This window comes from Miniopterus natalensis, chromosome 1, assembly GCF_054644295.1.
Source record: "Miniopterus natalensis isolate mMinNat1 chromosome 1, mMinNat1.hap1, whole genome shotgun sequence".
In the NCBI taxonomy this organism is placed as follows: domain Eukaryota; kingdom Metazoa; phylum Chordata; class Mammalia; order Chiroptera; family Miniopteridae; genus Miniopterus; species Miniopterus natalensis.
The window spans coordinates 67,436,007-67,508,095 of NC_142081.1; the positions used below are offsets into that span (position 1 = coordinate 67,436,007).

The window sequence follows — 72,089 nt, forward strand, 5'->3', positions numbered from 1 at the left end:
GATATTTCTCTAAAGAAGATATACAAATGGCCAACAAGCCCATGAAAAGATTCTCAGCTTTGCTAATTATTAGGGAAATGCAAACCAAAACTACAATGAGATACTACTTCATACCTATTAGAATGGCTACTATCAAAGAAACAGAAAACAAGTGTTGGCCAGAATGTGGAGAAATTAGAACTCTTGTGCACAGTTGGTGGGAATGTAAAAGGTGCTGCTGCTGTGAAAAATAGCATGCTGGTTCCTGAAAAAAATTAAAAATAGAATCACCACATGATCCAGAAATTCTTCTTCTGGGTATATACCCAAAATAACTGAAAGCAAGGTCTCAAAGAGCTATTTGAATACCCATATTCATAGTAGCATTATTCACAATAGCTAAAATGTAGAAGCAAACTCAGTATCCATCAATGGATGTACAGATAAAAAACATGGCATATACATACAATGAAATATAATTTATACTTAAAGAGGAAGGAAATTCCACAATATGCTGCAGCATGAATGAAACTTGAGGGTGTTATGCTAAGTGAAATAAGCCAATCACAAAAAGACAAATACTATATGATTCTACTTATATGAGGTACTTAAGAGTAGCCAAAATCATAGAGACAGAAAATATAATGGTGATTTCCAGGGGCTGGAGGGAGGGGAGAATGAGGAGTTGTTTAATGGGCATAGAGTTTCAGTTTTACAAGGAGAAAGGACTTACGGGGATGGATGATGGTGATGGTTGCACAATGTGAATGTATTTAATACCACTGAACTGCACACTTAAAAATGATTAAGATGGTAATTGTTATGTGTATTTTACCACAATAAAAAAATCTGGAAAAAAAAAGTTGGGCTAGCAAGATCTTACACCGCTAATTGAATGAAAAAAACCTGTCAATAAGTGAGCACATGTACCTGGTTCTTCATTTCCTGGAAGGAGCTATTGACACTAGCTCTTAACATTGCCCTATACTTGAGTTCTCTGTTTCCAACTTCTTTTAAATGTTTTCGTTTTCTTCCAGGTAAGACAAGGACAGGTCACAGGGATAAGTCAAGGCTATTTGCCTCACCCTGTCCTGGTTAGAAGGACATTACATGATGAATTGATTGGCTCGATGAATGATTGACTAGGTGGTGTCCAGATCTTTGGAGTTTGGCTTTAAGATAATTTACCTAAAGCTTTCCTGGATGTTTTGACAATTCAAATGCAGTTCAAAAGACTTTCCTGGTGCTGTTTTTTTTTTAAAAAATTTTAAAATTGATTCTCACTCAAGAATATGTTTTTTTTGATCAGTTGCCTCCCTTATGTGCCCCAACTGGGGACTGAACCCACAACTTAGGTATGTGCCCTGACTGGGAATAAACCTGCAACTTTTTGTTATATGGGGTGATGCTTCAACCAACTGAGCTACCTGGCCAGGGCTTTCCTGGTGTTATTTTAATTTTTAAAAATTGTCAGTTGAGTGAAGTACTAATTAGGATGTGGTGAAGTTGCTCTAACAAAGTAACCCAGTAACAAATCAGTGGGCTAAAGAAGTTAAGTGAGAGGCTTATTTTCCTCTCATAATTCTGAGGTGAGTGTTCCAGCTTGGCAGATGTATTTCTGATATAGAAATATCTTAAGTAAAGGCTCAGAGGCCCCCAAGTAAGGAGAATGTTTAAAGAATGACAGGTAAATTAATGGGGCCAAGAGGGAAGAGAAATGTAGAGATATCTTAGGAGATAAGATGTGTGGGGATCAGATTGTGGGGGACTTTGTATTCCAAGCTAAGGGGTCTGGCTTTTTCTATCTATATGCTGTAGAGAGCCAGTGACTATTCACAAAGAGAGAAATGACACATTGCATTCTATGTTTCAGAAAGGAAACTCTGGTAGAGGTATGGATGAGTATGGGAATGACAAGAGGACCACTTAGGGAGCCAGAGAGACATTCCTGAGACAGAGTGAATAGAATTTGGTGAATTACTGCATGGGGGATAGAGAAAGGCTGGAAGGAAACACAGGCAACTCACATAGATTCACACCAAGAGCTTGGGGTGATAGATTTGCCTTGACATGAGCAAAGCAATCCTGAACATTCAGCAGCTTGGGAAATTAGGAGTGAAGCAAATAGAAGAAGGGTAATGGGACAGCATTATGCTGATTTCCTCCAAATTTGCTGGAAATAACCCCCTCTCCTAGAGAGGGCACTTATTCCTCATATTTAACATTTGTGTAGAATGTGCTTTCTTCTGAGCAATGGGTCAGAAAAGTGTAAAGCAGTTCTGGTGAATTTATTGAGGTTACATATAGCACCAGAAGCTTCTTCCTAGTAGAATTACATTCAATTAAGCTTAAGATGTAGGTAGTTCCTGAGCCTACAGTTACTTATTTTCACTTGCAGCCCGTCGACCTGCTGTCATTCTCCTCAGAGCAGACTTCACCTCCTGGTTCCTCAGCGTGTAGATGAGGGGGTTCAGCAATGGAGTGACAACAGTGTAAAACACAGCCACTGCCCCATCCAGGGGGCCCTTGGAGCCAGCCCGAAGGTAGATGAAAATACAGGGGACATAGTAGACTGTGACCACGGTTAGGTGGGAGCCACAGGTGGAGAAGGCCCGCCGCCGCCCGTCAGCGGTGCTTATCTTCAGGATGGCGTGCAATATGTTGGCATAGGAGAGCAGGATTAACATGAAGCAGCTGGCAGCCACTACCCCGATATCCACAAAGGTCACAAGCTCATTGACAGTTGTGTCGGCACAGGCCAGTCTCAATACTGCGGGGATGTCACAGAAAAAATAATCCACCTGGTTTGGCCCACAGTAGGGCAGGCGGAAAGTCAGGGTGGCTTGGATAGACCCGTGGATGGAGCCAGCCACCCAAGCTCCAGCCACCAGGATAGTGCACAACTTGCCATTCATGAGCGTGGGGTAGCGCAGAGGCCGGCATATGGCCAGGTACCTGTCGTAGGCCATCAAGGTGTAGAGGAAGCACTGGGTGCTGCCCAGGAAGTGAAAGGCATATAGCTGAGCCACACAGCCACCAAATGGGATGGCCTTGCTGGAAGGAGTGAAATTAAGAATAATTCGAGGAACAATGACTGAGGAGAGCCACATGTCCAGGAATGAGAGCACACCCAGAAGGATGTACATGGGGCGAGCGTGGAGCTTTGGGTCAGCCCACACGGTGAGCAGGGTGAGCAGGTTCCCCAGCTGAGTGAGGATGTAAATGATGAAGAAGACCAGGAGGAGAAGGATCCTCAGATTTGGGGGGTGAGGCAAGCCCAGGAGAATGAAATCTGTCACCACGGTGTCCAGGGATGTGTTTTTGTCCTTTCTCATGTCTTTCTGTAGTCTGCTAAGATGAATGGTGAAGTCAGACAAGGGAAATACAACACAGGGAGGTGGTAAGAATGTTTTTTTTTGTCTGATGACCAGAGTCTAGGAAATAAACAAAGGATTTCTATATTTTAAGTAGAAAGCATTTGCTGTCAATCACCTAGGTTTGCTTGGCAAGACAATCCTCAGAGGCTGCTTATATTCTAGGTGCCCTGAAATGCTCCTTCAATGGGGAACACTGCATACAAGTGTTGAAAGCCAAGGCACAGGGTTGTGTCTGAATAATAGTGTTAGGGAGCAGTGCAAAACAATTACTCCACAATTACCATAACTATTGTTGGTCTCTGACTTATCCTCAAAATGTCTCCTTCCATGATCTACAAGAACCTTTGTGATTTGACCCTTGCATATTTCTAGTCTTTTTGCCTCTCGTTTCCTCAGAGCACCACACCCTCCTTCTTTCTGGACCTACTCCTGGAATTTACTGATTCATTACAACAGCTTCATTCCTCAGGATTCACTTTGACTGTCACCTCCTTTGGGAAAAGTTCTCCCTTAGAAAACAGTTTTCTGGGAGATAAGAGTTTATATTATAAAAAGCAATTGCTGCACAAGAGCTATTTGCTTAAATGCTCATTGGTTTCTTTTACTAGGCTATAAATTCCTTTAGAACAAAAACCTAGTCTATTTTGTTCTTTTTATGTTTCTGCAGCACCTGCCCCAGTGCTTTGCAACAGTAATCTAATTAATAAATATTTGTTAGCTGATTGATTGACTGAATGTATATTGCCAGTTCCCATTAATCCTGCATCCTGTTTCTCTGTGTGGTCACATTTCTCATGCTTTATGTCACATACATTTCAGCAATGTGAGTCTGTTTTCAGTATAAACTAAGTCCAAGGCATTATCCATGCTTTTTGTTTGCTCTAGAATGTTATTTAAATTTATTGTTTGACCTAAGTAACTTAATGGTTTTGATGTTTTGGATTATAATAGCATTGATTAGTATTGAACTTGACCTTTAGTATACTGTTATTTTAAGACCTTATTTGCTTTCCAACAAATGAGATTCTTAAAATGCTTTAAAGGTATTAAATAACTGAGTCAGATTTTTTTTTAAATCCTCACACGAGAATATTTTTTTCCATTGCTTTTCAGAGAGAGTGGAAGGGAGAGAGAAACACCGATGTGTGAGAGACACATCAATTGGTTGCCTCCCGAGAGTACCCTGACTGGGGTTGGGGATCAAGCCTGCAACCGAGGTACATACCCTTGACCGGAATCAAACCTGAGACCCTTCAGTCTGTGGGCTGATGCTCTAGCTACTGAGCCAAACCAGCTAGAGCTGAGTCAGATATTATTTGAAAACTCTCTTTGATAAATAGTTTGTTCCAAAATAATTTTTCCTCATAATAGTGTTTTTTGCATCTTTACTTGTTGCTTAAACTAAACCATTTTATAATTCTTAAGAAACAGCAAAAAAATTAAACTATATTTATATTAACCTCTAATTAAACAGATATAAACATTGACAGATCTATCACTAAAAATTCCCTTTTATAAACACTAATCTCAAACATATTTAATCTTCATTATTATTTAACCTTAAATAAGTTGACTAAGTGTGCCCATCACTGAGAAAAGAAGGGTTAAGGATCCTATGCCTCTGTTTGCTCAGTAATGCTGAACCTGATGCATCATTTACTTATATTAAGTCTTTGCTCCTATTGTGAATTGACCCGGCTTTCTTACCTCCCTCAAACTGGGAAAAAAGATAAATGTTTAAAATTCAATTCAAAGAAGAAAGTTCCCAAATCTGGACAAAGGCCAATTTAATTAAAAATTAATATGCCTAACTTATTAACTCTGAGAGCAGAGGGTGAGGTAAGGAAGAAGATGGGGGAAAGAGACAGAATAAATACAATTTTTGACAAAGTTACTGACACTTTTAAAGTCTGGAAATTAATTCTTTGTTCCTACTGTGAATTGACCTGGCTTTTGGAATGCTTTCCTTCTTGGACTCACATAGACACAGCAGCAAAATTTTGGAGAAGACTGGTTTTTCTCAGGTAGAATAGTCCAACAGGCGAAGAAAGTGTCTTTCAGAGCATCTCCTAGGCTTGTGATGATGGGTGACTGGATCTCTGCTTCGGAGTGGAATTAAAATCTTCCAGGGGGATGACACACTGACTATTTTAATAATCTTGCCCTTGGAGACTCTTTATAGATTGTAACTTCTCTACATAAGTGTCTTGAATTTTACATCAGTTATGTTATTGGCTGGATCTCCTTTGATAGAGTTAAAAAAATATATATTGTCAAGAGATTTGTAGACAACTATTTACCTCTTGGGAGTTCTACCCTGAAACATTTCCCCCATGAGACATACATTCCCTCGATCCTCATTATATATATAATGCTGGTAATTATATATAGATACTAGTAAAACATAGTAAAATAACTAGAAAGTGATGAGTTTTGAACATTATTACATTTCCCACATATATATATATATATTTTCTTCTAATTTATCTTTGTTGTTGAAAGTATTACAGCTGTCCCTTTCCCCCCACACCATTGATCCCCTCCATCCTGCATCCACACCACCTCCAGGCCTTCCCCATACCAGTGTCTGTGTCCATGAGTTATGCATATAAGCATATAAGTTCTTTAATTAATCTCTCCCCACCCACTCCCCCACCCTTCCCACAGGGATCCCTCAGTCTGTTCCATGCTTCTGTGTCTCTGGATCTATTTTGTTCATCAGTTTATTTTGTTTATTATCATTATATTTTGTTTTGACAACAAACAAGAATCATTTCTACATATCTAGAAAGTCCCCTGTGAAGAACAACATGATCTGTTTGAATGACTACTTTCTTTGAAATGTGGAATCACACATTTACCCACATTATCTCTAGAAATGCATTGAAAATGTACTTAATTTTCAATAATTGAGCTAATCTTCCCCATGTTTCTACCTCTCTGAATATTGATTTTAAAAAATCTGAAATTTAGGTCAGTTGAGTAAAATTTAGTCACCTCTATTTTAAAGTCTTAATGATTCTATTTTTCTCATGGCAGTAGAGACAGAGGATGGTTTCAAATAGCTGAAGTATTCCTTGGATACATGCTCTCTTTGTTGGGGTGTGGCAGGTTTGGTAGGCCACTTGGACCATGCAGGTGAGAATGGTCCCATCTAAAATTGTGGGAAGACTTGCTCCCCAACAAACTTCTTTGGAATCAGTTGTGTGCTGGGGTTTGTTTGCACTGTCTTACAATAGCTTACTGTTAAATTTTCAGAAATTTTGTAAGCTCTGTGTTAACCTTGCTACTAAATTTAAATTTGCAATTAAACATACATTTTCCATTAAATAAGTTACATAAAAATGTAATAATGTTCAAAACTCATCACTTTCTAGTTATTTTACTATGTTTTACTAGTATCTGTAGACTTATTAATATTTATCATATCTTTATGGTGGAAATACTCTATAATGGTGTACTGTCATATGCAATGATGTCATGTTGGAGTTTGAAGTTGACTATGGTAAAAGTATTTAAACCAGGGAAATTGGAAAGCAAGGGCTTTTTTTTGGTGGTGGTGGTGGTGGTGGTGGTGGGGAAGTTGGGAGACTCAATTTTTAAACAGTACCAGCAGACCACTAGCTGAAATCCACAGTTCCTGTTCTTGGCCTCCAGTCTGAAAGCCACTGCACACAGTGGTGACTCTGTTTTCACTCCAGCTGCTGCACTGTCATTTCCAATACTTTTCTGTCTTCCCTGGCAAACGTACAGGCATGGGTGGGCTTGAGAAGTTCTGGTATTTTCTGAGTGTATGTATCCCTGTTTATACCTCTAATTTTAAACTTTAGAACAATGTAGCAAAGGACTCTGAACGTGAATTATAGTATTTCTGAACCATGGATTGCTAGAAGGATGGTCAAACTGCTCTCTCTCTTTCTTCTTCTTTCCCTCCTGATCCTATTTATCCTGTAGCCCTAACAATGGAAGATAGAATTTGTTTTTAGAGAAAGCTCTTTATTCAAAGGAAGGGCCCCTTGGTGAGTACTTTTGTTTATGCAGTAGCAAATCATATACTTATTTATTTATCCCAGGAAGGCTCTAAAATATGTGAAGTAAAGGGAAATACCTCAGCTTAAGGTATTAAGATTCCACTTAATTCTGCAAAATTTGTTCTTATTTTTGTATTTATTGGAGGACTTATTTTGATATTATTTACATGTTTTTGTGCTCCAAAGTTGGAGCATTTTGGAGAGTCAGCCTCTGTAAACTTAAGGAGTGAAGGGAAGATCATGGAGAACTCCTCCCCATGGAACAGAAGATTGAGGTCACGCAATGAGGTGGAGGGTGGGGTGGGAAAGACATGGCCAGTAGGGAATTCACATAAAAGCACTGGATGATGAACATGAAGAACCGTAAAATCTGGTATCCAGTTTAAAGATTTTCTTTTTCTGAATCATAATTCTTCTATGCAATCCCAAAGTCTTTTGTGTTTGTTAAACATTATAGCCTATTCATCCTGTATATAAAGGGAAATACAGAATTCCTCTTTATCTACATCTTAATACATAGATTTATTTCTATGTATTTTTCCGCCTGTTTAAGTTCTTTTACCAGCTAATTTTTGGTCATCTTTTTGGGATAAATAGAATAAGAGGGACTTGGTGGTAGGAGCTAGGAAATAAAGGTAAAGTGGATGTTTTTCATGCAACAAATATTTTATTAAGCACCTAATATATGCTAGGTTCTCTTTCAAATTTTGGAGTGCATAACTAAATAAAAGATCCCTGCACTCATGTTGCACATATTCTAGTAAAGACGGAGAAAGAATAGGCCTTTCAGAAAAGATGCATTTGAAAGTATAGGGGAAATAAACTTGACTCTCAGAACTGAGATGTATAAAAGCAATGCTGATGTCATGTGCTTGCTATAATTTTATAGTATATGGAAGGAGTTTTGACTTGGGCTGGTGAACACACAATACAATATACAAATGATATATTATAGAGATGTATGCTTAAAACCTCTATAATTTTTATTAACCAATATCACCTCAATAAATTCAATAAAAATTAAAAATATTTATAACATAAACTCATCATGAGCTGAGTAAGGGCTATATGGCATTGGATTATTACAAGACTACAAGTTAAGTTATCCAAAGAATCTTAAGCTTTCAAATTACTCAAAGATATCTGGGTTCATAGTGGGAGACTCCAAGACATGAAATCAGAATGATATTCAACGTTTAAAAAGAAAATTTATTGATTGATTTTTTTTAGTGGAGAGAGGGAGGGAGAGACATTTATTTGTTCTTCCACTTATTTTTGCGCTCATTTGTTGCCTCTTGTATGTACCCTGGCCAGGGGTTGAACCTGCAACCTAGGTATGTGCCCCAATCCAGAATTGAACCTGCCACCTTTTGGTGTACAGGATGATGCGCCAATCAACTAAGCCACCTGGCTAGGGTGGCACTGAACATTTGAATGGAGGATCTAACACTGAAGCAAATGATATGTGTGCTATTAGTAAAAATAAAAAATAAAAATTCAAGCACTTCATTGAAATAATTAGGGAGATAGAGTCTAAAAGACTGCCAGCAAATAGTGAATGGTAAATGGAAATAAACTGTACAATATCAACTATCTTAAATTTGAAGATGTAAGTTATTGATATTTTCTTTACTCAGTATGCTACCCTTGCATTTCATTCAGTGTCTATGAGGAATATCCATAAGGACTTATGTAGGTTCATCCTGATCTTGTTTTCATGCCTGTTTCCCCTAAAGTTTTAAGTTTCTAAAACCACACATTTTTTCAACCAAGGAGATTTTCAAGGAGCATCACCTCTCTTTCCATGTCTGCCAGTAGAATTTCTCTCTTCTAGCTGACCTAGCAACTTCTCCCATTTCCACCTGAAAGAAGGTTGGGTGCTAGAGTTGGAGCAAGTCATTATCAGAGGGTAGGAACCAAGATATTTAGAACTACTGTGGTTCAGACTGGGGACTCAGTTCAGTTGTTACATTGAAAGAGCAGTAGCTGTGTATAGACTTGGGAGTCAGAAACTTCTAAGTTCAAACCTTGGCTCCACAGGGTGTTCAGATAAAATCTCATAGCATAAAAGAAACATAAATTCTCAGGATTGAGAGGAATTTGGAGTGCATCTAATTAAATGATTTACTATGTTTAGAGTGAAGCTTCCTGAGTTGTGATTTTTGAGCATCTCTTGGCCCTTGTTCCCTTGAGTATCTGGGGATGAATCTAGCTTTAATGTCCTTTGATTTGAGACTTTTGGTGCTCTCTGTATCACTCAGTGTGAGAAAGATGGAACATCCTGTTGTCCAGTTATTTTCTAGTCCTCGTGGTTCCTGTGGAGTTTCCAGAGCCAGACTGATACTCAGATGTCTGGAGCATGCTCTCACTGTTGCAGTTAAATTCTCTTTAGTTCTAGTTCCTAGAAAAAATAAACCAAAAAAACAGTGGTAGAAGATGCTCTCATAAACAAGAGTATGCCTCATCTCAGGGGTGAATTGTTCACTGTTACATATGTAGCTCAGGGCAACCTAGACATCTATAGGGCTGTATGTAACTGTGTCATTACTCTGGAGGAGAGGACTTGAGAAAGTTATTGACCCATTTTTTTTTCTAATTTTCCCCTCCTTTGTCTTATCTGGTCTAGAAATGCTAAATAGTTTGAATGTCACTAAGCCCCAGGTTACTCAACTTTTCCTAGTGATTCCCCTACTCCCATATCTCTGTAAATAGTCCCTGTACAAAGAAACCCTCTTCAAATTATCCTGGTTTGAATGGGCCATACATTTTCTTTTGTGAAATCAGTGCCATCCATATGCCTTAAGAGTTATTTGCATGTGTAATCAAGGGTGCAGGGCATTGAAGGAGGCCAGTTGGAAGAACTATAAAGGCCAAGATCCTCATTAAAAAGAGTGTTTAATGAGGGCATAGTTTGACACTCTTCTAAGAAAAGTTCTTAAGAGGTTTGATAATATGAATTTGTATGGGAAGTGTATTCCACATAGGAGAGAGAGCTTGAATAAAACAATGGCAGGCAAGTATTGGGCATGCTCAAGGAATGGCAGTAAATGAGTGAGGATGGGAGAGGGAAAGGAGGGTAGAAATGTCTTGGGAGTTAAGGTTTGTTGGGTCCAGAGACATTTTGGACTTTAAATTCCAGATTAAGGAGCCTAGCTTTAGTTTACATTCATTGGAGAGTTCCTACAAATTCCGTGTTTCAGAAGGATAATTTTGACTGTGATGTGGCTGAGGAGGAAAGGGAGAAAAGATTATTTAGGAATCAAGAGAGATATTCTAAAAGTGAAGGGGACAGAATTTGATGTCTGAGCACATAGGAAGTGTGAGGGACAGGAAGGAAACGTCAATGATCCAGTGTTTTCAAGTTCAAGTGCTTATAGATGTTAATGCCATGCACAAACAAAGAAACAGAATTTATAGAAGTGTAGGGTTTAGGAGCAAAAATAATAGAAAAGAAAATAGGGCAGCATTATGTCATTTTTTCTTCTTTCACATTTTCTGGCATAATATAACTCTGAAGCCGCCGACACATTCTTATTCTATTCAACCTTTGTTAAGGCGCTTTCTTATACCACAAGATAGTCAGGGGTGGTAGAAGTAACGTATTCATATTTCTAAACAAATAATGTAAAACAATTTGAACCAGTTTAACAAGATGAAAAGATTATGAATCCAAAGAGTTCAGAAATTCCTTCTAAATAGAATTAAATTAAGTTTAATTCATGAACAGTTTATTGAACGTTTGCCACACGCAGCTGTAGCTCAAAAGAGTGGTAGTGACAGTGATGTGGGTAGTTCCTGAGCCTACGGTTACTTATTTTCACTTGCAGCCCCTCGACCTGCTGTCATTCTCCTCAGAGCAGACTTCACCTCCTGGTTCCTCAGCGTGTAGATGAGGGGGTTCAGCAATGGAGTGACAACAGTGTAAAACACAGCCACTGCCCCATCCAGGGGGCCCTTGGAGCCAGCCCGAAGGTAGATGAAAATACAGGGGACATAGTAGACTGTGACCACGGTTAGGTGGGAGCCACAGGTGGAGAAGGCCCGCCGCCGCCCGTCAGCGGTGCTTATCTTCAGGATGGCGTGCAATATGTTGGCATAGGAGAGCAGGATTAACATGAAGCAGCTGGCAGCCACTACCCCGATATCCACAAAGGTCACAAGCTCATTGACAGTTGTGTCGGCACAGGCCAGTCTCAATACTGCGGGGATGTCACAGAAAAAATAATCCACCTGGTTTGGCCCACAGTAGGGCAGGCGGAAAGTCAGGGTGGCTTGGATAGACCCGTGGATGGAGCCAGCCACCCAAGCTCCAGCCACCAGGATAGTGCACAACTTGCCATTCATGAGCGTGGGGTAGCGCAGAGGCCGGCATATGGCCAGGTACCTGTCGTAAGCCATCAAGGTGTAGAGGAAGCACTGGGTGCTGCCCAGGAAGTGAAAGAAATACAACTGTGCCACACAGCCACCAAATGGGATGGTCTTGTTGGCAGGAGTAAAATCCAGTATTAGACGAGGAACAATGACTGAGGAGAGCCACATGTCCAGGAATGAGAGCACACCCAGAAGGATGTACATGGGGCGAGCGTGGAGCTTTGGGTCAGCCCACACGGTGAGCAGGATGAGCAGGTTCCCCAGCTGAGTGAGGATGTAAATGATGAAGAAGACCAGGAGGAGAAGGATCCTCAGATTTGGGGGGTGAGGCAAGCCCAGGAGAATGAAATCTGTCACCACGGTGTCCAGGGATGTGTTTTTGTCCTTTCTCATGTCTTTCTGTAGTCTGCTAAGATGAATGGTGAAGTCAGACAAGGGAAATACAACACAGGGAGGTGGTAAGAATGCTTTTGTCTGATGAATAATGCCTAAGAATTATGAGAGAAGTCGAATACTATTAAAAAATATTTTAAAAGAAGAGATGGTGTTGCCATTAGTTATTTTGGTTTACTTGATGAGAGAAGCTGTCCAGAGGCAGGTTAGTTTTCTAGATGGATGAAAACTTATCTATTGGGAGATACTGAGAAGCAGAATTTGGCAGATCAAGGAACAGGGGAACTTGAGACTGATAGGGAAGGACTTATAACTCCAACCAAAAAAAGTTCAACAAAGAGGGGCTAACTTTGAGACTGAGCAGTGTGGAATTAACTACATCTACTTCTCCCTCCACCTACCATCATTGCAATGCCTCCTCTTTGCCTTCAGCTAAAATCCCACCTTCTCACAAAAGCATGCAAAAACATTCATTATGTTGCCCTTACTACTCCATCACATCACTTTTATTTGTTTTCCACACTCCTTACAATTCCTTGTTAGTGTTCAGGTGTATAGGACTCCTAAGGACATTCTTATAGCATGTCCTATGCACAGGCTGCCTTCTCTGTCCTTTCACCTACATAATGCTCCTTTTACCACTTTTCCTTTAAGAAGGCTTTCCTGACTCCCAGGAACTATGCTTACACTTTTCAGAGCATGTATCACATTATATTGCTATTACCCAATTTCTTAACATAACCTCCATTAGTCATCCCATCTAGCACAGCACAGGTGATAATTATTTTCTGAATGGATGGCTGATTGAATGGATGTTGCCACATCCCACTGATCTGACACAATGCTTCTTTCCCTGCTTGATCTTGTTTGCTTGACCCTTGGCTCACTTGGCTGGCAAGGGACCATTTCATTCTTATGCAATATGGATCTAATTTTATTATAGCAAACACCATGGACCATTTATGGTTTTTATTGCTCCAGGATATTGTTTATATTGATTGATAGATTTATGTGGTCCATTGGTTTGGGATTAGATTTTTCTGATGTAGAGTTACAGAGGAATTATTATTGTTTATTATAAAAGCATTGATTAATGCAGGACTTGATCTTTAGTTTGTGTGATATATATAGCTTGAAAAAATTTGAAGTACCTAATTCAGATGATAAGAAAAGATGGAGGGATAAAATGTGTTTGTTCCACTCCTTCTGCTGAATATCCCCACACTAGAATTTGAGGTACATTCATCTGCCATTTAACCATAAAATATCTTTGTAATTTAAATAAGTATTTTCAGTAAACAGTTAAAGTGGTCAGAGAGTAAATACAAATAACGTGTGAGTATTCATAGGTTTACCAATTTAATATCCATCAGGAAATTCCAAGAGATTTTACATTGGTTATTTTCTAAAATAACTTAATTTCTATATTAACATTTAAGAGCTATTAATAGTAATAATAATACTTATTATAACTGGCTCTTTAGGGTCCATAGAAAATGTTAAGCATGCCCCTTGCCCACAAAGAAAGAAGAAATACCAGATTTTTACTGCCTGAGTTTCAGGAGGACATCTTGGTTTATTTGAAAATAGATGGGGCCCTGGCTGGGTAGCTCACTTGGTTATAGTATCCTTCCAATATACCAAGGTTGTGGGTTCGATTCCTCATTAGGGCACATACAAGAAGCAACCAATAAATGCATAAATAAGAGGAATAACAAAATCAATGTTTCTCCCCTTTCTTTCTCCCCTTTTGATCAATAAATGAAAAAGATTTAAAAAAAAAGAAAATCAATGGGAAGACTATTTCTTATTTCTTTAGCTAAGATACAGAAAAGAGAAAGAGTTGGGATTAAGATTATGCATAAAGCCCGGCTGGGCGTGGCTCAGCAGTTGAGCATCGACCTAGGATCCAGGAGGCCGGGTTTCGATTCCCGGGCAGGGCACATGCCCGGGTTGCGGGCTCGATCCCCAGTCAGAGGTGTGCAGGAGGCAGCCGATCCATGACTCTCATCATTGATGTTTCTATCTTTCTCTCTCCCTCTCCTTTCCTTTCTCTGAAATTAATAAAGATATATTTTAAAAAAAAATTATACATAAAATACTATTAATGAGTGAAAGTAATTTTTTTTTGTCAATACAGACATATAATATCAGTGTGTTTCTACTTAGGCAAATGAGATATTCTTGAAATGTTCTATAAAAATTAATTATATATCAAATCAGATAAAATTGTACTACTTGGGGAATTATTTGAAGGATTTCCATAATGCATATTGATATATGGTGAAAAAATTCTCCCTAATTTATCTGCTTTTCCAGTTTTATTTTTTCCCATTTGTTGTGCATAAATCTGATCCCACTTCTCCAGCTGCCCTGTTGGAAGAAAGTTCCTTTTACCCTCTTGGTTCTGGGTGCCCTGCCTAGGTAAGAGCAGGAAACAGAGGCAGGTTACTGCTGGTGGATGTGAGGACAGGTTACTTTTCCAGGCCGACTAGGCAGAAGATAGAGGTTTTGACTTGGGGTGTGATGTTTAGGGGTTGCAGAGGTGAGTAGAGTGGATATCCAGAAGGTGGGTTTTTGGAGAGAATAGTCCTCTCCCTGCAGCCCCTGCTATTCCCCTTTCTCCGTCTGGTAGATTTTTGTGTCACTGTGTAAATAGTTTTAGTATATCCTGGCTAATTAGGTAAATAAAGTATTTAAAATTTTTCCAAATTTTAGTTCATTTGATGTTGCTATAATCATATAAAAATAGTTGGAATTTAAATATGAAAGCACATAAAAATAGCACAGGTTTAAAATTCAGTAAAAAAAACTATCTGAAATAAGGGCCCAGTGACATTACAGGATAAACAATACATGTTTAAAAAGCAGTTATCCTGGAAACTCTAGGGAAAGGCTGTGGGGACAGGGTGAAAGAGTGATGTTGAGAAGATAAGGATGGGTTGGGGGGTTGCCAAGAGCACTTTTTAGAGAGCTCTGTGGAGCCACAGGATCATGGGACAAGGCTTCTTCCTATGCACCCCGTCGCCCCTGCCCTCCAGATCAGGCCAGTTTGGTGTGAGCACATCCATCTATGTACAACTTTTGATTTCTAGAATGAATTTTGGATCTGGGCCATAAGGAACAGTTATGAGATCCCGAAGATGAGGGATAAAGACTGGTTCAGCATTGTGTTAGACATACTAAGGTTAGAGAGCTTCTATTCACCCAGGTTTGGGAGAAAACCTAACTGAAACCTGTTTCTGGAAAGATTCCCCTTCCTCCGCATTCATTCAGTTAGACATCCTGCTAGAGCTGGGGCAGAGGAAAGGAAATGGATAGAGTTTGGGGTGGTCTAGACATATTTTATGTCTTTCCACAGGAGGATATTCTTGCCCTTCTACCAAAGTTAAAAAAAATGAGCTTGCTTAAAGAAAGGCAGTAAGTGTCGTCCTCACTGGAGACAGAAAAGGTTACCAATTTGGCCTGTGTTTGCAGAATTGCCAAAGAATCGTCTCCACAACCTCTATGACTTTATCACTGCCCAACTTTGCCCTTTATCATTGCACTAAAAAAAAAAAAAAAAAAAAAAAAGAGAGAGAGAGAAAATGAAAAGAAAATAGGGTTAAGAGTCATTTTCTCAACACAGAAAAGAAATTCCCTACATTTGGAAAGAAGGAACTTAATTCTAGCAGTCTGGTAAAGAGTTGCGGAGGAAGATAGAGAAAAGAGACTGGTTAAATTAACATTTGAACAAAATAACAGAAAATTTTAAACTTTCAAAATTAGCGGCCTCATTCTGAATGGAGCTGGTGTCAGGATTGCTTTGCCATCCTCTTAGACTCACATGTACAGAGCTGCAAAATCGTGGAGGAGCCTGCTGTGCTTGAATGGATGGTCCAGCAGAGAGAGAGATGTCCTTCAGACATTCAGTTTAGTCTATGTAAAGGGCTCCTATGTCTGTTTCGGAAAAGCTTTAGAATTTTTCCAGGAGTTTACCTGACAAACAAGTATTTAGAATCTCTGAGAGCACCTGCCTCTCAGTGCACTTTGAAGAGAGTGAGTTCTATATCGCTTGAGTCACATTTTACATTTGTTTTCATCAGCTGTTACCTCTGAGGCTCCGCATAAAAGAAAAATACAAAAAAAATTGTCAAGAGATTTGAAAAAATTCTAACCTCAGGGGAAATTCTCCTCTAAAGCATTTCCCTAATGAGATCTTCCCTACCCAAATTCTTATTATTTTGTTTTGAAAGAGAACAGCAGCAAACATTTCTAGTAGATTCTTGGAAAGGGGGCTGGGGGAATAACCTTGTTAGGGTAGTTTTGGATGACTTCCAGTTTCTTAGCGGTGTTATGATGTCTCAATTGATCACTGTCTCCCCCCAAATATTCATCAAGGGTCCTCCATCATCCAAAGACTGGATGATTCCTAAGATTTCTTCTAATTTGAAACTACTAAGGAATATATTTGGGGTGTGTGTGTGTGTGTGTGTGTGTATGTGTGTGTAATATTGCAAAACTTCATCTGGCCACAAGATGACAGTATTATCTGTTAAAACCAAGTACTGTACTGTGTCTGCTATATGGAATAAGTAGAAATAATAAATCTAGAGGGCACATGAAGGATATAAATTCCTTTAGCAAAAAAGACTGTACTTGGGAAAACTAAGTGTCAAAGAGATAATTTTCTTTTGTTATAATTGGGAAATGTTTGAAATATAGCTTCCTTTTTTTCCTTCTTTCCCTCTGTTCTAGTTCTCTTCTTCCTTTCTTCCCTTCCATTTCCTTTTTTCAAGTTCTCATTTTATTACATAAAAAGTGACAAGTCAAATGAAACAGAGATGTGTAAGAAAAGGTTAATATTCTCTCCCTTTCTTTTAAATCTCAGCCTTCTGAAGTAATTAAAGTTAATAGTTTCCTTTCTTGTTTCACATTTCTTCATTTTTAATTTTAATTCTCACCCAAAGATATTTTTTCCATTGCTTTTCAGAGAGAGTGGAAGGGAGAGAGAGGCAGAAACATTGATGTGAGAGACACATTGATTGGTTGCCTCTCACACAAGCCCCAGCTGGGGCTGAGGATGGAGCCTGCAACTGAGCTACATGCCCTTGGTTGGAGTTGAACTCGGAATCCTTTAGTCTGCAGGCTGATGCTTTAAGCACCGAGCCAAGCTGGTTAGGGCTCAAATTTCTTTCTCTGTATTCATACATATGTATAGGCAGATATATTGTATTTCTTTAGATATTAAAAAATATATATCTCATTGACTGTTGGAAGATACATTTAGATGGTAGAAAACCTCTCCCATCTCTTCTGTACTGTTACAAATATCACCACCATCACCACTACCACACACACACACAACCCCCCAAATACATGTGCATAACCCCCACTAACAGCACCCGTTTCCCCTTCCTCCTGTTTTGAGAAAGAGAAGCTCGGTATAGAGAAATTGACCACTTCTGCCTCTGCTTCATGTCATTTTCCCATTTCTCATCTCTGTTCTTTACACACAATTCTGTTGTTCAGTGTTCACCGCATCACTTGGGCTAAAGCCTGTGGATTCATCTGCAGAACATTTTCATATTAAATACACTCCTATGAGGGAGCCCGGAGCAACTTGGGCTGGAACTTCAAGCCACACCTCAGGAACGGAACTGCTCCCCTTGTTTACTTTCTGGGCTTTGCATCCTGATTGAACTTCGGCCTCGCCCACAGACAGGGAGGGGGCCGACCTGCTGCTGCTTCCAGAGGCCCAGGACCGGGATGCAGCGCCTGGCTCACCGTGTCCCGCGGCAGGCGTGGGGAGCTCTCCTTCTTTATGTTTTTCAGACAGTGGGAGGTAAGTGATGAGAGAGTCATTGATCAAACCTGCAACCGGGCATGTGCCCTGACCGGGAATCGAACCCCCATCGTCTGGATCCCAGGTCCACGCTCCCCCGCTGAGCCACACCCGGCCGGGGCTGGAAATGAACCTTTTTAATAACGACGTGGCTTCCAGGAGTGCTGCCCAGTTAACGGCCATGTGTCTTCTCGTAGGCGCTGCGGGACAGAGCGTTCAGCAGGCTGCTGAGGTGACAGCTACGGAAGGAGCCTCTGTCCGGGTCAACTGCACGTACCAGACATCTGGGTTCAACGGGCTGTTCTGGTACCAACAACATGCGGGCGGAACACCCATATTTCTCTCTTACAATGTTCTGGATGGCTTGGAGAGAAGAGGTCATTTTTCCTCCTTCCTTAGTCGTTCTGGTACATACAGTTACCTCCTTGTGAAGGAGCTCCAGATGAAAGACTCTGCCACTTACCTCTGTGCTGTGACAGACACATTGGCTGTGAGGCCCCCGCAGCTGCACCAAAATTCAAAAGGCAGCCACGGCAGTGAGCAGTCACATTTCCTGAGTGTGTGCCCGCCGTGACTTAAGACAGGGGACTTTAGAGCTGGACTGCCTGGATTTGCGGTCCATTTTAAGATTTTCCTTTCCTGCTTTGTAATTCTTTTATAATGTCTTCCTATTTTCAATGAAGTTTGTTAAATGTTATAGCCTACTGTGAGCTAGGTTTAGAGAATAAGTAATTATTGCTGTGGCTTTGTCCCCACACAAGGCAAAGCTGACCAAAGCTTACAAGGTCAAATTGTAGGTTATTTGGATAGCAAAAGTGAGGGCCACCCAAGTTGAAATAAGGTATAATCAGTTATATGTTACATAATTTGTTTGGAGTCAAAGATTAAACTAAATTCTCTTTGGGCAAACTTTTAAGATGGACACAATCATGTTGGAAAGCAATCCAACATTATGAATCAAGGCCGTTAAAATGTTTATATTCTTTTAACTGGATAATTTCTTTATTTTATTTATTCTTACAGGTTTATTTTTGTGTACACATGTGCTTAACAATCACTGAATTTCTAGGCCAGGTTCAGGTAATTGAAGAGCCTTTAGAAGTAGTTTATATTGTCTAGAACCAAGGTATGCTACAAGCCCAGTCTGGAGTAAAATGGGAAATAACATCTTTCTAAAGACAGGCTTAGAAATGCTGACCCAGTAGGTTAAGATGTTTCCTCTCTCTGGTGGCAGGGCTGAGGCATACCTGGCCGCTAGGCCACCATTCACAGGTATAGCCAAGAAAACAGGGTACAGACCACCAAAAACAAGTCCAACCAATCCACCTCATGTTATGGTACAGGCTTCACAATTCAAATCACCTGTATTCAATGGTAAACTTATAAAACCTTTGTAAGATACGTCTGCTGTCAAAAATAGGATCACTGCCATTGGTAAACCAGCAGCTATACTATACGAGCCTGTGTCACATTTAAGACTTGCTGAAAAAGACTGTTTACTATTAGGCCACACACAGAAAGCAGCATTAAGTCCAATATATGTTGATCCATGCTCAAGTACATTACTTTCTGCTTCTGGAAGTTGGTTAATTTTTCTGGTTATGATATAAAAAATGTGGTTTTCCTTGATACTGTCATTTGGTTCATGATTTTCCATCTTGAGCCTTAAAAAATTAAAAATATCACTTTCCAATAAACTATACCTTTTGCTCTCCTCCCAGCTGCGGTACTTCCTCCAGTCTTCCTTGGCCGCTAAGGTTCACTGCAACCTTCGCTCAACTTGCACGGGCACAGCCATCTTTGGCTGGCATGTGACTTGACCCCTATAATTTCATTTTTGAGTTCTCACTTAAAGAGAGGTAGGTTAGAAAAGAGAGTTAGGGTTAGAAGTTTTAGACTTTGGATTGTTTATATAGCAGCATTATTCATTAGGGAAAAATATAGGCAACAATCTTAAGTAAGTTATGATTAATGGAATATTTTTCTTTAATTTTTATTTATTGCTTTTAGAAAGAGAGAGGAAGGGAAAGAGAGAGAAACATCGATTTGTTGTTCTACTTATTCATTCATTGGTTTCTTCTTGTATGTGCCCTGACAGGAGACTGAACCCTCAACCTTGACATATTGGGAAGACACTCTAATCAACTGAGCTATGCAGCCAGGGCTCAATAGAATATTTAAAAGGTGTATTAGTTTCTACTGCTGCATAATAAATTATCACAGCATCCATATATTTACTTATAGTTCTGCAGGTCAGAAGTCCAGGCAGTTCCAACTGGTTTCATGCTTAGGATATCACAAGTCAAGGTGTTGGCTGGCTGAGTTCTTATCTGGAGTTCAGGGTCTTTGTCCAAGTTTATTTCTGTTATTGTCGGAATTCTGTTTCTTGTGCTTACAGGACTGAGGTCCTCATTTTCTTGCTGTTTGTGGGCCAGGGGCATCTTCACCTCCTTAAGGTCAGCTGCATTCCTTCTCACATAACCTCCTCATCTTTAAATCAGCAACAGCACTTCAAGTCCTTCTCATGTTTGGAGTCTTTGGGCTTTATCTTTTGCCTTCTTCCCCTGCCACCAGACAGAGAAAGTTCAGGAGACAGAGAAAGTTCAGGTACTTTTAAAGTCTCATGTGATTAGGTTAGGGCCTACCTAGATATCTCTGTTTTTATTTATTTATTATTATTAATTTTTTGAAAATTTACCTTTTATTGATTTCAGAGAGAGGAAAGGAGAGAGAGAGAGACAGACAGAAATATCAATGATGAGAGAGTCATTGGGGATCGATCCCGCAACCTGGGCATGTACCCTGACTGGGAATTGAACCCCTATCGCCTGGATCCTAGGTCGATGCTCAACTGCTGAGCCACGCCTGGCTGGGCAGATATCTCCGTTTTTAAAGGTAAGCTCTGTCATGTTATACAACACAGTCAATAGAATGATATTTCATCACATTCAAGGTTCTGGGTATTAAGGCATGGAATCTTGGGGCCATTCCTTGAATTTTTACCTACCACACAGCCAATAAAAAACATTTATAAAGACTATTAAAACTCTGAGTTGCCAGAAAAACGGACAAAGTCCAAATACATATTTATTATAAGTCACAACGTCATGGTTGACTTAAAAAAAGTTATTAAACTTTTATTACAAGTTGAAAATGAGGTTGTTAAAAATCTCAACTCAACCAGATATGAAACAATTTAAAACCTTTAAAGATATATTGAGAAACACAAGGCTTAAAGAAATAAAAAACACACACATTTGTCTTTACCCACAATAGATGTGGGTAATGTAAAGCCCCCCAAACTGCATTGATAATGCAGTTAGTTTTGTTACCTGGTCAATGGACAAAAAGCAAGAACTTAAGGTCTTCAGCTCCAGTCTTTTGTTCATTTCTTTTTGCTGGAAATTTATACTCATTCCTTCGTTTTTGATGACTGAACTGGATGACTGAACTGAGTAAGCTGACCTTTACTCAGGCCTCAGAGCCAGACAAATTCTTAGCTGGTGAATCAGCTGCTTTTGTCCCTATGCCATGTTGTGGTTTAGGGTTTTTCTGGGCATCCGTGGAGGTAACTGAAGTTGCGGGGTACTAACACTGAGGTGGATGCTGACCTGGGGTCTCATCTCCTTGATTTTCCTTCTCCTCTTTATTGCTGTCCTCTCTGTGCTGTCTTTGGTGAGGAGGGCTCTTGAGGAATTGTGATCTATTTTGTCTCACTGGTCTACCTTGTTCTATTGCACCCTGGTTGTCAGCACCCTCCACCCTTTCTTCCTGTACAGGAGGGCTGGAGTAGTGTGGTCAATGCTCAGAGGGTTTCTACAGGTAGTAAGTAAGGTGAGAAATGTGGTCTGAGGTAGGGCTGGTGCTGTTGGGCCTGGCCTTCAGGATCACTTTTCCATCCTTCATTTTTTTTTTTTCTTCCTACTTCAAGGTTTTTTTACTGTCCTTAAGGAACAAGCACTTTTTTCCCCCAACACATTTTTTTTTTGTTTGTTTGTTTAAAATATTACAGATGTCCCTTTTTCTCCCCAATGACCCATTCCACCCTTTCCCCTCCTCCCCACCATTGTTCGTGTCCTTGAGTTGTGTATATATGCATATACATTCTTTGGTCCATCCTTCATTTTTTTTTGCCTGCTCTCACTGTTCTGGTAATTCTGGTAATTGCATGGAAGACCCCCAGCCATCTGGGTAGCATATATAGTGGTTATGGTCTACTGCATATTTACTGCCTTGCACTGGTGGAACTCCACCAGGGCTGGTAACATTTGCTGCCCCAATATCCTTTTCTTTTTTCCTTTTTTTTTTTTTATATATATATCTTCATTGATTTTAGAGAGAGGAAAGGAGAGGGAGAGAGAGAGATAGAAACATCAATGATGAGAGAGTCATTGATCGAGCCCACAACCCGGGCATGTGCCTTGACCAAGAATCGAACCCCAATCGCCTGGATCCTAGGTCGACGCTCAACCACTGAGTCACAGCCAGCCGGGCTCTTTTTTCCTTTTTAAAAAATATTTTTATTGATTTTTAGAGAAAGAATGAGAAAGAGAATGAGAAACATCAATTGGCTGCCTCCTGCATGCCCCCCACCAGGGATCCAACCCATAGCCCAGGCATGTGCCCTCCTGACCGGGAATAGAACCAGCAAACTTTCTGGTGCCTGCGACAATCCCCATTCAACTGAGGCACACCGGCGAGGGGCTCATATTCTTTTATCCTCAACAACATCAAACTCTACATATGGTTTCTCCATCTCTCATACTGTGAAGGTAGATACATGTTGTATCGTATATTAGTAAAGTGGCACCTTGGTTTTCAAACATAATCCCTTCCAGAAGACCATTTGAGTTCTGAAAGGTTCAAAAACCGAGGTGCGGTTTCCCATAGAAAGTAATGCAGAATGGATTAATCCGTCCCAGACCTTTAAAATCAACCCTAAAACAGCACTTTAACATGAATTTTACTACCTAATCATACCACAGATCCATAAAATGATACACAATGAAAGCAATAAACATGATATACTGTACTGTAAAAGCAATAATAAATAAACACAATGTAAAAACTACTGTAGATGATAAAAATGAAAATGTAATTTTTTCTTACCTGCAATGATGATAGTCATGGTTTGGATGGGGGGGGGGGTCCCCTTCAATAATCACAATAGGTGATTGTTCTTCAGGTCTTCTGTGGTCCTCTTCCAGAATCACAATAGGTGACTGTTGTTCAGGTGTTCTGTAGCCCTCTTCCAGAATCACTGTAGGTGGCTCCTCTCCTGCCATTCCTTCCCCTGATTTTTTTACACCACTGACACCTGGTTCAGACTCACTGGATCTTTTCCTCACTAAATATTTTTCAATTGACATTTGCTTTCTCCAATGTTTTAGAATTTGTCTAAAGTGAGATATAGCATTATCATTGAAGGTATTAGTGGCATGACTTACAGCAGCTTTATCAGGGTGATATTTTTCAACAAAAATTTGCACTTCAACCCATTTTGCACACATTTCTTTGCTCAGTGCAATCGAAACACTTTCTCTTCCCTCCTCTTCCTCTGAAGACAATTCCTCAGTTCCCACCCATTGCTGCTCCGTCAGAAGGTTTTGAAGTTCTTCTGTGGTGAGTCCAGGCTTGTGCTCCTCCACTAACTCCTTCTCATCATCACTACTCACTTCCAAGCCCATGGGCTTGCCCAGAGACACAATATCCTCAATAACAGGAGCATCCTCTTCAACGTCCTCAAATACACATTCAGGGGCAGCTTCTGGCCACAATTTCTCCCATGCTGACTTCATTGTTCTGTGAGATGTAAGCAATGTAGGATATTGAAATGATTCTTCCAGAACTCTCTGAAGGTTACCTCTGTGTCCGAGGTCACCTCAAAGCACCTTTGGAACAGTGCTTTGGTGTAAAGCTTCTTAAAATTAGATATGACCTTTTGGTCCATGGGTTGGATGAGTGGAATAGTGTTGGGGGGCAAAAACTTTACATTGATAAAACTGAACTCTTCTATCAACTTGTCCTCCAAGCCTGATGACCTGGAGCATTATCCATAACAAGTAGGCACTTCATTGGAAGATTTTTGTCTTGGAGGTACAGCATTTTTTTACACTTGGCCCGAGCACTTCATAAACCCACTCAATGAAAAATTGCCTGGTTACTCAAGCTTTGCTGTTTGCCCTCCACATCATATGGAATTCGCTTTTTATGACATTGTTTTTCTTAAATACCCTGGGGTTCTCAGAATGGTAGACTAGCAAAGGCTTCAACTTAAAATCCCCACTTGCATTCCCACAAAATAAAAGGGTTAGCCTGTCTTTCATGGGCTTGTTTCCTGGCAATGATTTCTCCTCCTTTGTTATGTAGGTCCTCTTTGGCATTTTCTTCCAAAAGAGGCCTGCCTTATCACAGTTGAAAACTTGTTGGGGAAGGAAACCTTTTGCCTCTACATAATCTTTAAATTCCAAAACAAATTGGTTGGCATCTTCCTTGTTGGCACTGACAACTTTACTGTGTCTCACAATACTGCGTATGCCACTTCTCCTCTTAAACTTTTCAAACCACCCTCTACTTACCTTGAAAATATCGCTCTCAGCACTTGTTCCACGGGTAGTTTTTTTTTCTTTCAATTTTTTTCTTAATTTTATTTTTGTTTAAAATATTACAGATGTTCCTTTTTCTCCCCAATGACCCATTCCACCCCGTCCCACCCCCCTCCCCAGTCCCTCTCCCACCATTGTCCGTGTCCTTGGGTTGTGCATATATGCACATAAATTCTTTGGTTACTCTCTCCCCCTCCACCCACCCACCGTCCTCCATCCCTCTGACATTCATCAGTCTCAACTATGCTTCCATGTCATTGAATCTAATCTGTTTATCAGTTTATTAAGTTCTTTAGATTCCACATATAAGCAAGATCATGTGATGTTTGTCTTTCTCTGCCTGGCTTATTTCACTTAGCATAATTTTCTCCAGGCCCATCCATACTGTCCCACAGGGTACGAAATCCTTCTTCTTTATAGCTGCGTAGTATTCCATGGTGTAAATGTCCCACAGCTTTTTTATCCACTCATCTACTGATGGGCACTTGGGCTGTTTCCAGATCTTAGCTATTGTAAACTGTGCTGCTATGAACATCGGGGTGCATATATTCTTTCTGATTAGTGTTTCAGGATTCTTAGGATATATTCCTAGGAGTGGAATCACTGGGTCAAACGGCAGCTCCATTTTTAATTTTTTGAGGAACCTGCATACTGTTTTCCATAGTGACTGCACCAGTCTGCATTCCCACCAGCAGTGTACTAGGGTTCCTTTTTCTCCACATCCTGGCCAGCACATGTGGTTTGTTGATTTGTTGATGGCAGCCATTCTGACAGGTGTGAAGTGATACCTCATTGTGGTTTTAATTTGCATCTCTCTGATGAGGAGCAACATTGAACATTTTCTCCTATGTCTCCTATGTCCTCTTTGGAGAAGTGTCTATTCAGATCCTTTGCCCATTTCTTAATTGGGTTGTTTGCCTTCCTCTTGCTGAGCAGTATAAGTTCTTGTACACTTTGGAGATTAACCCCTTATCAGATACATCTTTGGCAAATATGTTTTCCCAGGCCGTGGGGTTCCTTTGTATTTTGAGGCTGTTTTCTTTTGCTGTGCAAAAGCTTTTTAGTTTGATGTCATCCCATATGTTTATTTTTTCTTTTGTTTCTCTTGCCCTAGGAGATGTACCAGTGAAAATTCCAGTACGTGGGATGTCTGTGACTTTACTGCCTATGTTTTCACCCAGGGTTTTTATGGTTTTGTGACTTACATTTAAGTCTTTTATCCATTTTGAATTTATTTTTATGTATGGTGAAAGTTGAACATGCCACACGGCTTCCACTGAGTGCAAGATCCTGAGGCCCAGCTGTTGGCTGTTGATCCCTCAGTTTTCAAACATTTCAGAACTTGAATGGTCTTCTGGAACGGATTACATTTGAAAACCGAGGTACCACTGTACTAAATAATATTTCCTTTTATGGATATACTACATTTTGTTTATCTGTTTGTAATTAATAAACATTTTGATTATTTCCACTTTTTGGCTATTATGAATAATGCTGGAATAAGTATTTGTGTGCAAATTTTTGTGTGGACATGTTTCAGTTCTCTTGGGTATATGAGTAAATTTGCTGGGTTATGACAAGTCTGTGTTTAACATTTTGAGGAACTGCCAAATTGTTTACCAAATTGTCTGCAACATTTTACATCCCTACTAGTAACATATGAAGATGCTAATTTTCCACACTCTTTTTGACACTTATCATTGTCTGTTTTTTAAATTATAATCATTATAGTGAATGCAAAGTGGTATCTCATTGTGGTTTTGATTTTCATTTCTCTGAAATCTAATTATGTTGAAAATATGTCCGTGGGTTTATTGGCCATTTGTATATCTTTTTTGGACAAATGTCTATTCAAATTATTTGCTCATTTTAAAGTTGAGTTATTTGTCTTTTTATTGTTGAATTTTAAGAGTTCTTCATATGCTCTGAATACAAATTAGACTATTTATTTTTAATGTAATTACTGATGGGGTTTGGTTTAAATCCACCATTTTGCTATTTGTCTCGTATTCTCATTTTTTCTGTGCTCTTTTTCTTTTTTGAATTTGGATTGAGTTTTAAAAAATATTTTATTTTATCTCTACTATTACCGTATTAGCTATACCACTTATTTTAGCTGTTTCTTTAGCATTTAGAATGTATATCTTTAGTGTAGTGTTTCACCAAATAATATTATACTACTGCTTGTATAAAAATCTTTCAAACTACTCTTTTCCTTTCCCCAACCTTTTTGTTATTATTTGCACATATTTTACTCCTACATGTTATAAATTCCACAATGTGTTGCTATTATTATTTTGCTCTGGTCAAAATTCTCTTAAGGACATCTAAAAACTGACTGCTTCCAAATCTCTAGATATTTTTGCCTTATTGAAAGAGGCTACTTCATGCAGACATTCTGTAAAGTGTGGGTTATACGTTTTTGCTGTGAACTTTTATTCACTCAGCAGAAAAGACAAATGAGAAGGTGCTGAGTCAGATATTTCTGGAAATTAAGTTAGTTCTAGGCTATATATTGGGCCTTTTTGGAGCCCATGGATTGGTACCAATTCACTTAGTATTCATAGGTGAGGTTTCACTTGTCGTCGGCCTTTGAATCTCTGGTGAGTGTTGCCGTGGTTAGCACAGTAGCTAAACAAACTGCTGTCACGTTAGTTGCCAAAGTTTGGAACTCTTCCATATTTGGAAGCTGCTGGTTTTGCTGTCCATTTATTAAGTTGCTAAATGAATGAGATTAATCACCGGAAATTCATTGAAATGGAAAATTTTTAATAATACCCCTGAGTATTCATTGATGGCCAATTCAGTTATAGTTATTCAGTGATCACTTTAAAACCGTATGTCAGATAGATAAAAACTCCAAAGCTTTCAAGCTTGAAATCCACCCTGTGCAGAATTTTGTGCTCTGTGATTTTACAGCCTAACCTTTTGTAACATGGCAAAGGAGAAGAAATGAATCATTAGAGGAGGTAAGATTATGGTAAGTGTTTGATGTCAGTGGAAAATCTATTTTCAACAGGCAAATTAAGTCCAAAAATGTTACTGATTATACTTCGAAGGATATTGCTTTGGCCTTTAAAAGAGAGCCAAGTTTAATGGAGTTACTAGCTTGATTGAGTTGATTGGATTACACTGAGTTTTCCTATCCTCTTTCTGCCTCACCTTTAAAAAGTGATAATAATTATTTTAAGTTATTTAAGGTGGATGTTGAAGGAGGAAGAGAGGAGATAATGAGATCTTCAAAGAAAGTTTATCTCTTCAGAGTGATAAATGAACAGTATTCTTATATACCTAAATTTTCCTAAACCTAAACCACATTCCCATCTTTAAAACCATTGCAAAAAAAGTAGTTGTATTAGTCAGAGTTCTTCAGAGAAACATAACCAATAGGTTCTATCTACCATGTATCTATCTAATCTATCATCTATCTAATCTATATCTATCTATTATCTATCTGTCTGTATCATCTATCTATCATCTATCTATCTATCTATCTATCTATCTATCTATCTATCTATCTATCTATCTATCATCTATCTATCTATCTATCTATCTATCTATCTATCTATCTATCTATCATCTATCTATCTATCATCTATCTATCTATCATCTATCTATCTATCATCATCTATCTATCTATCTATCTATCTATCTATCTATCTATCTATCTATCATCTATCTATCTATCTATCTATCTATCTATCTATCTATCTATCTATCTATCATCTATCTATCATCTATCTATCTATCTATCATCTATCTATCTATCTATCTATCTATCTATCTATCTATCTATCTATCTATCTATCATCTATCATCTATCTATCTATCTATCTATCTATCTATCATCTATCTATCATCTATCTATATCTATCTATCTATCTATCTATCTATCTATCTATCTATCTATCTATCTATCTATCTATCATCTATCTATCTATCTATCTATCTATCTATCTATCTATCTATCTATCTATCATCTATCTATCTCTATCTGTCTATCATCTATCTATCAATCAAAATGAACTATATGTATATGGAAAGAGAGAGAGAGAAACAAAGAGAGAGAGAGAGATTTATTTTAGGGAATTGGTTCATGAGATTGTGAGGCCTGGTTAATCTGAAGTTTGCAGGACACAACAGCAAGATGGAAATTCTGGCAGGAGTCAGTCTTACAGACTTGAGTCAAAAGACAGTCTGGAGGCAGAATTCTTTCTTCTGGGGACTTCAGTCTTTTCTTTTAAGGCCTTCTACTGATTGTATTAGTCTTATCCACATTATGGAGGGTAATCTGCTTTAAGTCTACTGATTTAAATGTTAATCACATTTGAAAAACACCGTCACAACAACAGCTAGATTGGTATTTGGCCACATAACTGGGTGCCATGGCCTAGCCTAGTTGACAGGTAAAATTACTATTACAGTATTAAAGGGATAAAATTATTACTTACTTTCCATATAATGAAAAGAAAATCAAATGACTTGCCTAAGTGTATTCAGAGATAAGATAGATGTATTGGTTAAAGGAATAAAAAGAAGCATAATCTAAATTTTTAGATATATTAACTCAAAAAATTGGTCTTCACTCAATAATGTTTATTACTTTAGCAGGACAGCAATAGAACCAAAGACTAACTTGCTTTGATTTGACACAACTGTATAAAAACTTTTATATTTTCTTCTCTCCCCCAGCTTTATTGAGGTATCATTGACAAATAAAAATTGCATATAATTAAGGTAACAATGTGGTGATTTGATATATGTGTACACTGTGACATGGTTATCACAATCAAAACACTCCTATATTTTCTCGATACAAAATTTAAGCTTAAAGTTAATATCAGGTCATAGCTCTTAAAGTATGCCATTTATTTATTAAAAATAATTACTTTTCTAGTATAACAATAGTTTGTTGGAAGCAGTGCAAATATAATTCTATAGTGCCATGTTAGGTACTTATTAAAGTGGAAATGGCAAATAGGCTTAGTTCTACCTCACTAGGCCAGAGGAAGACAAATGCAAAATTTACAAAGAATGAAAGGATTTAAAAAAATCCAGGGACCAACATTGAAAGGGTAGAACTATTTAAACAGAAAACCAGTACTAATGTCCAAATCAAAGTGGTTTTATTTTATATTAAAAAAATATTTGTTTTCTCTGTTTCATTTCACAAGGAATTATGAAAGAAGTGGATTAAAGAATATTATAACAACCAGCTAAATTACTCCTGCATAAGTGGAGAAAATTGGTAAGTTTTACCACTTCTTTACCTGCTGTGCCTGCCATGCTTGTTGTGGGTATGCATGTGTATGCACATATGTACATGGTGTTGAGCAAGACCCTATCTCAGTCACTTGTCTGATATGTTGCATAAGTGTGTGATGTTTATAAGTTTAATAGATGGCCTTTTAACTTTTGAGAATTGTTTTAACCTCTCTTCCATCCCAGGACTGCATACTTTTTCATAGTCTTGCTTTCTATGAGGTACCCGCCCCCCCCAAATACACACATTCTCCAAGATTCCTCAAAATGCCTAGGATTATGACTTGTCATAGTTTAGATTGTTCCATAGTACCTGTTCTTTTTTTACAGTTATCTCAAAAGTCATAGAATTATGAAGTTTTGGGGTTGGGAGGGATCGAGACCACCGCTTCTCTCTGCCTCTGTATTTTAATCCCTAGCACAGCTTCTGGCTAAGCACTCACAGATGTTTATAGAATGAATGTTAACATGATGCAACCTTCTGAAGAAAGAACGAGTCTCTTCCACAGCCTTTACTTGTTTGTCTAAGCAAGGCTGTCCTTATTACCACCAGAGAAATCCTGCCCTTTCAGTGCTCTGAATGCCAGCATACAGATTAGATTTGGGCTGTTCCGAAGCGGAAGACACAGCTGAGGTGTGACAGCTCTGCTCCTCTACTCAGTGTCACTCTCTAGGACATAACTTACCATGGCTACATCCTTGGAACATATGGGGGAAGTGCTGTTGAGTGCTTTCTCTGTATGCAGAGAAGGGGACACCAGTTAGATCTTACCTTAACAACAATTCTCACCTTTAAAACCTCAGAATGGCTTTCTTTCTCAGAGGTTTCTTTTTCTGTTTTGGTTGACAAGTAGATAGATAATATCATGACATACTATGAAGGATCAAATATTTTAAAAAAGAAAAAAATACAATATTCAGCAAAGGATAAAACTTAAAAAAAGAAATTAAGTACAATATACTAAAAGAGATTTAGGAGTTAATCTAGCTCATCAGCTCTCTGGAGGCAACTGCTGAGTGGTGGAAACCTAAGGGTAGGAGAACTGGGTCAGAGAATTCCAGTTCTGCATGCAAAAGCAAGGCAAGCCATAAAATGTCTCAGAGCCTTAGCTACATTACATTCTATTAGAGAAATGCCTATGAGCTTCCATTTTTAATGATAATTTTCTGAACCACTAACAAAGCCAGAGATTTTTTTTCCCTTCCCTGGCTTCTCTCTTAAACTTCTCAGCAGGAGACCTAGACATCTGTTACATTTAATCACAGAAATGCTGCATCTAGTTCCTATTTCATCAGAAAACATAGGCTTGGGGAGGTGAAGCCCAAAGATCACAGTTATTTAACTCATTGTACGCACTCTTATGAAGAGCCTCTGCCTTCTCCTTTCTAGTTGAAAGCAAAGCAGCTCTTGTTTCTCTGCTACTAATACATTACTGACCAGCGGTTTATAAGAAAGATATTCCCCATCTTCAGAATATTGCTTTATAAAAAATACAACCATATTATAAGCTCTTAGACATGGGTGAGTAAAAATGTACTCATGATCCTATGAAGTCAGCATTTTTGTTTCCTTTTTGTTTCCCCCCATGCATGCTTTAATACTTTATTTTTTTTAAACAAAGTAACCCATGCTTATTATACAAATTTAAACAATACAGAGATTAATGTTAAAGTTAATAAAATCTGACTATCCTTTTCAATTCTAATGTTAAAATAAATATGTATTCTTCAACACCTATCTTCTTTCGTTTTATGAATAAGTACTACATACACATCAATAATACTACATACAAAACAAATACTACATAATTTACCAATATGTATATATGTTTGAATATATAAATATGTTCAAACATACATATATGTATATATACACATAAAAATCTCTTTTGATTTCTTCTTTCCTTTGTGCCTTTGTTTATTTGTTCCTTCTTTCTTTCTTCCCTACCTTTCTCTCTCTCTCCCTCCCTTCCTTTCTTCCTGATTCATCATATATTTAGAATATGTTTTTTTCACTTAATATATGGTTGATAATCCATTGTTAGCAGTTTGCAATCTTGGCTGTACATTGGCATCAACAAGGAGCTTTAAAAAGTACTGATGAGTCTGAATTAATTGGGATGAGGCCTGGGCAGCAAAATTTATACCCCCTCCCCTAGGCATTGAGAGTCACTGCTTCAACATACATAGATCCTACTCATCCTTATTAATGCTACATAATATTGTGGCTGTACTAAAATTTATTTACCTATTCCTCTATTGATAAGCATTCAGTTTATTTCCAGTACATTGCTTTGCTAAAGATGTTTAAATAAACATGTATTCTTAATTACTGATTCCTTTATTTTTATGAAATACAGGGCGGGGCAAAGTAGGTTTACAGTTGTTTGTATGGAAAATAATACAATACAGTGGCACCTCGGTTTTCGAACGTCTCTGTTGATGGACATTTCGGTTTACGAGTGCTGTAAACCCAGAAGGCAATGCTTCGGTTTTCAAACCCGCCTCAGAAGTCGGACCTGCCACGTGGCCTCCGCTGAGGGCAGGGTCCTGAGGCCCAGCTGCCCGCTGTGGATCCCTCGGGTTTCCAAAGTTTCAGAACTTGAACAGTCTCCGGAATGGAGTAGATTCGAAAACCGAGGGACCACTGTAATTAATAAATAATACAAGAATAAACTCTGTGTTTTGCATTTTAACAAATGCAAACCTACTTTTCCCCTTTTGGTGGTGCTGCCAGATTATTTACCAAAAAGGTCTTAATAACACTTACTTCCAGTAGCAGTCTATAGAGTGCTTACCCCTTTGCCAGTCTGAAGAGAAACAAAAAGTAGTTAGTTGTTTTTTTCCACATAGTTCTGAAGTTGAGCATCTTTTTATTGATACTTATTTGTCATTTGCATTTTTTCTGACTTGCCTATTTATATTTTTCCCCCATATTTAATTGTCACCTCTCTTCCCTTGACAAATTTTAAGGGATCTTTAAATAATAGAAATATGACATATTTTTTAAGTCAGATGGGTTGCAATATTTTCTTCTAGTCTACTATTTGTATATTGATAATTTACATGGCATTATATATAAGTTGCTGAGAATGTGTAAACAAATTTTATCTTAATTTTTATTCATAATATTTTAATATTTTTTCTTATTGGTAATTCTTTATTATTATCATTTCTAATAGCTGCATACAATTCTATTCAAGTTCTATGATATTCATTCAGGCCTCAAAAAAAAAAAAAAAAGCCATTGGGATTTTGATTGGGGGGGAAAAGCCCCATAACTGCTATTTTAAATAATGCTATAATTAATATTTTCTTGCATTTAGGTGTTTTTTTTCATAGTTTGGATGCTTAGGAGATTCCTACAAGTGAAATAATTGAATAAAGAATATAAATATTTTTTATGTTTTGTGGTAATTATATTCCTAAACTCTGTTACAGTTTTTGGTCAGCCAATCAGCATAGGAAATTAGGGGTAATATAACTTTAGTATTTATACAATAATATGTCCTCAGGGACAAATCATATTACAAAATTAAAAAAAAACTATTTCTTTAGTCACTTATTAGCTCTATTGTGAAGGAAGGATTGGATGCTTTTTCAGATTACTTCAGTTCAAATAAAAATACCTACTATGTGCAAGGAACCATCCTAAATGCTACAAGAGATAAATCATATATGGTTATTGCTTTGAAAGAAAATGTTAATTCAATGGGGAACAAAAGCAAATATTTTCTTTTCTTTTACAGTTAAGTTCCATATAAAAAGTATGAAAGGGAAGAGATAGGATTTGATTGTGTCAGGAAAGTTTCCTTAAAGGTTCTGGTCTTTGAGATAGATTTGAAAGATGAATAATATTTAAAGGGTCAATAATGAGGTGAAAATAGTACATTTCATTAGAGGGTATCTTTTCTGAGCAGAGGCAACAGAATAAATAAAGGAAAAGGGTTTGGAAAGTAAATAGGTGGAGGCAGCATGGCTGAAGCATAGTAACTTGCTTGCCTAGAGAAAAGAATGCATCGGGGAAAGAAGGGATGCCACAGTGGAAAAATTAATGGGCAGCAGACTGTTGCAGGCTTTGAAGGTACATATAATCTGATAGGAAGAGTGAAATAGTGCATGATTTTATCTGGGAGTTGCATTTTGGAATATTAATTTGTGGATTAGACTGAAGTGAAAAGAGCTAACTAACTAGTGGCTAAGGGTTTGGGGCAACTTATTTATTTTTGTAAAGCTCATTTATCCCATCTGCAAGGCAGGATCAGTCATGCCTATGTCATGGTGTGGTTGTGGTTAAATGGAATGATGGGTATAAAGTGCCTAGAATGGCTCCTGACACCTGGTGGGTATATTGTAACAATTAATGTTAAATTGGTCTTAATTATATATCCTCTAAAAATAAATAAGCAAGTCAGATAAGAATGCAGAATCACTTCAATTAGTTCCATTTCTATAATATTAAAGTTAAATTATCTTTTATTCCCCCCTTTCTACCCAAGGTCCTTTGGAAAACAGTGGATGGATGCACTAAACCAAACAAGAGTGACTGAATTTGTCTTCTTGGGACTTACTGATAACTGGGTACTGAATATATTATTTTTCATGGCATTCTCAGCCATATATGTGCTAACTCTTTGGGGAAACATTCTCATCATGGTTGCAATAGCTTTTACTGAACATCTCCATATCCCCATGTATTTTTTCCTGAGCAATCTATCGTTTATTGACATCTGCCACTCATCTGTCACTGTGCCCAAGATGCTGAAGGATTTGCTTTTAGAGAGAAAGACCATTTCCTTTGACAACTGCATTGCACAGCTCTTCTTCCTACATCTGTTTGCCTGTGCTGAGATCTTTCTGCTGACCATTATGGCCTATGATCGTTACGTAGCCATCTGCGCTCCATTACACTACACCAATGTGATGAATCTGAGGGTCTGCATACAGCTTGTCTTTGCTCTCTGGTTGGGGGGCACTGTTCACTCTCTGGTGCAGACCTTCTTGACCATTCGTCTGCCTTACTGTGGCCCCAACATTATTGATAGCTACTTTTGTGATGTGCCTCCTGTCATCAAGCTCGCCTGTACGGATACATACCTCACGGGAATGCTGATGGTGTCCAATAGTGGAACCATCTCCCTCACCTGTTTCCTGGCTTTGGTTACCTCCTACACAGTCATCTTGGTTTCTCTTAGAAAACAGTCAGCTGAAGGGCGCTGGAAAGCCCTGTCTACCTGCTCAGCTCACTTCATGGTGGTTGTCCTCTTCTTTGGACCATGTATCTTCATCTATACTCGGCCAGACACCAGCTTCTCCCTTGACAAGGTGGTATCTGTCTTTTACACAATGGTCACCCCTTTGCTGAACCCCCTCATTTACAGTTTGAGAAATGAGGAAGTAAAAATTGCCATCAAGCATCTCTGCCAAAGACAAGTTTTTTCATGAAATCATGTACATGATGGTCTTGGGATTGAAGATATAGTTATGGCGACATCTTTAATGATGGAGCAAAAGTAAAGAAATCAAATTATTAGCTGAAATGGCATGCAGCAGGGAAGACTTTTGCATTAAAGAGAGGGGCTTGTTAACTATTACTTAAATAAAAAAAATGACCATGGTGGAACATGTAAGGAAAAAGAACATGGAAAAGTTTAAAGAACTTTTCGGATTTCCCCAATACAAGAACACAATTTGGGGCACAGACTCATTTTCAGGAACAGGAAAAGTGGAGAGAGAACTTACTTTCTTGGTTTGTACTGTTCTGTGGGTTATTGACTCTGGGAAGCTCTACATCACCCCTGTATTTTATACATTATAGTGGTTTCAGTCTTGCTCTCAAATATATTTTCAACGTGTTTAAGTCTTTACTTATCTACATTGAATTAAATTTTGTTACTTTTGAAAGTGATTCATTATTTATAAATATATTTTTTACTTTTCATAGTATTTTTATTTTGACAACATCAAGGTGGATATGTATAAAGTACACATTTTAAAATAAACTTTATGGAGGTAAAATTTAATTACATAAAATACACCCATTTTAGTTGTAAATTTTGACAAGTTTTTACAAAGGCATATATATACCAATGTAACCACCTCCCTAATCAAGATATAGAACATTTCCAACATCCAAAATGTTTCTTCAGCCCCTTCCTAGCCAATCCCTCTATCTCTACACAAGCATCCAAGAATCTGATTTTTGTCACTATAAATTAGATTTATCTTTCCTAGAGTTTCATATAAATTAAATCATACAGTATGTACTCTTCTGTTCCTTTACTTTTTGCTTACATATTTTTTCTGAGGTCAATCAGCTGTGAGGACCAGCTGCAACTATAGCCAAAGAGCTGCTGTACTGGAGACACCCCTATGGAGCAGGATTTACTTCAGTGGAGCTTTGGTGTTCACCGAGTGCACCCCTTGAGTGTGTTACTCGTGGATGTGGTAGGGTTGTAATCCAGTGTGACTGAAGCTGACCAGGTGCACTGTCTCTGGGGCCTCCCAAGAGGTGCAAAGTCAGCCTCTGCCTGTGACTTGCCCAGGGCCACCCAGCATGAGCTACAAAGCAATCCATAGATGGCTGCTACTTGTGCTGGGTTTGGAGGTGTCCAGGAGAGGCCAAGCTATGAGCCAATGCAGGCTGCTGCTAGTGCCAGGCCTGGGGTCACTCATCAAGACGTATGGGGCCTAATGCTGCTTATTTGAGAGATTTTAGGAAAGTCCTAAGCATAAGGCTAGAGAGGCCACTTGCATAGGAAAGCCTCTGGAAATGGCTTGGATGAGCTGGCAAGTAGGGAGGAGAGGGGGTCTCTGGGAATCACCAGGGCAGGGTGAAAGATGTGAGTCAGGTTGATGGAGATTCAGAAAAGGCACCTGTCTGCTGGCTCTGTGGGGGGAGGGCTCATCAAAGGAGCAATGGTCTCTGCCAGCTGTTCTGTCTGTGAGAAAGCTTCCCCTCTAGCTCTCTCCCTCATTCTAGGCAAGTTAGTTCCTTGCTGAATGTTCCATGTTCCTTTCAAGTGCTGCTCCAGCGCTGGAGCTCAGAGGGAGTGCGTCTGAGTAAGTCTGTGCACTGGCCCTTTAAGAGGAGCTGGCTGGGACTCCTGCAGACTCCGCATCACTCAGCAACAATCCCCCCTGGTTTTTACAGCCTGAAGTTGTGGGGACTTCTCTTCCTGGCACTGGAACCCTGGGCTGGGAGGCCTGATGTGGGGCTGGGACCCCTTGCTCCTCTGGGAAACCTCCACCATCGAGATATCCCTCCCACTTTTAAACTGTGGCACCTGAATGTGGGACCACAGCTGTGGCTCCGTGATTCCACCCAAATTCCGCCCTGCATCTCTGCCCCTCCTACTGGTCTCGATGTGCTTCTTTACTTCCCTCGTTGTAGGGCTTCTGTTCAGCCAGATTTCAGGAGGTTCTGAATGATGGTTGTTCTGTAATTTTAGTTGTAATTTTGATGTGGTTGTGGGAGGCAGCAGGTGCCGCTGTTACCTACGCTGCCGTCTTGTCTCCTCACCATATGTCTGTTCGTTTTTTGTTTCTTCTTTTTTCTTTTTTAAATATATCTTTATTGATTTCAGAGAGAGGAAGGGAGAGGTAGAAAGAGAGATAAACATCAATGATGAGAGAATCATCATTGATCAGCTGCCTCCTGCATGCCCCTGACTGGGGATCAAGGCCTCAACCCGGGCATGTGCCCTGATCGGGAATCGAACCACAATCTCCTGGATCCTAGGTCAATGCTCAACTGCTGAGCCAAGCGCAGTCAGGCTCACCTTATGTTTTTTGATTGGAATATTTAATCCACCATTTGCATTTAAACTAATTGTTGTTAGACATGTATTTACTGCCATTTTATTATTCATATTTTTTATTATTTTCTTGTTTTTGAAGAAGACCCTGTAACATTTCTTGTAATATTGGTTTGGTGGTGATGAACTCCTTTAGCTTTATCTTGTCTGGGAAGCACTTTATCTGTCTTTCTATTCTAAATGACAGCTTTGATAGGTAGAGTAATCTTGATTATAGGTCCTTGCTTTTTATCACTTTGAATATTTTGTGCCAATCTCTTTTGGCCTGCAAATTTTTTGTTGAGAAATTAGCTGACAGGGAGTTCCCTTGTAGGTAATTAACTGCTTGTCTCTTGCTGCTTTTAAGATTCTCTCTTTGCCTTTAACCTTTTGCATTTTAATTATGGTGTGTCTTGGTGTGGTCTCTTTGGATTCATCTTGTTTGGGACTCTTTACACTTCCTGGATTTGTATGTCTGTTTCCTTTACCAGGTTAGGAAAGTTTTGTATCATTATATTTTCTTTCTTTCTTTCTTTCTTTCTTTCTTTCTTTCTTTCTTTCTTTCTTTCTTTCTTTCTTTCTTTCTTTCTTTCTTTCTTTCTTTCTTTCTTTCTTTCTTTCTCTCTCTCTCTCTCTCTCTCTCTCTCTCTCTCTCTCTCTCTCTCTCTCTCTCTTCTTTCTTTCTTTCTTTCTTATATATCTTTATTGATTTCAGAGAGGAAAGGAGAGGGAGAGAGAGAGATAGAAACATCAATGATGAGAGAGTCATTGATCGAGCCCACAACCCAGGCATGTGCCCTGACCAGGAATCGAACCCTGATCGCCTGGATCCTAGGTAGACGCTCAACCGCTGAGCCACACCCAGCCAGGCTGCATCATTATATTTTCAAATAGGTGTTCAACTTCTTGCTTTCTCTTTTCTCCTTCTGGCATCCCCATGATGTGAATGTTGGTATGTTTGAAGTTTTTGGATTTTTTTGGATTCTCTCTCTCTTTTTATTTTTTTCTGTCCTGATTGGCTGTTTCCTGCTTCCTTATATTTTAAATCACTGACCTGATTCTCTGCTTTATCTACTCTACTGTTGATTCTCTGTAATTTATTAATCACCTCAGTTAGTGTATCCTTCATTTCTGACTGTTTCTTTTTAATGGTTTCCATGTCCTTTTTTATGCTATCGAAGTTCTCACTAAGTTCCCTGAGCATCCTTATAACCACTGTTTTGAACCCCTTATCTGGTAGTTTGTTTGCCTCCATTTCATTTAGTTTTTTTCCTGGAGATTTCTTCTGTTCTTTCATTTGAGCCCTAATTTTTGGTCTCCTCATTTTGGCTGCTTCCCTGTGATTATTTCTATGTATTGGGTAGAGATGCTACATCTCCTGGACTTAGTAGAGTGGTCCTATGTAGTAGGTGTCCTGTAGAGCCCAATGGCATAGCCTCCCTGGTCACCCAAGCTGGGCACTTCAGGTGCACCCCCTGTGTGGGATGTGTGCATTGTCCTGTTGTAGTTGAGCCTTGATTGCTGTTGGCACATCACTGGCTGATAGGCTGTGAGGACTGGCTGCAGCTACAGTGGAGGAGCTGCTGTGCAGGGGCCAACCCCATGGAGCAGAACTCACTTTAGTGGGGCTTTGGTGTTTGCTGAGTCTTCCCCTTGACTCTGTCAGTCATAGAGATGATTGGGCTGTAATCCAGTCTGAAGCTGTTCACCTGGTGCACTGCCTTTGGAGCTTTCCAGGAGGTGCAAGGTCAGCCACCAGCTGTGCCCTGCCTGCAGCCACCTGGCATGAGCTCAAAAACCTGCTTGGGTGGGTGCTGGGTCTCAGGGAATCACCAGGGCAGGGCAAACAGTGTTAGCCAAGTTGATGGAGACTCAGATATGGTGCCAGCCTACTTGCTCTGTGGGGGAGTGGGCTCAGCAAAGGAACAATGGCTTCTGCCAGCACTTTTGAGGGAGAAAGCCGCCCCTCCAGCCCTTATCCTGAAGCCAGATGGTTCAGTTTCTCCTCTTATGTCTCTGGTGCCTTTTGAGCTGCTGCCCCAGCACTGGAGCTCAGAGCAAGTGAGTCCAAGTAAGTCTGTGCTCAGGCCATATAAGAGGAATGCCTGGGACTCCAGGAGCCCTGCATCTCACTCAGCCACATTCCCTTCTGGTTTTTACAGCCAGGAGTTATGGACATTTCTTTTCTTGGCACTGGAACCCTGGGCTCAAGATTCTTTTGTGGGACCAGGACTTCTTGCTCCTTAAGGGAAACTCTGCAACTGACATATCTCTTTCGATTTGTAACCACCACACATGGATTTGGGACCAGCCCTATCTGAATCTCCACACATCCTACCAGTCTCTATGTGGTTTCTTCTTTATATCCTTAAGACTTCTGTTCAGCTAGATTTCAGGTGTTATGAATGATTGTTCTGTTATTGAGTTGTAATTTTGATGTGGTTGTGGGGGGTTCCAAGTACTGCTTTTACCTATGCCTCCATCTTGACCAGAACTTGCGTGGTTCCAGTTTTTGGCAATTATAAAGAAAGTGGCTTTTTTTTTTCCTTTTTCTTTTTTCCCCCAGGCGGCCGCGAAGACGGTGGACATTCAGACCAAACATGCCTACCAAAAGCAGCCCACCATCTTCCAAAACAAGAAGAGGGTCCTGCTTGGAGAAACCGGCAAAGAGAAGCTACCGCGATACTACAAGAACATCAGTCTGGGTTTCAAGACGCCCAAGGAGGCCACTGAGGACACCTACATTGACAAGAGATGCCCCTTTACCGGTAATGTCTCCATCTGAGGGCGCATCTTATCTGGTGTGGTGACCAAGATGAAGATGCAGAGGACCATTGTCATCTGCCGAGACTACCTCCACTACATTCGAAAGTACAACCGCTTCGAGAAGTGCCACAAGAACATGTCAGTGCACCTGTCCCCCTGATTCAGAGATGTCCAGATAGGCGACATTGTCACAGTGGATGAATGCTGGCCCCTGAGCAAGAACGCGAGCTTCAATGTGCTGAAGGTCACCAAGGCTGCTGGCACCAAGAAGCAGTCCCAGAAGTTCTGAGGCTGGATACCTGCCCCCTGCCCCAAATAATAAAGTTATTTTCTCATCAAAAAAAGAAAAAAAGAAAGAAAAAAAGAAAGTGGCTATAACCATTTAAATACAGGTTATTTTGGAGACATGTTTTCATTTCTCTTAAGTTGATTTATTGGATCACAAGATAACTGTATATTTAACTTTGTAAGAAGCTACAAGATTTTATCAAAGTGGTTGTATGATTTTATACTTTCATCAGAAGTATGAGTTTAACATCAAACAATTGCTATTGTCAGTCTTTAATTTTAGGTATTCCAGTGAGTGTGTGGTTTTATTCTTCATTTCCCTAATGACTGATGATGTTAAACATCTTTTTATTTGCTTATTATCCTTTTATATATCTTGTTTTGTGTCTCTTAAAATATTTTGCCCATTTATTATTTTTTGTCTTATCACTGTGTTGTCAAAGTTCTTTGTATATTCTGGATACAAGACCTTTGTTGAATAGGTCTTGCCAATATTTTTTCTCACTCTCTGGCTTGTAGTTTTCCTTTCTGAATGATATATTTTGAAGAGCAGAAGTTTAAATTTTGATTAAGCCTAATTATTAATTTTTTACTTTTGGGGTTGATGCTTTTTGTGCCCCAAGAAATCTTTGCCTACCTTAAAGTCTCAAAGATTTTCTCCTGTTTTATTCTAGAAATTTTATATCTTCAGTTTTGTGGGGGTTTTTTAATCTTTACCTGAGGATATTTTTTCAATTGCTTTTCAGAAAGAGTAGAAAGGAGAGAGAGAGAGAAACATTAACATGAGAGAGACACATCAATTGGTTGCCTCCTACTTGTGCCTTGACCAGGATGGAACCTGCAACTGAGGTATGTGCTCTTGGGCAGAATCCAACGGGGATCCTTCAGTCAGCAGGCTGACACTCTAACCACTGAGTGAAACTAGCTAGGGCTATATCTTCAGTTTTAAATTTTATGTCTGTGATCCATTTTGATATAAGATGTGAGATAAGGATTGCAATTAATTTTTCTCATCTGTCTAGTTGATCCTGAACCATTTGAAAAGACTTCCCCTTGCCCCATTGGGTTATCTTGGCACCTTTGTTGGAAATCAGTTGATCCTTTAAGTATGAATTTATTTTTGGATTTCTTATTCCATTGACCTATCTGAATTCTGCTCTTATTGAATACATGAGCATAATAAAAAAGTTGTTATTTTCATCACTGAGTTAAGAGTAGCTTAGTATATGTAATAGTAACCCGAACAGGAGGCATCTAGGCCTCAAATTTTCTTTGTAAAAAAGCTTTAAATTATAAATGAAATTTCTTTAATAAATATAGGATTACTTACATTTTTGGTTTCTTCTTGTGTCAGTTATGGAAATTTATGTTGATCAAGGAGTTTGTAATACTAACGTTTTGTTGTGCAAATGGTGGTGCTATTAACTGAAATAGAAAAGACTGAGGGAGAAGTTTTTCTTTTTTGGGGTGGGAATTAAAAGTTCTTATTTGGTCATGATACATTTGAGATTCCTGTTAAATATCTAAGTACATGATATATGAATTCTGGGATTTGGAACAGAAGTCATGTCTGGACGCACAAACTTACAGTATTAGCAGTGTATATAGAGAGTATTTAAAGTCATGGGACTGGATGAGGTCATTAGGAATTACCAAATGGTGACTTTAGTTAATAATACTGTATTGTATACTTAAAAGTTGCTAAGAGAGTAGATCTTAAATGTCCTTGACCACACTCACTCACAAAAGGTAATTATGTGAGGTAGTATATGTGTTAATTAGCTCGATTGTGGTAATCATTTCACAATATATACATATATCAAATCATCATGTTGTACACTTCAAATATGCACAATTTTTGTCAATGATACCTCAATAAAGATATAAAAAAAAGAACTGAAAAATAATACAGACCTGTGGCCACCTTGATTTTAGCCCAGTGAGATTCATATTGATTTTCTAACTTATAGAACTGTAAGACAATAAATTTATGTTGTTTTATGTTTCTAAATTTGTGTAAGTTATTACAGCAGCAATAGAAAATTAGTAAGAATTTTTTATATGAGTTGTTTTTTTTGTGTCCAATAATGAAAGCATATGTACCTTTTGAAAAAACCACAAACAAAAACTGCAAAGCTCTGCTGAGAAAACTTGAAGAGACAGAGATTTATACATGTTCCTACATAGGAATAAAAACATTGTTAAGGGTATGGGAAGAGGCAGAAGAGGAGATGGGGGATAAACGGTGATGGAAGGAGACTTGACTTGGGGTGTTGAACACACAATACAATATACAGATAATGTATTATAGAATTATATACCTGAAACCTATAATTTTATTAACAAATGTCACACCAATAAATGCAATATAAATAATAAAAGATTGCATTAAAATATTAAAACACATTGTTAATATAATATACCTTCTTAAAGTGATTTATAAATTTAACATACTTGTAAAAAACTTAGAATTTTCTGAGTAAACTTTCCAATAACACTATAAAGTTTATTTGAAGAAATAAACAGGTGAAAATAGTTAAGAGGATGCTTGGATTTGGATAATTTTTGAGCTGTTGATTTACTGAATTAACTAGTATTACTCATTAGGCTAAAATATATCAGTTTATTATGGAATGGGCAAGTCCATATCAAGAAGACTGCATGACACATTCCTTAGGTAAAGAGGATGATGCTCTACTGTGGCCAAAAGGAGCAGGATTAGAGGATCCTACTATACATGGTCAGAGAGCTGCCATATAAAATTAATATAATATCAACTTTAATGAAGTAATGAAATGGTATAGAGTACATTTAATACTAAAAATATATATGTTATTTCTTTGTTTATTTTGAAAGGGATTTAGAATTGATTGGAACCTTTGGATCACATTTCTTCCAAATTCTGTTAACTTGTAGAAATATTGCTTATGTGTATTCTAGAGAATTAGCTGTCAGAAGATATGGACATCTGCATATAGAATAGAGAATGAGTGACTCACTAACTCTGGCTAAAAAGTGATAAACAATTGAAATGACAGAAAGGACTTAAAAGGACACAGAATTAGAAGTAGTTTATTAAATAAACTTGGAGATGCTAATAAAAATATCTAAACATCATTCCTTGAAAATTGATAGATAAATGTACATGTCAATCCCTTATAATTTTCATATGAAACCAAAGTCAAAATCAAAATTTTATATATCTATGGGTAAAATGAGGTCAAGATATCACTAGTATATACACTTAGAAAAACTTAGAAAGATGATCTAATTATGCCCCTACTTCTGGATTTTTATACCCACAGATTTTTGTGACCATTAGTACCTTGTATGCAGAAGTAAATTACTAATCCCTTATTTGTTTATTTGAATTATGGCAATATTAGTTACTCTATTGCATGGAAGATGGTTGTAGCTAGAGGAATTCAACTACTGAATACAAAGTTGTGGAACAAATTTCTATATGGATAATGAGATGGGTCTTGTGACCCACAAGTTTGTTAATCACAGGCTTATTGATAACAACTTCACTGATTGCCAAGGAAATCCCAGCTGCATTTAAGCATGCTCTTCTCACTGATGGAGAGTCAAAGTGAACATTTGGGTCTCAATATGCCATGCTGGATTATAGACTATGTTTTATTCAATTTGGTATTTTCCCCCTGCAATTAGTGCAAGATTGAATGACTTAAATGTTTAGTAATAAATGCTTAGTTGGATGAATTCTCTACATAATAACGAATAATTTCATTAAAACATGTTATATCATGCCTCTTCTGTACTTACACCTCTCTGGTGGCTTCCAGTTGTACTGAAAAAGATTCTAAACTCCTTGGAAGGACCTGATGGTATTATTTATACCTCTCCAGTATAATCTTTTTCCATTCTCTGCTTCATGGTATAAGCTGTAACCACATTGGTTTTTAACTTCTTGGACCAAGACAAGGTCTTTCCCAGAATAGGTATTCACACCTGCTGTTTTCTCTGCCTAGAATGTTAATTGCTTCTCTTTTCTTTTGGTTGGCTCCTTTTCATCGTTCAGATCTTAGTTTAATTGTCATTTTCTCAGAGAGGCTCTTCCTGTCTACTCAATGTAAAGAGAGTCTCTTATCTAACTCTTTAACAGCATCCTGTTGTCTTCCTTCACAGCATTTGTCACATCTGTAATTAAAATTTGTTTATATTTTTACTAGACTCTAAACTACATGAAGGAGGGACTGTATGTATATTTTACTTATGACTATAAACCTAGTACTTAGCACATAATAGATGCTCAGTAAATATTTGTCAGATGAATGAATAATAAGACATCCTCATTTCTTTGCTCTGATAGCATACTTTTCCTGGACACTTGATATCAATAATTTCAGTGGTTCAAAGTCTTCTTTCTAAGTCACCAAAGTCATGTGCAAACTCACTTTGTCTTATTTACCAGTGTTTGCTAGGCTGCTTAAGAAAGCTTCTGAATGAATGAAGTAGGCAAGTGCTGCCCAGAAAGAAAACACACAATTGTGTGTAGGTGGTCTCATCTTAAATTTTTCACCGCAACTTCAGATAGGCAATTCTACATTTTCCATAGCCAATTAACTTTTTTCTTTAATCCTCACCCAAGGATATGTTTTTATTGTTTTTAGAGAGAGAGGAAGGGAGAGAGAGAAAGCAACACTGATGTGAGAAAGAAACATTGTTTGGTTGCCTCCAGTGTGCACCTCGCTGGGGATCAGCCTGCAACCTAGGTATGTGCGCAGGAATCAAACCTGCAACCTTTTGGTGTATAAGATGACACTCCAACCGACTGAGCCACCTGCCAGGGCTCAATTTATTTTTTTTACTCTACATGGCGATTATTTTACAGTGTCTTTACTCAACTCCTTAGTAACCCCTTCTACTTTCTTAGTCTCAGCTAAAGACTTACACATAAACATCATATCAGAACTTCATATTATTTTATAGATCATAAGATGTTACTGCCTTATCCATTGTGATAAAAATGAGAATTTATTCTTTAGAGATTTTACAATTTTCAGGTTAATTATATACAGGCTAACCCTCCCATTCAGAGGCATAGTTTTTCTAGCTCTCTTTCCTTTATTCTCTCTCTCAGTTTCTCTTTCTCTGCCCCCCCCCCCAGCCAAGATTACCGTAAACTCCACCGTATTAAATCTGGCTTTTGTTTTCTGTAAGATGCTCTTGGAGAGGAACGAGGAAGAAAAGGAATGTGTTATGTATTCTTTCAACTTTTAACAATATCCTCTGATTTTAAATTGTGATTGTTTCTAGGGATTATAATCTGTTCTAAACTTTCAAAAAATGGGCCTCAGAAGCAATGCAAACCTATTTAGATTAATCTCTGTTTTCTTCCTTCTCTTCACAGCCGTAAAATAGAGAGACTAACTTCTATGATACAAACCACGACCAATTTCAAAACCCCAGATTCACTACGTGCTTAAAGGGAGCTTTGTGTTAGCTCTGCAGGAACTGGTTCAATTAGAATTTTTCTCACCCACTGATGGGTAGAGTGAGCCAAAGAGCTTGGGGGAGAGGCTGTTTCTCTCCTTTCCTAGTATAATAAAAAGGCTTTGTGCCTGTGGAACCACTGCTTGTAGCTGGCTTCCTGTGATGAAGGAGTCTGCCTCACTCCAGACCAAAGTGGATGAGAGCCAGCTTTAGGAGGAGATAATGCGATGGGAATGCTTTTGTGGGGGTGTTTGTGCTAAATGAGTTCCACTGTTAGATGTTCAGAATTAAATATGTTAAAATTCTCACATTTAATTTGGTTATTTTTCAACCCAGGAGAATTCTTTTGTATGAAAGTCACATGCTAATCTTTCCATTATTCCATAAATCTTAGTTTTCTCTTCCATCAGTGGTGTGCAGACCTGTTATCTTTCAAGGTCTACAGCCATCCCTGGTGATACTTCAGGAAAGGGAAAACATCTAGATCTCTTTCAGCCACAGTTCCATCATCAATGACACCATGTTTTGATACCAGCAGTCCAAGAGAAGTTGGGGAACAGGGTTCCATTTTCTAAGGAATTCAATTGATCAACTTGTAGTATCAGGATTTTTTCTCATCAAAATTGGAATGTCCTCTAAAACATCTAATCTCTCCTGGGGTGGTGGTGGTGGTGGAACAGAGTCAGAATGGAACATATTTCTGTACTGTAACAGATACTGTGAGGAGAGCTCAGAGACCAGTTTACACCAAAACTCCGCTTCAGAGTGCACAGCAAGGTAAAATGATATTAGCAAAGCAGGACTTATATCTGAGAGAAATGTGACATAGTTTTTTAAATTAAATTTATGGTCACTGTTGATTAGCTGCCCTTTCCAGCATTGCTGGCATTTTATGTAAATGGACAGTATGCATTGTTTTTTTTGTCTGACTTCTTTCACATTGCATACTTACTTTGAGATTCATTTATGTCATTTCTTGTTTCAGCGGTTCACTCCTTTTTAGTGAAGGTAGACTTAAGACTTCTTCCAGTTCCAAGTTTTTTTAGATGGTAAGAATTTATTATATTGAACTTCAACCCTAGTTGGGCCTAAAACAACAGACCAATTGAGCTGGAAATGAAAAGAATGAGTACATTGTATGGACTAACTACCCACACAGGGCCCTAGTAAAGTGGTTAACCACAATCTAGACTAAAAATCATCTTTGCACACTGTGCTTTCTCTTAATGATGAAGGGAGTGAGGCACAAAGGAATAGGCGTGTAGGGTAGTAAATTGCTTCTGCTCTGTTGGGTCAAATGGCACCCAAGAGGTTAGGAGTTAGTAACTGGAACACACATAAAGTTCAGGGAAGGAAGAAGTCTAGAGTTTGGTTACTTTTGACAAATTACAGTTCAATAGGGACTGCCTGTTAAAATGGCCCAGAGGAAAATTCAACTTTTAAATTAACCTCCTGTGTTTTTCTGGCCATGCCAACATCACAGATAAGACCAGAGGGCACCTCTAGCCATTCATTATAAATCTTGCTCTCACTGATTACTTTCTGTCTCTAAATGCTTCTCTGTGGTGAGAATAGCAGTTAACAAAGGGAGTTGAGTTCCCCAGTGGACCTTATTAAAACTGTTGTGGTTATGAGGTGATTAACTTATGTAAATGAATAAATGTGGCAATGAACCAAGCCATGCAAACAAAACACATCCGGGGGGCAGAGAATCAGAAAGTCTAGTCACACTCCAGAGAACTGTTTAGCATTTAAATGTGAATTCTGGGAGAGCAACACCAACAAAAAACCCCTGAGAATTATTGCTTTGATTTCAGAGCCCTGTCAGCTTAGACGGTTATTTAAAAATAAGTGTTTCACCTACTTCCCCAAAGTTTTGTCTTTGAAACGACTACCAGAGATACGGATACTGCTGAAAGATAGAGTAGGAGGTAAAGGTCTGGCAATGGGACCTTGTGGGATGCCCAAGGAAAGGGAGAAGAGGCAGGGAAGAAGAATGAAAAGGAGTGGTCTCAGAAGTTTTAGGAGAATGAGGCCGGGAAAGAATCATGGAACTTCTCAGCACTGTTCTCTTGTAACTGCAAGATGGGACGTGTTCCCTCCTGTTCTGTTTTGGAAGTTTGTGCAGAATTGGGGTTCATTCTTTAAATATTTAGTACAATTTACCAGTGAAGCCATATGGGTCTGGGCTTTTCTTTGTGAAATTAAAAAATTTTTTCAATTACAGTTGATATTCAATATTATGTTGTACTAATATCAGGTGTACAGCATACTGGTTAGACAATTATATACTTTACAAAGTGATCCCCAGGATATTTCCAGTACCCAACTGGCACCATACATAGTTATTACTATATTATTGACTGTATTCCCTATGTTGTATTTTACATCCCTGTGACTGTTTTGTGAGTACAAATTTGTACTTCTTAATTCCTTCACCTTTCGACCCAGCCCTCGACTCCCTTCTCCTCTGCCCACCATTAGTCTGATCTCTGTATCTATGAATCTGTTTCTATTTTCTTTGTTTATTTTGCTCTTTAGGTTCCACATAAAAGTGAAATCAAATGGTATTTGTCTTTCTCTGTCAGACTTCTTTAATTTAGCATAATACCCTCTAGGTCCATCCATGCTATCACAAATGGTAAGAGTTCATTCTTTTTCATGGCCAAATAATATTCCATTGCATACATGCACCACATCTTTTTTATCTGCTTGTCTATTGATAAGGGCTCAGGTTACTTCCATTTCTTGGCTTAAGTAAATAACTCTGCAGTGAACATAGGGGTGCATATATTCTTTCAAATTAGTGTTTTGGGTGTCTTCAAATATATACCCAGAAGTGGAATTGCTGGTCATAAAGCAGTTCCATTTTTAATTTTTTGAGGAACTTCCGTACTGTTTTTCATAGTGGCTACACTATAGCGTGGCTTTCGCACACACATATGTGCACAATAATAAAAAGAGGCACTTGTGTTAGAAAAAAAGATGAATCATATAAATTTATAATTTCTTTTTTAAATATCACCTTTTAATCTATTACTTTTTAAAATTTTGGTATACTGTATCTTTTTAGGAACTCCTCCATTTCATCTAGGTTATCTGATTTGCTGGTGTATAATTGATTATGGTATTTCCTTTTATAATCCTTTTTACTTCTATAAGGTTTTTAGTAATTCTTCTACTCCTGATTTTAATAATTTTAGTGTTCTCTTTCTTTTTTTTGTCAATCTGCTAAAGATTTGTCATTTTTGTCGCTATTTTCAAAGAAGCTATTTTTGGTTTCATTTGTTATTCTCTTTTTCTTTCTTAGTCTCTATTTCATTTATCTCTTCTTTCACCTTTATTATTTCCTTCCTTATACTTGTTTTGGGTTTAGTGTGCTCTTCTTTTTCTAGTTTCTTATGATGTAAAGTTAGGTTATTGATTTGAGATTTTTCTCTTTTTATTATGTAAGAGAATTCTGTAATTCTCCCTCTATATATGGCTTTAGCTACATCCCATATATTTTGTCGTGAGATTTTATTGTTTTTGTTTTCATTCATCTCAAATTATTCTCTAGTTTTTCTCATAATTTTTTCTTTGATTCATTGTTTGATTTAGAACTTTGTTGTTTGATTTTCACATATTTGTGAATGTCCCAAATTTTCTTTTATTAATTTTTAATTTTATTCCATTGTAGTAGGAGAAAATTGCTTGTATAATTTCAATCTTTTTAAATTTATTAATTTTTCTTTGGTTCTTTTGTAATAATTTCTATATCTTTATTGATATTCTCTATTTGGTGTGGCATAATTCTTATACTTTCCTTTATTTCTTTATACATGATTTCTTTTAGTTCTTTTAATATATTGAAAATAGCTGATTTAAAATCTTCATCTATTAAGTCCAATAGTAGCCTCTTCAATCTCCTTTTTTATTGACTTTTTTTTTCTCTGTATGGACCATATCTTCTTGTTTTGTTGCATGTATTATCAATTTTTTGTTGTTGAAAACTGGACATTTTAAATAATATAATATGGCAACACAGGAAATCACCCCTTCCATCGCCTTGAGGTTTGCTGTTATTGCTGTTTTTTGTTATGTTTGCTGTTAGTTTGTTTAGTAACTTTCCTAAATTAATTTGTGAAGTCTGTATTTTTGTCATGTGGCTATATGAGTTTCTGCTTGATTAGCTTAGTAGTCAGCTAATGATTGGACAGAGATTTCCTTAAATGTCTGGAACCAGTAGGCCTCCTGCCCTTTGCCAGTGGGCTTTGTGTGTAGGTTTGGGCACTCCTTCAATGTTTATCCAGGCGGTTTACAACTCTGCCTTAGCTTTTGCTTCTTTCCTTCACAAACTCCAGGTCAGCCCTCGGTGAAAGATTAGGGCCTTCTTAGCTGTGCAAATCATTTGAATAGGTAATATTGAGAAGGAGAACATGGCTCTATTTCACTAATAAAGCAATACAAATTAAAACGAGACTCCAGACAGCACATTGGTGTAATTTAGACAGTTTTATAATTTTTATAATACCAAATTTGTTGAGGATTGATGAAACTGAAATGTTCATGCACTGCTGGTAGAAGTGCATGTGATCATCACTAGTTTGAATGTTTAATTAGTGAAATTGAGTATGCATATATACTATGTTTGGGCAATCCTTGCTGGATACATAAGAAATTCTCTCATAGTTAATAAGGGGAAATATAAAAATATGTTCATCTCTGTGTTGGTGGGTTAGAGACAGCCTATAAGTCCACCACTAAGGAACTGCATAAGTAAATATGGAGGAAGCACATGCTAAGATATTTTGCAGTGGTTAGAAACTTTGAACTGGATGTACATAACCAGTAATCTAAAAAGAGTTTTAAGTTATCTGTAGCTATATACCACTCGGCTTCAGGAAAAAGCTGCTTGCACACTTAATCAGCTTATTTGTATAATTGTATGCCCTTTGTGTTTCCTTTTATGTTTCAGTTGTCAGAAATTTCAGAGCTCAATTTAATCACAGTAGCTATATTAGTCCTTTCACTAAATAAATCTGTGCCTGCTTGTTTGTGATTTTTCCATCTTAATTTTACAGCCATATTGGAATTTGTTATCTTTTGAAGCTTTTGGGGGTTATAAATATAAATAAAATGTTTCTGTTGGACCTAGACAATCATTATCATAATTAAAGAATATCTTAGTGAAAAAAGAGAAAAGATTAAGGAAAAAACAATTTCTCCTCACTTGTGAGACTATCAAGAAAAAGAAAAAGGAAAGGAAATGAATCAGGCAACCAACTTAAGATGAGAAAGAAACATTTTATTCCATGGAAGTATGTGTTTAAATAACCACTCACCTGAATGAAGGACATCTTTTGGTAACCAGAAAGTTTCTAGGAAAGCAGTTATTTCTGTGGACAACCTTCAGATCCCCATGTAACAATTGAATATGAATGAAGAACTGAACAAAAGCAAAGGAAATGAAATCTCTTCGAGCAGTGCAAAGCTGCTAAGACTCTCAGAGGTTGCTTGGGGAAATGATTTCCTGTCAGTTTCCTTGAACTCCACTAGGTGGTGCACATTAAAAGCTCTTTACTGTACAAACTTTGGAATTGCCACAAACCTTATTTACTATTCTTTTTCAAATAAAATACCAATCAAATCTGTTTAAAACAATAAAATTCAGCGTGAGAACGATTAAGCCCTGCATTAATAACAAAGGGGACAGTCTCAGGCTACAAAGTGAGGATACGCACCATCCCAAAGAGATGATCTCCAAATGCAGTTTATGGGTCTGCCTTGATTCAGGTTCTTTTGGTTACAGAAAAGTATGATGAAATTTTCTTTCTACACTCTTTCCAGAGACCATCTTGGATGCAAGGAGTCAAATTTTGATGAATATATTTACATAGTAATTTTTGTGCCTTACAAAAACCCCATCTTTCATTTACCAGTTACTAAGATTTCATAAGCATTATTTTTAACATGTTAGTATGTTATCATATCACATGTGATAAGTTCAGTATACTTTTTGTGTGAATACATCACTTTAATATGGATGAAGTAGTCTCTTATCAATTAGGCCTCTTCTTTCTTTTGTCACCTTTTGAGAAGGAAATAAGCTTCTTCAGTGATTAAATTTACACAAATGTGGTGACCTCTGAAAGGCTACATTTCCTTTTAAGACATCAGAACAAAGCACAGTTGAAGCCACTCTTAAGCAGCCTCGCAACTGAAGTCACTCTTCTATAGTTCACAGGTTCTGGCTGATGATGTCATTGACATAAAGAAGAAAATGCAAAACAGGAGGCCTTAAATTAGCTTGCTGGTGAGCACCCCCGTGCAGCTGAGGCCTGAGACCAGCTGTGCTGTGCCTATGGCTTTGCAGAGCATCCTGGAAGCCGTGTGGCTGGGGCTCCTGTTCAGCTCTTTCTGGAAGGGTGGGTAAGCTCCTTCACTCTTTGGTCTTGCAGAAGTGTATGCCATTATCTTAAAATTTGGATTAATTTTAATAAAACAAAGAAGGAGACTTATTAAATACTCACTGTACCTAAAAGGCCATCAACAAGCAAATAGCAGAATCAATCTCACAGCCTTCTTTATTTGTTTCCTGCAGTTGCAGAGAGCAAGGACCAAGTATTTCAGCAACCCTCTGTGGTATCTTCGGAGGGCGCTGTGGTGGAAATCTCCTGTAATCACTCTATATCCAATGCTTACAACTTCTTCTGGTACCTTCAGTCCCCGGGATGTGCACCGAGACTCCTTGTAAAGGGCGCAAGGCCCTCTCAGCAGGGACGCTACAACATGACATACGAGCGATTCTCGTCTTCACTGTTCATCCTCCAGGTGCAGGTGGCAGATGCTGCCATTTACCACTGTGCCCTGGGGGACACAGAGGCAGAGAACTCATGAGGAGCTGAACAGAAATGGGGAGAGAGCACAGCCTTTTCAGGAGGTAGACTAGGGAGCAGCAATAACTGCTTTCCCCCTAGTTCAGTGTTCCCTTAGCTTTCCTATTTGGCATTGCTATTAAAAAAATATTTGAGTTCAGACACACTCTCTGTCACAAAGCTCTCAGTTCAGGGTGACAAGGAGAGAAAAATCCACAGCAGAGCAAAATTCCCTGTATACTCAAGTCCAGGAGTTGTCTGTATATAGAGATTCCCCTCTTCATGATACTCTTTGAATAGTTCCCAGTTGGCTTATATTTCTCTAAAAATATAATTCCTAGAACATAACAACACACCTCAGATGTAGCTTGACCCATTATTAAACTACAAGGAAACAATGAGAAAACTGGGCCTGGGTAAGAAACGGTACTAAATCCTGGAAAATTAGACAACATCTTCAGTTCACTGAGATGTGAGGGTCATTGATTTAGGGTCTCTCTTATTTGGAGTTAGCAGAGCAGAAGGTCAAATCATGGATTTCCCCATTTTTTGAGACTTCCCTACTTTATGTGAAAAAAGTCTGATTTTTCTTAGTTGGACTGTCTTCTTTGTTAAAGTTTCATATAAAAAATACTGGTTTTCCTCCTTGCTCCAACAACTTTATTTTGTGTTGAAATTTTCTGATGCTTCTAAAATGAATGTAATTTACGTTCAGAGTCTGATGTTTGCAAAGGGCTTTCTCATTATTTTACATAAATCATTCCTTGTCTCCTGGGAAATCATTGACATTAACAGAGTCCTGATGTTTATAGATAATTTCTTGGGGAAGGCAGGAAACAGCGTTAGAGAAATACCTGGAGTCTCAGATTGAAGCTCCTTTGGTGCCTTGTGTTTTGATGTGCACATCTCAGTGGTAGTCAAACAAGGAGTGAAGAGCAGTCCCTCTTGGAGGGCAGGAACCCTGTAGGAGGGTAGGGACCTCCACCTGTACCATTTTGGGAATATTCCCTGTTGGCTCACGTATCTCACATTCGACAGATCTCCAAATAGACACCACCGTGCCTAGTTCACAATAGTTTGGGGAAACAGTTCATGCTTATTTTCTGTGAACTTGAAGGTTCTTTCATTATAAATTGGAGAGTTGGACAGAATAGTTAGAATGTAGTTCAGACGGGGTACATATAAATTGATCAGAAACAAAGACTCATCTGTACATAAATCTGTAATGGCATGGAAATGAGCACGAGGTGCTAGAGAAGGTGATCGTTGTGTGTTAGCGGTGGTTTAGAAGCAATTATCTAGACCCTATTTTAGTTAAGTGACACATACGTGTGGGGTCAGCATTTGGCATGTATTCAAGTAACAAGATGACCTCTAAAGTTCTAGAGGCCCATTCAAGTCTATAATTGTTTAATTTTATTATGATAATGGAGCTACTTCCCAATATTGTAAGGTTTTTAAAAAACATGATCAACATTTATATTCTCTGTTTAATTTAGCAGAAACAATGCCTTTGATATCAGAAAAATATAGGTTAAAATCTTTGCTCTATTTCTTTAGGGGTAATGAGTAAATTACCTAATTGTCCTAAACCCCAGTGTCCTTATCTCTAAACTGTGAAATGTTAGGAAGAATAAATGTGTCAAAAAATGTAAAAGGCTTAACATTTTCCCACACTAGGCATTTGATAAATAATTTCCTCATTAATATCATAAATCAAAGCTCATAAGCAGAATAGCTATTGAGGTTATGTTGTTCAGTTTTGAAAGCTCAGTTGGCATCCTAGGAATCCTTTAGATGTGCAGGATATTATGTGAAGGTCCCTGAAACCTTTCCTACCTCCTTAATAGTTAAGAGCCCTTCCTTGACTGAAAGCTAACATGAAGACTAAACTTTTTTACTTTTCAAGAAGGGGAAGGATAAGGATTCTGTATCAGTCCTGCCATTGCAAGTAGATGCCCATAAGTTCTAACCATAGCATAAATGCAGAGAAAAACTTTTCTCCTTGCAACACTGAACACACTTAATAAATGTGGTGTGTTCTTCCCCAAGCATCTTTTGTGGGGGACCACTAGACGGTCATTTATAGTGCAAAATTAAAAGTGTAAGTCTCCTAGAGATTTAATTCATTTGTGTCTCTTGGGATTAATTATTAAATGGTTGAAGGCAAACAATATCTGAGCCATTTGTGCTCTTAGACGTAATTTTGTGTGTGGTGTGTACTGTATCTGTAGAGAACAGAAGAAGCAGAGATTGGGCACTTACCTGGAAACTTTAATAAAGCCTATATTGGACTATTTTTCTAAATGTGACTTATTCGCCTTTCTACATTGATTAAAATGCAGCATAGATATGGCCATACGTGCATTTAGGACATGCCTACATCGTTGCCTGTGTGCTAGGGCAGCGGTGAACCCCAGTGTCAGGGGGCTGGGCGTTCTGTTTTCCTCTCCAGGTCTATTGTCCACCGTGCTCTACCAGGACGCTGATTCTATGCACTATCTGCAGTGGTCTCCCTTGGCCTCTTGCTTCCGATTGGGCTTGGAAGGCATTGGCAGGAGAGAGTGGCCGGGAGATTTATATTCTAATGTCCTTTCTTTCCTGTACTGAAGCCCACAGGTCCTGCCAGGTGATAGTCTCCCTCAGTTACAGCTCTTCGCAGACCAGCATAATTCTTCTTCTTCTGTTCTGTCAGGCCGGGGACCGGTGAAGCCTCCAGCTGTTGTTAGCCCCAGAGTGCTTCACCTTCTCTTGTAGGTTTCTGTACATACATTAAAAAATATTCCTTTCATTAAGTCCAATCCCCCCAGTCATCCTCTTGAGGTAATTGCCAGAACTCTCAAAGATACAGGAACACTCATCTTAGGCTCTAGGTGGTGAAAGAAGAAGTTTATTATATGTTCCTATTCATCACAAGCCTCTTTGGGACTGAAAGATTAGTATTAAAGGTGATTTACATATTCCAACGAAAGACATCATAAGGTCAAGGTTTCAACTATTAAAGTATGAGAACCTTAGCAAAGATTTCGGAAATGGCCATGTTCCACTTCTTTTTCTGATTTTAAGCAAAGAGATTTTCTATTCTCTTTCCAAAATATAGGGTTTATTTGTATATTATTTAAAGGAAAAAATAAGGCAAATCAGAGGATCAATGCCTTTATATTGATACTTGCTTGTTTTCTTTAAACTGAATCTGTTGAATAATAATCACTCTGCTGCTCTTGCAGCATTTTTTAGAACAAAACTTTAGCCTTGGACATAGACAATAGTGTGGTGAAGGCCTGGGGGTGGGTGCAGGGTAGAAGGGGTCAATGGGGGAAAAAAAGGGGACATCTATAATTCTTTCAACAATAAAGATAAATTAAAAAAAGAAATCCTCACTCAAGGATATGTTTTTATTGATTTCAGAGAGAGAGGAAGAGAGAGGGAGAGAGAGAGAGAAACTTTGATGTGAGAGAGAAACATTGATCAGTTGCCTCCCATACACACCCCAAGCGGGGATAGAACCCAAAACCTGGGTATGTGCCCTGACCAGGAGTCTAGCCTACAACCCTTTGGTGCATGGGATGATGCTCTAACCAACTGAGCCACACTGACAAGTGCCTAAAGTATCGTTTTAAAAGTATCTTGATGGGGGGGAGGGGGCAAGAAGGGCAGGAATGTGGTGGTGGAGGTAAATGGGGGAGGGAGGGAACATCTGTAATACTTTCAACAATAAAGATAAATTTAAATCTTCTCCCCCCACCAAACACAACTGAAAAAAAAAAAGGATCTCAAAGTAAATGAAAGACACATCGTCAAAGTAAAACACTTATGACATGAAGAATTCATTTAGGGTGTGACATTGTCACATGACTTTTAATTTTGCTTGTTTTTGAGGGGGCGGGAATAATCACAGTCTTTTATTGTTGTAAGTATTACAGATGTCCCCTTTTTCCCCCCATTGATCCCCTCCACCCCGCATCCACCCCACCCCCAGACCTTCCCCACGCCAGTATCTATGTCCATGGGCTATGCTTATAAACATGTAAGTTCTTTGATTAATCTCTCCCCACTCACTTCCCCACTCCCAGTTCCCTCTGAGATCCCTCAGTCTGTTCTATGCTTCTATGTTTCTGGATCTATTTTGTTCATCAGTTTATTTTGTTTATTACATTCCACATATGAGTGAGCTCATGTGGTACTTGTCTTTCTCTGACTGCTTTATTTTACTTAGCATAATACTCTCCAGTTCCCTTCATGCTGTTCCAAAGGATAAGAGATCCTTCTTCTTTACAGCTGCATAGTATTCCATGGTGTAAATGTCCCACAGCTTTTTATCCACTCATCTACTGATGGGCACTTGGCTGTTTCCAGATCTTAGCTATTGTAAACTGTGCTGCTATGAACATAGGGGTGCATAAGTTCTTTCTGATTGGTGTTTCAGGTTTCTTAGGATATATTCCTAGAAGTGGGATCATTGGGTCAAATGGCAGTTCAATTTTTAATTTTTTGAGGAAACTCCATACTGCTTTCCATAGTGGCTGCACTAGTCTGCATTCCTACCAGCAATGTACTAGGATTCCCTTTTCTCCACACCCTTGCCAGCACTTGCCTTTCGTTTTTAATCATTTCTAATGTTCTATAAGTCACATTTAAACATTTTTATTGATTGATTTTGATTGATTGATTTGAGAGAGACATTGATTTTATTGTTCCACTCATTTATGCATTCATTGGCTGTTTCTTGTATGTGCCCTGTTCGGGGATTGAACCTGAAACGTTGGCATATGGGAACTATGCTATAACCAACTAAGCTACCCTGCCAGGGCTAAATATTTTTTAAAAGATATGAAATAATGTAGTATTTTTAAAAAGTACAACCACAACTCTAAAGTAAAGGAGCTTAAGAAGACAAAGATCATATCTGCTTCATACACAGAATGGGGTAATCTGACATACCACACATTAATCTTTCCAAACAAGTTCGCTAAGACACAGCTTCCATGCTTAGTGTTAAAAATAAAACAATCTTCTCACTTAGGAAAATCAAGACATCATTTGATTAATAAAGCCTATTCTTCCCCAATTTTACACTGGCTTAGTTCATGTAGAAATTGTAAATTCACGAGAAAAGGACAACTTTTGTTATGGTGTAAAATTCTTAGGAAAAACAAATTACAAATATTCAATTTCTTATTAAACATAAATGTTTTCCTTCCCCAAATGTAAACACCCAGTAAATAACACATACATAATATTCTAGGTATAGAAACCCTAGTAATTCATTTATGAAAGAGGTGTGTTTTGGTATATTCTGTGGTAAGGTTTTTGTTTGTCTCAAGTATAAAGCACTTCCATTCCTTCACCCAGTTTCCTTATTTGGGTTGAAACTCATCAATTTCTGTAGAATTTTGGCTATAGGAACAGGCCACAGGAAAGGTCTGAAATATCTAACAGCCATTTGGTTAGAGAAAAATGTTTTCTTGAGACTTGGAGGCAGTCATTCATCACTTTGGGTTAGAAGGCATTTCTTAGCAAACTTCTTTCCAGTCTTCAGAGTAAAGCACTGGGTCTGGGCTCCTGAAAGGGGTTGCTTCCTGCTGGAACACTAACCAGCAGGGCATTCTTGCAGGTATTCTGCATATTTGCAGGTGGAAATCATGTTCTTTCACGGAGTTGCAAAGAAAGCATTCCAGGGACCCAGGTATGGGAGACTGTGGTGTGGTAAGATTTATTTGGGTGGAAATAGAAAATCCGCCCCAGGTTCCCGATGTCCCATCTTCATCCACCCCGTCATGGAAAAAGTCCAATCTTGTTTTCATCAGGTCCAGAAATAGGGCCAGTGTCCAGACATTTTGTGCCATTGGTTCAGTCTGTGTTTCTGTCCTGATCTGGCTAGCTTAGTCTGTTCCTGGCAGGCGCTTTGCCCAGGCCCATTCTGTCTGCTACAGGCCCCAGGTGGCTGCTAAGGCCACATGGATATGGAGAGAGAATGTGCGATTGAACAGGGTGAGTGCTTGTTACTGAGAGAGAGAGAGTTTTGTTAAACTTGGGTTATAGTATCTTGGGCTTGGGAAGGATCAGGTGCCCTGCAAACTAACCAATGAACTTTTCAAGCTTTCCTGGGCTGGCAGTGGATCCTCCCCCTAACTGCTTTATTTCCTAGATCTTCTGGGGTTCTGTGTCCCTTATCCAATCTGATCCTTTTTCCAGGCTAGACAGACAGGCCTCTATGGTCTCCATTTTGGCTTCTACTGGGAATGCCCAGAAGAGAAATTTCCCTTTTATTGTTTATTCCTCCCTTGGTAACAATCCTTTCTGCCCCTTGGGGGGGGGGCGCTAGGCCCCTTGGAGAGTGCGTGAAGCTATAGTTTTCTAGTGGAAAAAGCAGGCTCAGTGATTCAGCTCCCCAGTGTACTGTGCTAATGTCTGGTTCCCTTTGCTTCCTCCTTTTAATGATATCTCGCTACCTGCTCTGACGTGCAGCACTGTGGAAGCCCTGCAGCTGCCTGAGACCTTCTCCTCTCGGCCCAGCCTCCAGCTTGAGCTGCTCCACCAGGCGCAGGGCGTTCTCGGGGTGCTGCGCTCCGAGGAGGGGTGAGCCGGGCTCCATGTGCACTTTATTTGAACTCTGTTTTAAGTAGCCTCTCCATGTGGAAAATGTCTATTTTGCAATTCCTTCACAGAGATTTCTTTTTTTTTATAATCTATTTAATGGGACAAATGTTCATAACACCATTCCTTCCTTTTCTCTCCCTAAAAATGTTTCAAGAGAAGGCTCAAGTTCTTTTTGTATAAATCTTTAGCTGGAGAGTATTATGGAGAGGGGCTCCAGTAGGTCCAACCTAGAGAAAAACCTGAGTTATCTTTTGGTCAAAGAAGTTTATACAGAAGTCAGCTCTAAATTATTTCTACAGAGGATAACAAGATTCTCATTTTTCAAAAAATAATTTCTCTTCTCTTGCCTTACTCTTATTTTCCTATTTTGCCTTTTCTATCTTTAATTTTTCTTTTTCTTTCCCTCTCCACCCAAAGCTACATTTCCCCCTTTTGTTTCTATTTATTTCCCCATTAACATTTTTATTTCACTTTTTCTGTCTCTATATTATCTTAAGAGAGCATCAATCATTTAAAGCTTGATCCCCTCCGCATTTTTTCTACTTTGATTTGCAAACTCGTTTCTTCTCCTAGAATATCAAATTCTCCCTTCTGTCCTTCATGGAAGATGTAAATATCCAGAGGTCGAGTCCTGTGTTAAGACCTGGAAGGCCTGGCTACTTGACAGTAGTCACCCATCCAGTTCTGTGGGTGGGCTCTAGGGGGTGCTGCAGCGTGAGGCTTGCTCTGGGTGCAAGAAGTGCAGCAGTCTTGCCCCTGACAGAGCTTTGAGGAGCCTGAACCAAGAGCTTGCTCAACAGAGAGAAGACATAGGTGCTAGGAAGCACCAGGCTCCCTGAAGAAGGGCCATTTCTAAAAATGCTGTGCTGACACAGAGGCGCTGGTCCCTCTCCAGACCCCAGTCGCCAGCGGAGGTGGGCTGAAAAGAGCCTGCAGCCAGCTCAGCCTAAGCCATGGCCTCTGCATGCATCTCTATGCTTGCGATTCTCTTCACACTGAGTGAGTACTATTCTCTTCCCATTTTCCACTTACATTCTTTTCAGCAGTTTTACTGATGCAGTGTGGATTAATTTCCAGGTGGGCTGAGAGCTCAGTCGGTGACTCAGCCGGATAATCAGGTCACTGTCGCTGAAGGGAGTCCAATGACTGTGAAATGCACCTACTCATTTTCTGGGAGCCCTTATCTCTTTTGGTATGTCCAATATCCCAACCGAGGTCTCCAGTTCCTTCTGAAATACATCACGGGGGACAACCTGGTTAAAGGCAACTTTGGTTTTGAGGCGGAATTTCATAAGAGCCAAACCTCTTTCAACTTGAAGAAACCGTCTGTTCTTGGGAGTGACTCTGCGGTGTACTTCTGTGCTGGAAGAGACACAGTGATGGGGGCTGCAGGGAGAGCTGAACGCAAACCCCTGAGAATAGTAACAACTGTTTCCTGAAGCCTTTATTTCCCTCCACAAGAGGGTGGTGTGGTTCCAGGTTATGTCACTTACTATAACTAAATTCCAATTTAAAGCCACAGAATTTGTTCACTCAACAAATATTTATTAATTCCTATGTGCTAGGAATTATGCTAAGCACTGATCATAAAGAGATGAAAAAAGCTATCCTGGACCCCAAATATGCTAGGTGTAATCTCACACATTTATGAACCCATTTAATTCTCACAGCTATTACCACAAGCTTCACTTTACAGATGAAGGAAAGAAGACACAGAGTTTAAGGATCTCACTCAAGTCATAAAACAATTAAATGGCAAATTGAAATTCAGGCAGCCTGCCTCTGGGGTGCATGGTCTCACCACTCCATTTCGCTGCCAGCCTGTAGGCTCCCTGAGGCATGAGACTGTGATTTCAGCGATGGGGTAGCCCTAATTTCCAAAATGGTCCCTGTCAAAAAAGTGGTGGTTGTAGGAATAAACAGTAAACTAACAACTGAAAACAGTTTAGCAAGTGCTAAGAGAGACAGTTGAACAAAATGCTATGGGAGATGAGGGAGTAGAGGTAACTTAGTTGTGAAGGGAGGGGAGGGAGGGAGAGAGAGAGAGAGAGAGAGAGAGGATAACAGGAGGATAATTTGAATCAAGGGAGAATTTAAACATGTAGGCTGCTTACAACTCGTATCCTCACATCTTATGTACACCCTTGGAAGGGACTGAACTTGATATCTCTCTTCTCTCTCTCTCTCTCTCTCTCTCTCTCTCTCTCTCTCTCTCTCTCTCTCTCTCTCTCTCTATCTCTCTTTCTCTCTTTCTCTCTCTCTCTCTCTCTCTCTCTCTCTCTCTCTCTCTCTCTCTCTCTCTCTCATTTAGAATATCCTGGGAGGAGCTGTGGTTGATTCAGTGTGAGTCAGGTGCTCATCCCTAGACTAACCAGTGGTGGCTATGGGCTGCTAGGACCAATCAGCCTAGCTTGGCTTCCATATTTGACCAGTTAATGGTGTCTAGGGATGATTCTGCAAAAAGTTAGCAGCTCTATTTTGGTTCAAAGGAGTATGTCCTGAAAGAAATAAATGTTTACATAGGTACTTGCATTTTTTTTTTTTCCAAATGAATTGAAAATTATTGAAAAATCTACTCTTGCCCCATAGGTTTGGAATACTGCATTTGTAGAATATTAAATTCTCACATATAACCAGATCTACTTTTGAACTCTCTATTCTTGTAGTTCTGTGATAGTATGTGCTGCTTCAGGGAGTGTCACCCTCCAGTCTCTGGTTTATAACTTGTTATCTTCCCCTTCTTTTTGATCCCTAAATCCATCACATACCTTGAGGCACTTTACACACAAGGATGTGGACATCTTAGCCCACATGTCTACGACCCCTGCAAACAGCCATTCCTTGACCACCTCTTGGACCTAGGGTTGTGTACATTGGTGGGATATCTGCATCTGGGAAGGTGGTCCTTGGACGCCCATGCAGACCTTAAAAATGGATGTGTGGGTGTGTGTGCAGGTAATTCTGGGATCCTGGGTACCCAGAGCATGGTCTAGAAGAGGCACTTAGAGTCCAGAGGGCCATGTCATTTTGGCACTGTGAACTTCTCATAGGGAGTAGGGTGGGAGTAGCTGGAGGATGGTTGGGGTGGACCCTTTTAAAAATGACATTGCTTGCCCGGCCGGGCGTGGCTCAGCTGTTGAGCATTGACCTAGGATACAGGAGATCTCGGTACAATTCCCGGTCAGGGCACATGCCCCGGTTGCGGGCTTGATCCCCAGTGGGGAGTGTGCGGGAGGCAGCAGATCAATGACTCTCTCATCACTGATGTTTCTATCTCTCTCTTCCTCTCTCTGAAATCAATAAAGACATATTTAAAAAAATTAAAAATTAAAAAAATAAAAATGACATTGTTTGCTCAGTGAGTGACAAGTGTTGTTTAACTCTATTGCCCGAAAAACATTTATGTTCATTAAACTGTTATAGGATGGTAAGAGGCTAGGAAAGTTTCAGGGTAAGAGGAATAGGGAAACTGAGGCAGGAAAATAAAACAAAGCCAAAAAGCTTTGCAGGCCTCTTGTAGCAGGCTTTTATCTTGACAACAAAGGGTTAAAAGCTCTCCTCACAAAAGAATGCAGGAGAGGAGGGGGAAAGGAAGCGGGGAGAAGAAGAACCTTATTCAAACTAATCAGAGAGACTCCTAGTGCTAATTATCCTGAAGCTGTTAAAACAGCTGGTAGGAGGGGAGGAGAAGAGTGCCTATTTTTTAAACAGTGAAGTTAGTGGTCTTGGGTTTGTTAGGATAAAGTTACCAGCTACTTCTCATAAATTGTGGGAAAGCCATAACATAGAGTCAACTTGTACCAGGATATCTGGCAGAAGAATTTTTAAAAACTTATAGACAAGTGGGTATATAAGGCAGAAACCCCCCATCCTCTTGCTCTTCAGGTTAGCTGAGCACCAGCTTGTGCTTCATAGGCCAGATGTATAGATGTGCTTGCCTTGCTTTGTTGATAAATGTGTATATTTATTTTTAAAAATTCATTTGCTTTAATGTTTTAATAAATTCACTTAATCCCAACACAATCAAGGTCTCTCATATAAAATCATTTATATGAGAAGACAAGAACCAAGGTTGGGAACAGCCCTCTCCCAACTGACTCACGAGGCTGTCCAATAACACCTTCTGGTATCTGTGAGAGGTGCCAGTCACAAAACCATGACCCATATTTTAGATTTAAATATATACTTGCTATACCACTAGGTAAGTCCTCAGCTCCCATCACTGCTTCTCTCCAAAGGGAATTTATACCCAGAGAATATTATCAGGACATAACACCATGGACTTGGTTCTGTGGTCTGTCTTTGCCTTTGATACTTTAAAAATAGGTTTTATGCAAGTCCTGCAAGGGAAGGAAGGATGTTTACACAATTACAACTCATTCATTCATTGATCTATTCATTCAACACTTATTTGTAGCATTCTCACTATGCACCAGGCATTTTTCTAGTCATTGGGAATACAATGATGAACAAAAACTTCTCGTCCAGTCATTGTTTAGACTTGAAAGGTGTTGATACCATTTCTTTACCCAAATGGAACTATTTCTTAGTCAAAAACAGACATCTCTAAGAATATTTCCTTCCCAGGAAGACTCTCCAAGGTCAGACTAGCCCTCTGTTATTTATTTTCATCATGTGGGGGTGATTGGTGGTGGTGATGGAAGGAAAGGCATGTAGGGAAATGGGAATCTATACCCTCCCCATTTCTGAGGTGGCTGAGAGGGAGCAACTATGTTTCCTTAGAAGTTCTGTTTTTTCATTTGGTCCTGATAATTGGCCTGTTTTACTTTGAGTAGGAAAGTTAGCCCAGTACTCGTTTTTCCTATGCTTATTGGAAAATGTTGCTTATAACTAGGTAACATTTAGGAAAATTAGAAATTCAATAGAATTTTTCTCCATAATATCAATTTTATGCACCACTTTTTTCTCACTTCAAGAACTTTGTGGAAACAGGACTAAATTAAAAATTAGAGAGCACAGGTTATAGTTTCTTTCTTTCTTTTTTTAATCCTCACTTGAGGATATTTTTTCCATTGACTTAGAAAGAGTGGAAGGGAGAAAGGGAGGGAGACAGAGAGGGGGAGAGGTAGAGAGAAACATAGATGTAGGAAAGACACACTGACTGGTTGTCACCTGCACGTACCCCGACCAGGGCCAGGGATTGAACCTGTAACCCAGGTATGTGCCCTTGACCAGGAATTGAACCCATGAACCTTTGGTGCAAGGGATGATGCTCTAACCACTGAGCACACTGGCCAGGGAAGGTTGTAATTTCTGATTCTTCTTGTAGGTAACTATTATTGGATAAGCCATTTATACTCTTTGGTATTTGGAGGTGGATTCTTTGAGAGGCAATTAGATTATGAGGTAGAGACCTCATGAATGGGATTAGTGTCCTATGAAAGAAACTTAAGAGAGGTCCCTTTTCCTTTCCTCCATGTGGGATCTCAGCATAAAGACAGTGGTCTATGAATTAGGAAGTGGGTCTTCACCAGACGCTTAACTTGGGGACACCTTGATTTTGGAGTTCCCAACCTCCAGAACTGTGGGAAATAAATGTTTGTTATTTAAGCTATCCAGTTTATGGTATTTTTGTTATAGCAGATTGAATTTACTAAGACAATCACCAATACTATGGAGCTCTTATATCTGCCCTGAACTGCTTATATTTGGACTGTCACATGAGAAGGAAATACATTTCTATCTTGTTGAAGCTCCATTGGCTTTTGTCACATCAGTTGGACCTATATTCTAACACTACCATCTATACCTGAAGGCCTGCTTTTAGGAAATGAGCTCATATCTATTGATATTATGGTTAAATTGAATTTAAGCAACAACATTTTTTTTTTTATTACTTGTGGGATCACAGTTTTTGTCCCAAAAATATAATTTTAAGCATTTTAGAGAAATTTTGGGTAGAGAAATATTTTGAGGGGCAGATAAGTGGTCCTGGCTTTTCTGAGAGCACTAGATATAGACAGTCCATGCGTGAAAGAATTTGCTCCTGCCTGGATACTGGGGGACACCTCTCCCCAAGAGGAACTACTGTTACCCGTTCAAGATTCCTGTGCCTGATGCTTCAAAAAAAAACAAAAAACCAGACAATGTTCAAAATGTCAGAGTTTGGGATCCAAGATGGTGACAGACTAGGGAGAGCTACACTCACCTCCTCCCAGTACCAAACTGAAATTAAAATTAAATTATAGAACAATCATGCTGAATAGCTAATTGGAGACTACCTGAGGAGAAGTCTTATAATTAAGGATTTACAGAAGTAGCCACATCAAGAATAATAATAGTAATAAGAATAAGAAGGAGAAGAAGAGGAAGAAATACAGAGATGTCTGGCCGGTGTGGCTCAGTGCTTAAGCATCGACCCATGGACCAAGGGATCACCAGTTCAATTCCCAGTCAGGGCACATGCTTGGGTTGCAAGCTCGATCCCCAGTAAGGGGCGTGCAGGAGGCTGCTGATTGATGTTTCTCTCTCTTTATTCTCTCTTTCTCTCTCTCTAAAATTAATAAAACATATTTAAAAAATACAGGGAAACATAGTTAAAAGAATGAAATGGCAATAAATACATACCTATCAATAATCACTTTAAATGTAAAGTGATTTACATTTAAATCACTGGCTTGGGTGGCTCAGCAGTTGAGCATCGACCTATGATCCAGGAGATTGCAGTTCGATTCCCGCTCAGTGCACATGCTGGGTTGCCAGTTCCATTCCCAGTAGGGAGCATGCAGGAGGCAGCTGATCAATGATTCTCTCATCATTGATGTTTCTCTCTCTCTCTCCTGCTCCTTTCCTCTCTCTGAAATCAATAAAGATATATTTTTGAAAAATGTAAATGGCTTAAATGCTCTAAGCAAAAGACATGGGGTAGACCAATATATATGCTGTCTATAAGAGCCCCACTCTAGCAGGGAAGATACGCATAAACCAATAGTAAAGGGGTGGAAAAAGATATTTCATATACATGGAAATGAAAAAAAAGTTGGGGTTGCAATACATACATCTGACAAAATAAACTTTAAAACAAAGGCTTTAGTAAGAGACAAAGTTCACTACATAATAATAAAGGGAGCAAGCCAACAAGGAAATATAACCTTGTAACATTTATGCACCCAACATAGGAGCACTTAAATATGTAAAACAAATCTTAATGGACAGAAAGGGAAAGATTGGTAGTAATACTGTCACAGTAGGGGATTTTAACATCCCATTGACATCAATAGATAGATCTTCCACATAGATTATCAAAAAGGACACAGCAACCTTAAATGACACACTAGATCAGATGGATTTAATTGATATCTTCAGAGCATTTCACCCCAAAGCAGCAGAGTATACATTCTTTTCAAGTGCACATGGGACATTTTCTAGGATAGACCACATGTTGAGACACAAGTAAAGTCTCAACAAATCTTAAAATATTGAAATCATATCAAGCATCTTCTATGACCATAATGTTATGAAACTAGAAATCAATCACAAGTAAAAAATTGAAAAAGACATGGAGGCTAAATAACATTACTAAACAATGAGTGGGTTAACAATGAGATCAAGGAAGAAATTAAAAGATAGTTCGAAACAGTGAAAATGAGAACACAACAACTCAAAATCTATGAGACACAGTGAAAGCAGTTCTGAGGGAAATTCATAGCATTATAGACCTTTCTCAATAAACAAGGAAAATCTCAAAAACCCCCACACAATCTAACTTTACACTTAAAGGAATTAGAAAAAGAACAATAAACAAAGCCCAAAATGAGTAGAAGAAAGGAAATAATAAAGATCAAAGAAGAAATAAAATAGAGTCTAAAAACAAATACAAAAGATCAAAGAAACCAAGAGCTGGTTCTTTGAAAAGATAAACAAGATAGACAAACGTTTAAACCAGACTCATAAAAAAGAAAACAAGAGCAAGGACCCAAATAAATAAAACAGAAATGAAAGAGGAGAAGTAACAACAGACACCAAAGAAATACAAAGGATTGTAAGAAAATATTATGAACAGCTATATGCCAACAAATTGGACAATCTGGACAAAATGGATAAATTCCTAGAAACATACAATCTTCCAAAACTGAATTAGGAAGAATCAGGAGAATTTTAATGGACAGATTACAACTAGTGAAATTGAAGCACTAAAAAAACCTCCCAAGAAACAAAAGTCCTGGCCCAGATGGCTTCATAGGTGGATTTTCCCAAACATTCAAAGAACTAACACCAGTCCTTCTTAAACTAGCCTAAAAAATTTAAGACTAGTTCATTTTAGGAGGCTAACATTATCCTAATTCCAAAATCAGATAAAGACACTACAAAGAAAGATAATTATAGGCCAATATCTCTGATGAACAGTTACCAAAATCCTCAACAAAAGATTAGCAAATTGGATCCAGCAATACATTAAAAAGATCATACACCATAATCCAGTGGAATATATTCCAAGGATGCAAGGTTGGTACAATATCCACAAATCAATCAACGTGATACACCACATAAACAAAATGAAGAATAAAAACCACATGATAATATCAATAGCTGCAAAAAAGCATTTGATATAATCCAGCATCCATTTATGATAAAAACTCTGAGCAAACTGGGAACAGAGGGAACATAGTGCAGTGTAATAAAGGCCATATATGACAAACCCACAGGCAACATCATATTCAAGGGGCAAAAATTACAAGGGGTGGGTGGGTCGGGGGGGTGACCCACCCACTGCTGCAGCAGGTTCAGGAGCCGCGGTTCCGAGCTCTCCATCTTCTCCGGTCAACCCGAGATCACTGAGGCGGCCTCTTGCCCCCTGGTCCCTTCCCCATCCCTCCCCTGTCCCTGTCCCGGGGGCAACCACCAGCCGCCTCCCACGACGGCTCTGAAGAAAAACCACAAGGAATGGAATGACCTGGCACAGACCCCCCGGCACAGTGCGCAGCGGGCCCTGGGGGAGGGTATGTCCCACCGGCCAGCTACCATAATGGGGCCAAACCACAGTCCCTATCAGGGCGGAGTATTTTTCTTGACAATTCCCTTACCAACAGATTATCCCTTCAAACCACCTAAGGTTGCATTTACAACAAGAATTTATCATCCAGATATTAACAGCCATGGCAGCGTTCGTCTTGATATTCTACGGTCACAGTGGGCTCCAGCACTATTTCAAAAGGACTCTTGTCCATCTGTTCTCGGTTGTGTGATCCTAATCCAGATGATCCTTTAGTGCCTGAGATTGCTCGGATCTACAAAACAGAGAAAAGTACAACAGAATAGCTCGGGAATGGACTCAGAAGTATGCGATGCAATTAAAGAAATTATTGGATAATCTCTTCCAATAAAGATAGGGGAATTTTCAAAGAGGAAGTCCTTTTGATTTCCATTTGACTGCTTTCTATGAGCATGTTTACCTGATACAGCAGGACTGCCTGTTGTACATACTTGGAACAGCAAACTGGAAATACTGTCCTTCTGTACCAACATTGCCTCCTAGCAAGAAGTGTGCATGTGAGGAGCCAGCTCTGCAGGTGTAGCCCAGCTGTGAGACTAAAAGCTTTCTTATTGGCTTAAATTTGGGTAAGGGCCAGGTGGAGGGTGGTGGGTATGTTGTGTGCTCGGATGGGAAAGAAAAGCTCCACTGACCTTTAGGAGATGGTTTTTAAGTGGAATCCTTTTAAACTCAGACTTGAAAAGCATGGCGAAGAACAAGAAACTGTTTCTGTATTTGTTTTATGCTGAAGGACCTACTTCTTAGGTGAAAGTTATGACCTACCAGATTAAAGTCTACCCACATCCTGCGTCTTAAGATCTAAATTTAACTGGTTTGGAGCTATTAGTACATAAAGTCTGATGGGCTCTGGTTCCCACTTCTTACATCTCCCCACCCTTTAACCCCGTCTTTTCGGCCCCTCTTTCTCTCTTTCATATCCTTTGGTTTGTGTGTGGTTTCTCAGTTAACACATAACTAAGAGCTCTTATTTTTCTTATGTTTTTAACTGCTTAAGTCTCTCTGGATGTAAGGGTGAAAATTCATTTGATGGAAATACTTGTATATATTTAAAGACCCAGTTGCTCCTCTGGAGCTTGTACGTTCAAGAATGATTAATCTGTGTAATAAACTAGTTACTACAGTCATTACATATAAATTTTGTGTGAATAGGCTTTTTGCTTTTAAGAATTTTATCTAGCTGAGATTAGTGGTGGATTTTCCCCCACCCCTGAAATGTTTTCATTTATACTGGTTGCATTTCAAAATCATAAAACAATTCCAGTTTATATAGTAAAAAGGATATCTTGAAAGTAATTTTACTGAACAAGATAAGGGCATAAGCTTAAAAGCTTTTCCATGAAACTTAAATGTGCAGTATTCCAGGAACATGACTGTTAAAATAAATAAGAGATTTGCTTTATTAATGAAACTAAGCTGCATTTCACCAAAACCTTGTGACATTCCCTTGCTACATAAGACATAAAACAAAGGCACTGCTATTTGGTAAGTTAAGCTTTTGTGATTGTAAAAGAGCAACATTGACCAAACCTGGGAAACACGAGCACAATCTTGTATTGGAGAGTCTGCATAATTACTTTGCACTAACATTGCAGGATGTTCATTCAATTTTAAATTGTACTGTATGTGGCTTTTTTGAAGTCTTCCCTTGACTCTAGTAAAATGTAGTTTGAAACTTGTAAACAACTGTGTTTGCCAGAAACATCGTTCATGTGAACTAGGCAAGTGACCTTCCCCCGCCCCCTCCTAATCTAATTGTAAACCTGGCCAGCCTGAAGGCCATGGCTGGTGTTTACTAGCCATCAGGTTCTTTCAAATGCATCTTTCTTTACACTCTTGCACAAAAATTGAGGAATAAATATCCACTGCTTTTGGTTTTAAACTTGAAAAAAAATTTTTAAAAAAGGAAAAAAAAGAAGGAAACCTTACGCTTTGCAAAAGCATGGATGAACATGGAGAGCATTATGCTAAGTGAAATAAGCCAGAGAAAGACAAATACTATATGTCTTCACTCATATGTGGAATCTAATGAATAGAATGAACTAACAAGCAAAAGAGACAGACTCATAGAGAGAGCTTGATGACAACTGCTGGGGAGTGGGGAACTGTGTGGGTGGGAAACTGTGTGCATGGTGGAGGGATTGAGCAAAAACGAAAAATATTAAGAAAAACTCATGGACATGCACAACAGTGTGTTGACTGCCTGAAAGAGGGGGGTCCAGGGAGGTGTAGAAGGGCATAAGGTGGATAAACAGTGATGGACGGAGACTTGAAATGGGGTGATGGACACATAATACAGTGTACGGATGTTGTGCACTTGAAACCTGTATAATTTTGTTAACCAGTGTCACCTCAATAAATTTAATAAATAGGGAAAAAAGGCAGTTTGGTGTAAAGAAAGGTTTACTGATTGAGAAGTTGCCATGTCAAGATGGAGGAGGGTGTGCATTAAAGCTTCTGCAAATCCATCTTAAGATAGCTGAGAATTTAGGTGTCTTTATGTTTGATTTTTAATATATCTTTATTGATTTCAGAGGGGGGAAGGGAGAGGGAGAGAGAGAGATGGAAACATCAATGATGAGAGAGTCACTGATGGCTGCCTCGTGCACACCCCCGACTGGGGATAGAGCCCGCAACCTGGGCATGTGCCCCGACCGGGAATCAAACCCCATCTCCTGGATCCAAGGTCAACTCTCAACCGCTGAGCCATGCCGGCTGGGAGGTGTCTTTATGTTAAAGGAAGGGAGGAAGGGCAGGGTAATGTGTGGGTGAGAGCCTTAGGCAGCTAGCAACTGACAGGGATACAATGATAAGCTCAAATCTCTAAATTTTTTTGTTTTGTTGATTCCTGATTATCTGAATCTGGTATTGAGGCTCCTGTAAATCTTTAATAAACAGTCATTTTGTTTATATATCCCCACCTGTTCAGGAGAGGTGCCTTCTGACAATGGGTTGTATTCGAAAAAACTCAAGCCTCAAGCCGAATTCCTCTAATTAATTAGCATATCTGGAGCAGGAGCTATTAACCCGAAAGCCTTGGAAGAAATGCTGGCTAGCATAAGAGTCAGAGAGTGAGCATTTCACTCTGTTATACCACCATCCTTCAGACTATCTTAGTACATGCAGTTCTTCCTCCTCTGATCTTTTTCTGATTGTACAGTGAGTTTAACTGGGTTCTCTGTGAGAATCTAAAAGTTGCTCAAATTAAATGGTACAAAGCTTAACTCTTTATCTTCTATTTTCCCTCAAACAAAATGAAACAACAAGACAAACCTGCTCCTTGTTTTTTTTCGTTGTTTTCTATATCAAACAATGTTACCACCATCTATCCAAGTGCCATCTTTTGTTGCTTCCAGGTCTGTCCGGATGCTGTTCCTTCTGCTTCTTCCTACTTGGTCCAGTCTTTACCAGGGTCGTTGCTCCTCTACCCTCAAGTCTGAGTTCAAGTGTCATTCCTGCTGGGAAGTCCTCCT

At 38.9% G+C, this 72,089-nt stretch overlaps 3 protein-coding genes, 4 pseudogenes and 2 gene segments (V, D, J or C); 5 read left to right on the forward strand and 4 right to left on the reverse strand.

Annotated features, from left to right (window-relative positions):
- Window positions 1-2,357: 2,357 nt before the first annotated feature.
- Window positions 2,358-3,314, reverse strand: LOC107527053 (olfactory receptor 10G2-like). The gene has a single exon (XM_016199672.2). The coding sequence runs from the start codon at window positions 3,312-3,314 to the stop codon at window positions 2,358-2,360; it is 957 nt and encodes a 318-aa protein (XP_016055158.2).
- Window positions 3,315-11,194: 7,880 nt separating this feature from the next.
- Window positions 11,195-12,151, reverse strand: LOC107527054 (olfactory receptor 10G2). The gene has a single exon (XM_016199673.2). It carries the CDS (start codon window positions 12,149-12,151, stop codon window positions 11,195-11,197), a length of 957 nt encoding a protein of 318 aa, XP_016055159.2.
- Window positions 12,152-18,156: 6,005 nt separating this feature from the next.
- LOC148094183 (T cell receptor alpha variable 1-2-like) lies at window positions 18,157-18,549 on the forward strand. The segment is given in 1 exon segment: window positions 18,157-18,549. A coding segment is annotated over 1 exon segment (393 nt).
- A 480-nt stretch (window positions 18,550-19,029) lies between these two features.
- Window positions 19,030-19,632, reverse strand: LOC107527055 (transmembrane protein 126A pseudogene; annotated as a pseudogene).
- A 1,814-nt stretch (window positions 19,633-21,446) lies between these two features.
- On the reverse strand, window positions 21,447-23,773 carry LOC148094184 (Y-box-binding protein 1-like; annotated as a pseudogene).
- A 10,587-nt stretch (window positions 23,774-34,360) lies between these two features.
- On the forward strand, window positions 34,361-35,287 carry OR4E2 (olfactory receptor family 4 subfamily E member 2). Its single transcript, XM_016199674.2, has one exon. It carries the CDS (start codon window positions 34,361-34,363, stop codon window positions 35,285-35,287), a length of 927 nt encoding a protein of 308 aa, XP_016055160.2.
- Window positions 35,288-35,456: 169 nt separating this feature from the next.
- On the forward strand, window positions 35,457-40,747 carry LOC107527008 (small ribosomal subunit protein uS17 pseudogene; annotated as a pseudogene).
- An 11,745-nt stretch (window positions 40,748-52,492) lies between these two features.
- On the forward strand, window positions 52,493-53,028 carry LOC107527009 (T cell receptor alpha variable 2-like). The segment is given in 2 exon segments: window positions 52,493-52,556; window positions 52,733-53,028. Coding segments are annotated over 2 exon segments (360 nt in total).
- Window positions 53,029-68,553: 15,525 nt separating this feature from the next.
- On the forward strand, window positions 68,554-68,950 carry LOC107527011 (ubiquitin-conjugating enzyme E2 D2 pseudogene; annotated as a pseudogene).
- Window positions 68,951-72,089: the final 3,139 nt, after the last annotated feature.

Excerpts from the sequence above, each read along its gene's own strand:
- LOC107527054 (XM_016199673.2), bottom strand. The coding sequence starts at position 12,151 with ATGAGAAAGGACAAAAACACATCCCTGGACACCGTGGTGACAGATTTC.
- OR4E2 (XM_016199674.2), top strand. The coding sequence starts at position 34,361 with ATGGATGCACTAAACCAAACAAGAGTGACTGAATTTGTCTTCTTGGGA.
- LOC107527053 (XM_016199672.2), bottom strand. The coding sequence starts at position 3,314 with ATGAGAAAGGACAAAAACACATCCCTGGACACCGTGGTGACAGATTTC.